At 41.0% G+C, this 72,089-nt stretch overlaps 1 long non-coding RNA gene across 1 annotated transcript; it reads left to right on the top strand.

The window, feature by feature from the left end:
• Window positions 1-21,455: 21,455 nt before the first annotated feature.
• On the top strand, window positions 21,456-63,372 carry LOC138929616 (uncharacterized). The gene is made up of 3 exons (XR_011445853.1): window positions 21,456-21,583; window positions 21,643-22,521; window positions 63,358-63,372. It is a non-coding gene; the product is annotated as an uncharacterized lncRNA (long non-coding RNA).
• The last annotated feature ends 8,717 nt before the right edge of the window (window positions 63,373-72,089 follow it).

Here is a 72,089-nt window from a genome sequence, read left to right as displayed (position 1 = left end):
ACATACATGTATTGAAGGATTCGACCCTTGAATCTATCCAAAATTTGCTTAACGCTCCCATCTACAGGTCGAGTTGCATAAAACTTGTGGGATTCTGTGCGGACATGATGATGCCATTGCACACCCACAGCCAGAACCATCTGGCAGGATTGGCAGTAAATGCCATTCATATTGTTGTAGTTGCTGAACTGGTTGTAGTTGTTGTAATTGTTGTAATTGTTGTAGTTGTTCATGATGATGTTTTTGTTGATTTCGTTGAAGGTAATATAGGTGTTTATGGTGTTGATATGCACTTTGTTGATGCGTTTGCTATTGTTGTTCACGTTGACTATATATATTTATTTTTTTTGAATGTTTATAAAAATTTTTTGTTTTTTGTTATTGTTTTTTTTTCTTTTGTTTTTAATTTTTTATATTTTTGCTTTTGTTGTTAATAATGTTAATAAATTTTTTGTATTTTGTTTTTAATGTTTTATATTTTTGTCAATTTTTGTTTTTATGTAAACAAATTTCACTTTTTCAATTTTTGTTTTTTTCTTGAAACCAATTTTACATACACTTATTCACTTTTTAAACGAAAAATTTGTTTTATAATTTTTTTTAAGGTAAACACCGGCGTGTACAAATTGATCGGGCCACAAACTGTGAGTGAATCCTTAGGATCTAGGATTTTCCTCGTAGACCCGAAATCATTCGCATAAGATGCGAAAATTTCTTTTATTTTATTTATTTTTTTTGTCAGTTTTGCTTTTAACGTAATGGAAAGGAACCCGACTATTTTATCTTGGGTAGTTGTCATTTAGTTGATCGTTTGTACTCATACCCCACACCATTATATAAGAGTAGGGTCGATGATAGCACTAAATTTACTCATGCTCTTTCAAGATTTGTTTTTGTTTTTCATTATAAGAAAAAGAAGGTGTTGTAAATGTGTGAGATCGCTTACCTTTTTTGCTAGACGATCCCTCAATTCCTTTTTAGTAAGCATTCGTTGGCATGTGCCCTTTGTTGAAAGGGAAAGTGATCCTTTTTTATCAACACCGAAAATCTCGGTCAATGGTACCCTTTTCTCCCCATTCACCAACCCATTGATAAATGAGCTGTAACCTTTTGACTCCATATTTATCACAGCCAAAAATCTCGGCTGACCTTTTCATCCCTCCCTCTTCATTGCATTGTGCGTTTGCAGGTGTATAGCGGCTCTTCATCCCTTTAAGGATCGCACAGACCTTTTCACCCTCCATCCCCTTTTGGTGTGGGATTTGATTGTGGGAAACGAATGCGTGCGGGTCGAACGCTATCGCTCCCTCTCGAAGCCGTTTCGAGTGCGCCTTCGGGGCGGTAACGTACCCGCTCCCGCGCGGATCGAACGTTATCGCTCCCTCTCGAAGCCGTTTCGAGTGCGCCTTCGGGGCGGTAACGTACCCGCTCCCGCGCGGATCGAACGTTATCGCTCCCTCTCGAAGCCGTTTCGAGTGCGTCTTCGAGGCGGTTACGCTCCCGCTCGCGTGCGGATCGAACGATATCGCTCCCTCGCATACGCACTCGAAGACGTATCGTGTGCGTTATCGCTCCCTCGCTCCCTCGCTCACGTATCGAGTACGTCTTCGGGGCGCTTCCGCACACGTTTCTCACGTGTCCTCAATCCATTCAATCACACCCTAATCAATTTTTATTACCCTACCCTTTTAAGGTGACAGGGGTCAGATCACCCCTATCTATTTAATTAATGACCCTAATTAGCAATTAAGATAAAACTGGCCTGGATGTTAGATTTCCCTACTACTTTTGCAATTGCTGCACTTCCTGAAGCCAAACTTCCTACAGCACTTAGAGCTGTTAAAATTGGAACAAGTGGTAAGAAGCCACCCATTTTGGGTACATTGATTACCCTTGGCACAATTACATTTTTCCTACATCCAATTGTGCTTGATACTGCTTTGCGTGCTACTTTAATAGCATTCAATATGTCTAGCGGCTTTTTCTTTTTCAATTCCTTGGTAGCATGGTTTATTATTGAAGCAAGTGATTTTTTTACGACCCTTTTTTTTACTGGCTTTGTTCCCATCCCAAACTTTTTCTTAGCCTTTATCATGTTTGTCACAAAATACGCAGCAGCTTTCTCACCAAGACTACTATCTTTCGCTTTTACACGTTCCCAAGCCCTATCAATTAAAACAGAGTCTGCTTTATGTCTATTGAAATATGATGGTCCCGACAGTGCCCAAAATGTATAAGATTTTTATTTAATTTGTAGTAGATATTTTATTTATTCTTTAGATGGGTTGGAGCAGCTAAGGTGCCGCGCCGACTCTCAAAAGGTTTCTGATTATTACAATATTCCTTAAGTTATAATTTAAACTAAGTCTCGTAGCTGCGCTGCTCGCAGGCGGCGGCAGAGAGACGGCTGCATATATATATTCTTATATGTAAAGGAAAGTACTTATGTACCTTGGCTATGCACTCTCAGGTGGAGGCGCGAGGGGGTATGCGTGTGCAGTCCGTTCGTTACGAATATGCCGACGCTAGCACTTTCTGTGTGCGGGCTAAACCATAGCGATCGGTTCATGTTTCGGCCATTTAAGATTTGTGACCGTGACATTGAAATATGTAAACACTGCAATAAAGTATTACAGTGCGCACTCTTTAAGTACTCTGGGTACAGTGCGTATTCGTTATGTGTGCATACTACATCTCCCTCCTTTTGAAAAATAACGTAACATAGTGAAGTTATTTTATACTAAGGTTTATAATTAATACACTTTTAATTGTTTTATTTTTGCTATTTTTTTTTGTTTTAGTTTTGTTCGGTTTTTTTTTTTTTGTGTATTTTGTAAGTGTATTAATGTGTAGATATGGGTGTGTATTTATGAATGTGTATGGCCATACTAAATGCAAATTATGAAATAAAGATTTTTAACCTATCCTTATGAACTGTTTGTGTCTTACGTTTATCATTGGCTATGACTATATTATCCCTATCACCTATTTCCGTTACTACGTAAGGACCGGTGTATTTAACATCTAACTTATGACCTGTTTCGTTTTTTAACAATACCTGGTCGCCTACTGATATATCTATATCATTTACCCTATGGTCGTATAGTAATTTATTCCTATTCTTATTTGCTTCTAACATAACTCTAGCTCTTTTATAAGCTAGTTCCAATCTATACTTAGATTCCTTAGCATAGTCGTCTATATTATAAAGTGGGTCTATGCTATCTATGCTATTGAAGTGTTTCGGTAAATTACTTGTTTTACCGAACACTAACTCATATGGACAATATGTATGTGCCATAGAGGGGGTCGTGTTGAAACAAAAGACAAAATATTGAAGCCATACGTCCCAATCAGTTTTATCAACCGATATGTAGGATCGTATATACTCATTAAAGGTTCTGTGGCTTCTTTCTACTGTTCCAACTGTCTGGTGATGGTGTGCTGTTGATGTAATTCTTTTTGATTTTCAAATATTTGCACAGATCGTCTATGATTGAATTTTTATACTCTGTTCCCATGTCCGTAATGAACGTCTTCATTGGACCGTACTTTAGAATAAAAGATTCAAATATTGCTTTGGCTACAGTATTAGCATTTTTATTTGGAATAGGTATTGCAACTAGATATTTCGTTAGATCACATATTAATGTGACTGCATACTCGTTACCATTTTCAGATTTTGGTAGTGGTCCGATGGTATCCACTATTACTCTGTCAAATGCATGTGCTGGTGTTTCTGTTATTGTAAAAGGGGTCTTCGTGTGCTTTGTTACTTTAGCTTTCTGGCATTTCGGACATTTTCTTATGTACTCTTTTATGTCTTTAGACATATTTTTCCAGTAATAGTGTCTCTGGACCTTGGCCAAGGTTTTTGTAATGCCTGTGTGACCTCCTTGTATTGGATCATCATGTAGCGTAGACAAAATTGCTTCTTTCTCTGTATCTTTTGATACTTGGGTCACCGGGTTGAGTAGCGCTACTCTTAATGTTTTCAGTATCTTATTGCCCATTAATTTAAAATTATCTATTGATATTTTATCAAAGATATTTTCCCACGGTGCCACTTTGAGTTGGCTGATACTATGTATACCGGCTTGCATTTCAAGCCTTTGGAAAAATTGACCTAAGTCGATAACTCCATTAGTATATAGATCGCTAACTTCATATCTTGCAATAATTTTCTTGCCATGTTTGAATAAACACAACATATCTTTTATATGCAAGGTCACTACTTTACGTACTTCATCATTGTTTATGACGTCGTATACGTTGGGCTTAGAAGCTTTATTTAAAGATTGCGTTGGCAATTCTTTTTCTTGTTGTTCCGCGCGGAATTTTTGTCTACTTTGAAATCTTGTAGTGACTTTATTTATTGATCCGGTAATGTTTTGTAATTCTTTGATGGTTATTCTTGATAACGCATCAGCTACGTAATTATCTTTGCCCTTCAGGTATTCTACCGTAAAATCGAATTCCTCTAATTCAAGCCTCATACGTGTCAGTTTTGAACTTGGATTTACCATTGAGAACAAGTAAGTTAATGGTCTATGATCTGTTTTTATTGTAAAATGGTTGCCATAAATATATGGTCGAAAATGTTTTATAGCCCAATGAATAGCAGCTAATTCCTGCTCAGTAGTACTCTTGTTACTCTCTCCTTTAGTAAAGGATCTTGATGCGTAAGCAATTGGAAGTTGGAGTCCATTATGGTTTTGAGTTAAAACCGCTCCACACGCTTGTTTACTTGCATCAGTTATTATGCAGAATTCTTTAGAAAAATCTGGATATTGTAACAAGGTTGGATTTATGAGTGCCGTTTTAAGATGATCGAAGGCATTCTGGCATTCCGATGTCCATTCGAATTTTACATCTTTTTTGCATAACCTAGTTATGTGACGAGAATAATCGGCAAAATTTTTTATAAAGCGCCTATAGTAATTGCAAAATGCAACGAATCGTCTAGCGCTGTCCGCGTCATGCGGGACTGGATAATTTTTTATTACGTCATATTTTTTGTCATCAGGCAAGATTCCTTTATCAGTGCATTTATGTCCCAAAAATGTGACTTCATGCATGAAAAATGAACATTTTTCAGGATGTAACTTTAGGTTGTGTTTCCTACATGTCTCAAAAACATCAGTTAGGTTCTTGAGCATATGTTTTTCGGAACATCCTATGACTATTAAGTCATCCATATAAAGAAATGCTTGAGACGGGTTTAATCCCGAGAAAGCAATAGTCATCATTCTCTGGAATGAATTTGGGGCTATTTTCAAGCCAAATGGTAATCGCGTGAAGCGATACGAGCCATTGCTCGTTGAAAATGACGTTATATCCCTGGAACTTTTTTCAAGTTCAATTTGGTGAAAACCAGACATTAAGTCTAGGCATGAAAAATATTTAGCTCTACCTAGTTGATCTAGAATATCATCAATTCTAGGTAAAGGGAATTTATCTGACAATAATTTTTTATTAATTTGACGGTAATCAATTACTAATCGCCATTTTTTCTTGTCAGAGTCCGGCAGAGACTTCTTCGGAACTAATAAAAGTGGGCTGTTGTAAGGTGACACTGACGGTTCGACTATTTTGTCGTCTATCAATTTTTGTACTTGGGCTTGAATTTCTTGCACTTGGCTTTGCGGACTTCTGTAGTTTTTTATGTATACGGGCTCGTCATCCTTTAATCTAAGCTTTTGTTTGTAAAAGTTATTCGTTGTTATAGATTCGGTTTCTAGTCCGAATATGTCTGTATACCTGGTGCACAGATCTTTTAGTTGAGTTTTAAACAAAGGCGGGAAGTTTTTAATTAACTTATTCATAACGAATTCATCTCTTCCTTCGTTATTTTCTTTTATTATATCATAATTATTAAGGGTTTCGTATTTGATATTATTTAAATTTACAATTTTATTGGCATTCGTTGTATTTATTATACGGACATAAGTATTTTGGTGATTGGATATCGTGTTTGCGATATAAATTCCTTTATCAATTTCTTGATTTAATATCAGAATTTGATTTTTTGCTGTTGGAATTTGTATTTCACGGACAACTTCGGAACGTGCTGGGAGTACTGTGGCATTATTTTCACAGGTGTGAAGTATTTGCAATTCAATCGGATAATTTAAGTTGTTTGGGCGAAGAATTAGGGAGTCGCCACTTTGAGTAAAATTTAGTTGGCAATTATATTGTTTTATGAAATCTATTCCTAGTATGCCATCACTACACTCATAAAAATAATTTTCTAGATTTAAGAAAAATAGCCATAAAAAAAAATCGCCCTTAAACTAAGAAAAATTTTCTGGAATTAAGAAAAGGTTTTCATGAATTTAAGGCAAGGCACCGTAAAATCAAGAATAGCCGCCATAAAGACACTTTTTTAGGGTTAATTTACATATTTTCCTCAAATATAGGGCAAAATTTTCGGATTTGCTTCGCTCAATTTCTTTCTTTAATTACGGGTGAATTTTCTTAAATTACGGGAGAATTTTCTTTGTTTTGCTGGTCAACTTTTCGTAAAACTATGGCGAATTCTTTTGGCAAATTCCGCACGCGTGCACATACAATTCCCAACTGGTTCAAACGTCTCTGGCATGAGGTGACGGTGGCCGGCCAACTCTTAGTAAGAGCAAGTCTCTTTTGCAACACCGAAAGTGTCAGCATTTTGGCCGCCTTTGTTAATATACAATAATAATATTGTGTTTGTTGTAAACAAAAACAAAAAATATTATTATTAATATTTATTAACAACATTTTTACAACAAAAATAATATTTTTGCTTATTTATTAACAATATTTTTTACAACAAAAATAATATTATTGCTTATTTACAAATACAGCAGCAGCAACAACAAACAATTGCAACTTACCTTCAATTTTTCTACATTCAAGAAAAATCTTTCTAAATGTAAGAAAAAATTCACCTTCAATTTGCGGAAAATTTTTCCCATATTTAGGACAAATCTCCTTTTAAACAAGAAAATGTTTCTTCATTTAAGAAAAATCGCCCTAGATTTAGGAAAGATTCTTTCCTCAAATTTAGGGCAAATTTTCTCAAATCTAGAGCGACTCGCCTTTGGAACCTTTTCTATGGCGAATTTCAAAATACAAGGGCGAAAAGCGGCTTTTTAAGGGCGATTTTAGGCAAATATTTTTATGAGTGTAGGTATTGGGAAATTTTGATTAACTAAATGAAAGTCGTGTGGAATAATGTATTTGCCATTAGTGAGTTCTATGAAGGCTAAACCTTTTGAAGAAATTGTGCCTTCGCCTATTCCCGATATTTCAGTGCGGATTTTATTGTTTACATGCTCAAATTTATCTATATTTTCTTTTAATATAGATATGTCTGCACCAGTATCGAGTAACAGTGTATAACATTTACGTGTATTTTCGTTTTTGATTTTTATGAAAATGCTTAGATTCAAGTTGACTGTTTTTATTGAGCTTGTTGTTTGCTCTAAATAACTGAAGGGTTTTCTTGGTTTTCCGAATTGGTTTGGGCCAATCGGACATTGGTTCGATTATTTGAGTTCGACCAGTTGCTATTTCCACCGCGGTGGTTTCCGCTACGGTTATTTCCTCGATAATAATTATTGTTATTATTATTATAATTATTTCGGTTGTAACCGTTATTCTGGTAATTCTGGTTATAGCCATTGTTTCGGTAGTTACCTCGGCTATTACCTCTACCGCGATAATTATTTCTGTAATTATTACCGCGATAGTTGTTACCTCTTTGCGCGTACAATATGGTATTGGCATTACCCGTCATTTCAGTACTACTTTGTAGGTACTTAGTGACGGCTTCATTCATTGTCGTGAAGTTGCCAGCTTCCAGTATTGTCTTGAGTCGGCCATGCTCACAATTTTTGACCATTGTGGTGATGGCTTCCTTTGTGCTGAATTTATCAGCGTGTTCGGCTGAGAGGCCTTCATCAATATACGAAGCTTCTAAGAGCTTTCGTAAGTTGTCTATGTCGGTAGTAAATTTTTCGGCAGTTTTGCCTTTCTGTATTATTTTGGCCATTTTAGCCTTTATTACGTCGGATGTTTCACCGACTACTGTGTCCTGCAATTTCTTGATTATTGCATTTATTGTGGTCTCGTCTTGAACTTTATATAGAGTGGATCCTACAATTTTGGACTTAATAACTTCAACGGCGATGTGCTCAAATGTCCCCTTTGTTAGATTGACTAACTTCAAGGCTGTTACGAATCTTTGTAGATGTAACTTCTGGCCATTGAATTCTGGGATGGCACTAGAGATTTCTTTGATATATGCCCTTTGGGCAATTGATTCATCGGCCATGGTTATTGTGTTATTTAGTTTGTTTTCCTCTGAGTTGCCTGAAATGTCTGAATCTTCTGATTCCAGATCAGTATAAGTTGCCGGAATAGTTAGATTGTTTAAATCTTCTTCTTCAATTTTCGGGCTTACTTCAGGCGGCTCCTCTGACTCTTCCTCGTTTGTTTCTGTCGATTCAGGGTCAGGTGCAGTTGAGACTGCTATTGGTATTGTCAATACGGTTGGTACCGATATTTCCAAACCGAATTTTTGTTTGATGGATATTAAATTAGATCGTAGACGTATCAGAAGTTTAGATACTTGTGTCCAATGATCTTGGGTCAACCTATCTTTATGCTCATATATTAGTATGCGTGCTTCGTTAAAGCACTCTACCAATATTTCGACGTGTTTCCTGACGGTGTTCTTCTGGATTGGTCTGTTTTGAGCTAAGGATTTATAAGACCTGTCAAAATTCGATTTTATGTCTCCTAATTCTTTAAAGATTGTGTTCCAATCCATTTAGCCATTGAAAAAAGAAGGTGTAGTGTTTGTGTTGTTGTGTTGTTTTATTGAAAATGTGGATTTTAATTATTGAATATGTTAGTTTTTAATCATTGTTGTTATTGTACTGCCTAAATCTTATCCAGGTCATTTCCCCGGCTTATGTATTTCTTTTTTAGGCACCTGCTGTGCAGTTTGTAAATTTTATAAAAGAAATTAGCGCACATGACAACAACAATGATTATTAAAAGAATATGGACCCAGTATAAATCTATGTTACTAGACTCTACTTTGTTGATGACATTGGCAGTGGAGTCCACTGTTTTTATATCCAAAGTCATTTTTCTGGGTTTTGTGTAAAATTCTGTTGCATGTGTATGAAGTGTTTTATTGAAATTATTCAGATCTTCTATTGAAAGTTTACTGATTTCATTAAAATTGTTATGGTTTTCTATTGAAAATTTACTTATCGCATTACTGCGCATCTAAATTAACAATTTTCCTGCCTAATTTTTCGCATAGCTTTACAGGCTACACTTCTAATCGGGCAGAAAAGATTCCGCTCAATTTTACAATAGGTGGTAAAAAAAAAGGTGCATCGTAGTGCACTCGCAAAAAATTATGCAACCCAGTGCAAATGATATTCTATTACTGCTGCTCCGGGATCCCGTGTCGTCGCGTCAGCTGGTCGTCGCCGGCCTGGCTTCGCTGACGCTCCCTCGTAGGCGTAAGAGGCGGCCTGCCACTCACACGTGTGTTATCAGCTGCTGATGTCCTGGGCCTATGGGCTCAGGCGGCACCGGTGCTGGTCTTCGCACAGGTTGGTGTTTCAGCTGCTGATGTCCTGGGCCTATGGGCTCAGGCGGTACCGGTGCTGGTCTTCGCACAGGTTACTTATTCAGCTTCGCGCATGTATATTTGCATGCCGCAGAGAAGAGGGGTCCGGGGCAGTCGGCCGGGCAGGTTTGCGGTTTTTCGGGAATTGGCTCTGAATGTGGTGGTTTTGTTTTTTCGTTATATATTGATTTTATCTGCTTGATGGCTGGGTCAGTTGTGATTGCGCTTTTTTGTGTTGGTTTAGTCACTTCTATTTTCAGGAAATCCAGTTCTGCTTGGAGTTTCTGGGCCGTGGCCCCCGTTGGCGGTGGTTCTTTAGCGTACAAAAGCCACTTTAAATGGGCTATTCTCTTCTTCATGCGATTTTTCGCACCAGCTCTTCCCATCACTTTTTATTCACTTGTTTTATTTTTATTGGTGTTGATTTTGCGTGTCCGCCACGCTATTTTCTATTGCTTTGAACAGCAATATGTCCCGCTCTCCTATGAAAAAATGGATGAGCGTATCTGGCTGGGCCTTTACCGACGATTCGAATGCGCCTCCCACGATGCACTGCCAATACGGACCATAATTTTCGTTAAAATGATTCTTTAGCTCCCTTGCGATGTCCTTGTTAGTGTCGTCTGCACTGAGCTCCTCGATTATGTCGCTTGCTATTTCGATGGCTTCATATTGCATTATCAGGGACACACTGCAATGCCGTACTCCTATTTTTGGCCGTGACATTTATATTTTTTCACTTTTTTGTTATTTTTATCTGAAGTTTGGAGTTTAAGTTTTGGAGTTTTATGTTTTTTTATATGCAGGTTTCTTCTCAGACGGTCGCCATGAAATATGATGGTCCCGACAGTGCCCAAAATGTATAAGATTTTTATTTAATTTGTAGTAGATATTTTATTTATTCTTTAGATGGGTTGGAGCAGCTAAGGTGCCGCGCCGACTCTCAAAAGGTTTCTGATTATTACAATATTCCTTAAGTTATAATTTAAACTAAGTCTCGTAGCTGCGCTGCTCGCAGGCGGCGGCAGAGAGACGGCTGCATATATATATTCTTATATGTAAAGGAAAGTACTTATGTACCTTGGCTATGCACTCTCAGGTGGAGGCGCGAGGGGGTATGCGTGTGCAGTCCGTTCGTTACGAATATGCCGACGCTAGCACTTTCTGTGTGCGGGCTAAACCATAGCGATCGGTTCATGTTTCGGCCATTTAAGATTTGTGACCGTGACATTGAAATATGTAAACACTGCAATAAAGTATTACAGTGCGCACTCTTTAAGTACTCTGGGTACAGTGCGTATTCGTTATGTGTGCATACTACACTATCACCCAGGTCTTTACTATTTGAATATTCTATATCGTGAATTCTGCAGGCTTCGTCTAATCCATTGATACCTCGATCCCCACGAGCTAATCTTTTATCTAGCTTTGTACCAGGACCACAGAAATTATAACCAGGTAGATGGGCCTCAAAGGGAAGAGCATTAATTATATTATTTACGAGACCTGCACCCTGTTTGACATTTGTTTTATGACTGTTTATATTATAAAAATGTTTACCCATTTTATAACAACCTTAATTATCAAAAGTTTGTCATTGAATGAAGTACATATCTCAATAACATGCGTTTATTAAGACAAAATAAAAGCATCATAGTTAGAAACATTGAATGTGGAGGACATGGAGAGAACAGACCTCCACGCCATAGTACTTTGTTGCCGAATTCGATTAGAGCTTTGGTTATCGGTCCATCCAATTGTGGAAAAACTAACGTGATGATAAGCTTACTCGAGGATCCAAACGGTCTTAAATTCCAAAATATTTATGTGTTTTCAAAAAGCTTATACCAACCGAAATATCAATACTTGGAAAAACTAATAAAACCAATAGAAGGAATGGGATATTACACATTTTCGGATAATGAAATAGTTTTGTCGCCACAGGAAGCTAAAAGTAATTCAATATTTATCTTTGATGACGTTGCTTGTGAAAAGCAAGAAAACATTCGGAACTATTTTTGCATGGGACGTCATAGAAATATTGATTCATTCTACTTATCACAAACTTATACGCATATACCAAAACATTTGATACGTGATAATGCAAATTTTATTATAATGTTTAAGCAGGATGAATTGAACTTACGAAACATTTATCGAGATCATGTTGTTACTGACATGAATTATGAGACTTTTATGAAAATTGCACGAGAGTGTTGGATGGATAAATATGGCTTTCTCATAATTTCAAAGGATGATGAAATAAATACTGGTCGATATAGAAAAGGCTTTGATCAATTTATTATTCCATAATATTTAAAAATCATATATCTCTTTCAAAATGATGATAAATAAGACAGTTCAGAAACAAGCGTCATAATGTCTACATCGCTAACAATTGCCTTAACTGGAAATACATCAATTATAAGCGAAAACTTTTTTCCACAAATTGAATTAAAACGTAATTATGAATGTGCTCTCATTGATTTTTATACATTCAATTCTATTCCGAATGTTGATAAGAGGAATAATCTATTTCATATTGGTGATAAAGTAATAGAAATACCAGAGGGTTCATATGAATTTGATGACATTATAAAATATATTTTTAATAAACTTAAAGAACATCAACTTCATGAGAGCGTTAAAATTGAATGTAATAATAATACATTTCAAGTTCAAGTTCTAACAAAAAATGAAACTATATATTTTAATCATGAACGATCGATTGGTCAGCTATTTGGATTCAATAAACGGAAATTAAGGCCTCATAATGATGAAATTCACAACTCGGATAATCCAATAAATATTTTAAAAGTAAATTCCATTAGATTGCAATGTAATATTATTAGCGGATCGTATGTTGGAAATAAACCAAATCATGTGCTTCACGAATTTGGGATTAATGTACCCCCTGGCTATAAAATGAACATTAATTTATTTACCTGTCAACTGTAGAGAAATAAGCACGCTTGAAGTACGGGTAACTGATCAGAACGGAGATTTAATTAATCTGCGAGGAGAAACTGTATCAATTCGTTTACACTTGCGAGCAGCAGAATGATCATCTATAATAAAAAGCCCATTCCTCGCGCCCCTATCAACATTACTAAGTCGAAAGCTGAAGTGAAAACATCAACATCATCTCAAGGAGCTTCACATAAACGAGCTGCTCTATCATTAAAAAATAAATTGATTTTAAAATCACTTGGATTTAATATTAAATAAAGTTTTATAACTAGTTTTCAAATGAATGAAATTTTTCATGTTCAAGAAAAGCCTATCAATGATCAAAGTATCATTAAAAAGGAGTACCATACGTATCATCCATATCAACAAAACTTCAAAACAAATGATGAAGTCCGGATCTGTGTACAGAACTCTGACATCAATCTGTTGCCATGTGAAAGCTTTCTCCACTTTGAAGGCACACTTAGCAAAATTATTGATGCGAATACAGGAACAAGCAGTACAAATGGTGTTGATGGTCTACTTAAAAATAATTGCATGGCTTATTTTTTGGATGAAATAAGATACGAACTAAATGGAACTGAGCTTGATAGGACACGGTTCACTGGTATTACATCAACCCTCAAGAACTTTCTATCCATCAGTCATGAGGAAAAACATCTTTATCGCAATGCTGGATGGAGCGGAGGAGATGATATCAGATCTGGGGGTCATTTCTCCTTTTCTGTTCCGCTTCGGATGCTTTTGGGTTTTACAGAGGATTTTAGGAGAGTCATATTAAATTGTAAACATGAAATAATCCTCCTACTAGCTAAAAATACAGATGAAATGTATTATAAAACTGTGGATAGGAAAACACATAATATTGCTATACACAGTATTAGTTGGAAGGTACCCCATATTGTTTTAAGCGATAGTACAAAAATTAAAATGAATAATATAGTGAAAAGTGGAGCTAGTCTTCCACTTTCATTTCGCAGCTGGGATTGTTATATAAATCCAACATTGGTACAGGGAACACATCATGTATGGAATGTTAAGCTGGCTGCAAATAGAGAGAGACCACGATTTGCTATTATTGCATTCACCTTAAATGGAGAACTAATTTCAAACAATTTGAGAAATGCAAAGGTATATCTTAATTCCGATGTGTACCCTTATGAGGATTTGAATATTAAATACAATGAAAATCGTATCGCTGTCTTGTATGATATGTATGCCAGATTTCAAGAGAGCTATTACAATAGAGAGTCCCATCCACTTCTATCTCCAACAGAATTTATGAGCAAGGCTCCCATTGTAGTTGTCGATCTCTCATATCAAAATGAGAGTGTAAAATCAGGACCCATTGATATAAAAATTTCAACAGAACTAACTAAAGCAAGTGAGATGAATACTAAGGTATATTGCCTTCTCATTCATGATCGGCTAGTCGAATACACACCACTAACTGGATTGGTTCAACGTATTGTATAAAAATTGAATAACATTTCTTCAATCAATTTCTGGAAATCGTTGGAAGTGGACGTCTACGGAACAAAACACAAAAAATAAATTCAACAAAATAATTAAATAAAAAATACAATAAAATGTTTATAAACAAAAGTGAAATGAAAAATGTATCCAAAATGGGGATCTATGAACTTATATGCAGAATAAACAATTTCTTGAAATATTGGAACAAAGACAATAAAATTTTCGGCGAGCACAAGAAATATCTGGAAGATTCAATAAAATATTTCAATAGAAGGATGGCTGATACTCCACTGGTTTCTAATGAACACGGACAACACTTCTCATCATGTTGCTGGGCTAAAAATGATGTCAACCATGGGGTTGATACATGCGCATGTCATTTCTTTACTGTACGCTCAACCAAATGTTTAAAAATTATAAATTCGTATTGTAATTTAGAACATCGATTTAGTTATTGAGAAAATAAAATTATACAATATTCAGAAAAAATAAACTATATTCAATACTTTTCATTGGGAAATGGGAAAATTGTTATTCTTTTCAGTTTTTTCATTTTCAAGTATGGGAAATTTACCTATAATAAAGGGGTGAGAGGACGAATCCTTTTCACACTTAATTGAAAATAAATGAGAGATTAATTGAAGAAAATATGTTGGTCTCCTTGACTTTTTATCATTTTGAAATGACTTTTGAGAACTGGTGGTATACGAAGCCATGGTCCTTTGTTTATCACATTAAGCAAATGAGATTGCCTCTAAAGTGGACGGCGTTCGGCGCCAGCCTTCGTTGACTTTTCCCTTCCTTTTCTTTGTTTTGAAATGAGTTTTTAAACGGGTTGTATATCAATGCATGTTCCCTTCACCCACCCATTAATAAATGAGCTGTAACCTTCTTGAGAAGTCTTCAATTAGTCGACATCGTAAACAACCTTTTTTTTGACTCTGAGGGGGAGTGTCTTTGACTCCGAAAGGGTATGTGGCATGGGTTTAAACCTCATCCCTTGATTCCCGGTCGCATACATTATTTTACCTGTCTATGAGCGCCCTCCCCTCTCTTTATGAAATGGATGATCGCTGGCCAGCTTGTCCTTTCGTGTACACACAAGTCTCCATATGTATCACAACCAAAAATCTCGACTGACCTTTTCATCCCTCCCTCTTCATTGCATTGTGCGTTTGCAGGTGTACCCGGTGTCATCTTCATCCCTTTAAGGATCGCACTGACCTTTTCACCCTCCATCCCCTTTTGGTGTGGGATTTGATTGTGGGAAACGAATGCGCGCGTCGAAGCCGTTTCGAGTGCGCCTTCGGGGCGGTAACGCTCCCGCTCCCGCGCGGATCGAACGTTATCGCTCCCTCTCGAAGCCGTTTCGAGTGCGTCTTCGAGGCGGTAACGCTCCCGCTCCCGCGCGGATCGAACGTTATCGCTCCCTCTCGAAGCCGTTTCGAGTGCGTCTTCGAGGCGGTTACGCTCCCGCTCGCGTGCGGATCGAACGTTATCGCTCCCTCGCATACGCACTCGAAGACGTATCGTGTGCGTTATCGCTCCCTCGCTCACGTATCGAGTGCGTCTTCGGGGCGATACCGCTTCCGCACACGTTTCTCATGTGTCCTCAATCCATTCAATCACACCCTAATCAATTTTTATTACCCTACCCTTTTAAGGTGACAGGGGTCAGATCACCCCTATCTATTTAATTAATGACCCTAATTAGCAATTAAGATAAAACTGGCCTGGATGTTAGATTCCCCTACTACTCTCCTTGTCTATTTGTGCTCCACAAAACTTCCAAAGCTGACGCTTTCATTATGGGAGCAATCCATCGAACAAAAAACCGAAATTCCTACGTGGCCGGAACTTGATTCATTCCTAACAGAGCGCTATAGAACTCTGGAAGCCATAGATTCTATCCAGCCTACTGTGACACGCTTTCGTTCATCTAAACCAGCGATGGGCACGAAATCTAACGGTTTGAGCAGCAGCTCGCTGAAAAAAAAACAACAACAACAACCCCCGGCGTTGCGAACCGTCGCACCCACGCGACACACAGAATGTGCGAGCCGAGAAAATACACTGACAAAAACGTTTTGAGTAGATCAATATCTTCAGCCATTTTTACGTGCATTTATGTCCGCCTAAAAAAACGACTGCAAAATAAATCCAAACTTTTTTCTTTAGTGCAGAAGTCAACGCTAGCCGCACAGTTCCCTTTAAAATTGTTCTTGTTTTTGGGACGATGTGCGAGTTCGGGTCGCTTGTGTTTTGTTGTTGCAAACTCGGGATCGCGGGGATGTGCTCGCTACCTGCGCCAAAGGTCAGTGTGGTTGTTTTTGTAAATCTTCACGGTTCGCTGGTCGCGAGCACTGCACTTGTGCGTCTGCAATTGTGCGACATGCTGGCGCCTCCGAAAAAAGATAACGGTTTGAGCAGCGTGAGCAAATTGAGCCACTGCGTGCCCATCGCTGATCTAAACCGACAATCTCCAACCCATCGCAACGAGTACTACAATCCTTTAGTACGAGGATTCTTCATACGTCCAAAAGATGCGCTTTGTGTTCTACAGAGAACCATCCAGTGCGTTTGTGTCCACGCTTCCTTCAGATGACGATAGTCGATCGATCATCTTATATCCAGAAAAAGCAGTTGTGCTTAAATTGCTTTGCAAGCGGTCATCCACTCCGTAATTGCACAAGCGCCCACAACTGTCTTACTTGTCACGGTCGGCATCACACTTTGTTGCATCCAAGCGACTCATCTTCCAGTGTTCCGATTCCTCGTGATGACACCCGACAGATATCTTCACCTATCCAACGGATTTCGTCGTTCTCTACACGAGTAACCAATGCGGCCGACTCCTTCAATTACTGGGTTCCATACAACGACAGCAAAAGCAGACGTTCCCGAGGTATTTCATCCTACCAATGCCGAGTCTGTCAAGGGAACCATCCTCTTCGGAAGTGCCACCGTTTTCTTCGACTTGATGCAAAGAAACGGCTCCAGGCAGTCATCGACAGAAAATACTGCGTCAACTGCTTGGCCCACCACCATTCTGGAGGATCTTGCCGTAGTAACGACCGATGCCAGTCGTGTGGACAGGATCATCACACACTTCTACATGCCGACGACCGCTCAGCGAATCCAACACTTTCCCGAGCGAAGGACTTATAATATTTTGCTGCGTATCCTCGCAAGGGGGGGAGAATGTTCACGCCAGAAAGGCGCTTAATTTCGGGAGGCAGTGCGCTCTCTTTTTCTCTCCCTCTCCCTCCGGACTTCCAGTCCAAAGCTCCTCCGCTTGCGCTCTCGCTCTCCAAGCTGAGGCTTCGGCCGCTCGCGCACTCCTATTTCGATCTCCCGCTCCCGCTTGTAGTTAGCTCTAAACCTGAAGCCAAATAAAGCGGACCAAGTCCATGCATTTATATATTCAAAATTACCCCGACGCCCCCGGCCTATTCTTTTCTTGTGGTGGTTTTCTGTGGAACCTTCGACTGCGTCGCGGGATTGATTATATTTTTTGGTGCCTATTCTGCGAAAGCTAGCTGCAACAGCTCCCCCCAGCCGAACAAAATGAATTCCTACAATTCTAATACATTTGCATACTCAATTGTTAATTTGTAAACAAAAAGTTCACAACTCCGCTAATAATGCATGTATCCACGGCAGAATTTGTACTTAGATTAGTTTTTAGAAGGCTAATACATTTGCATACTGAATTGTAAATTTGTAAACAAAAAGTTCACAACTCAGCTAATAATGCCTGATTCCACTTCCGAATTTGTATTTATATTAGTTTGTAGTAGTTGAATAACCGGGCTTTCGGGACCTTTGATGTCGGTAAAAAGGGTAATAAAAATGCAATTAATGGATTAGCTGTCAAAATTAGAGTGGTTTAGATAATAAAAATGCACTTAGTTAGGGGGAGATATGAACCTGTCATAAGAGGGGGTAATAAAGATGGAATAAATTAGGGTCAGTGCATGTAAAAGGACACTTGAGATCAAGTGTTCAAGGGATTCCCACAGGGATATGGATACGAGTGCGAATGCAACGGAGCGATCCCGGTAGCTCGTGCACCGACGACCCCTCACTTAGAGGGTGAGGCAATTGAAAAAGGGCGCACCGGGGAGATCCTGCTCCGACAGGAGTGATCCTCTTCCACACGTGCACGTGCACCGACGACCCCTCACTTAGAGGGTGAGGCAATTGAAAAAGGGCGCACCGGGGAGATCCTGTTCCACACGTGTACGTTCACCCACTTAAGGCAATTGAAAAAGGGCGCACGGCGGCGGTCCTGCTCCGCCCGGATAAGGCAATTGAAAAAGGGCCCACGGCGGCGGTCCTGCTCCGCCCGGAGTGATCCTGAGCATCCCGTGTACGTTCACCCACGATCCTCGTTTGAAAAAGGGACAGGGTGTAAGTGAAGAAGGGCGCCAGACGTGAACGTTCAGGCAACATCCTCACTTGATAAAGGGACGGGGTGTAAGTGAACAAGGGCGCCAGAGTCGAAACATGTTCCCACCCACGACTCAGGACTGTGATTTTCCCTGTGACATACCTCACTTGAAAAAGGTCACTTGTTTTCCCACTGAAGGGCCGCTGGAAAGAGGATCAGAGCAGTCAAATTTTCCCACCCTCATCCCACCTACACTAGATCAAGTGCGTGCAACAACCTGCTCAATTAGCTCACCAAAGTAGGGATGGTGAAGGATGCACTTGTAACGGTTTCTCAACAGTGAAACACCCCATCCACCCAAAACTCAAATCCACAGTCAATCTGAAAAGTAAAGGCTGCAAAAGAAATATCCCATATCCCATTTCCACCATTAAAAAAATGCTATCTATTTTTTTTTTTTTTTTTGTAAATATAATTTTATTTTTCAAGTATAATAATCAAAAGCGATGTTCCAAATTAACATACATTTTTATAATTTTTAATGATTTTTGTGAGCGTACAGTAAAGAAATGGCAAGCACATGTATCAACTCCATCCTCGACATTATCATGTGACCAACAACAAGATGTGATAATCAGACCTGATATGTTTATCAGGTCTGATAAACCGACCTGATAATCGGACCTGGTATCAGCTCTGATCTGTTTATCAGGTCTGTTTTCATTTTTTAACTGAAATATAAAGGCTGAAAAAGAATTTTCCCAAGTCCCGTTTCCCAATCAAAAATTTTTTTTTTTTTTTTTTTTTTTTTTTTATTTATTTATTTTTTGTTTTAACTGAAATATAAAGGCTGAAAAATAAATTTCCCAAGTCCCTTTTCCCAAATAAAAATTTGTAATATTTTTTATATATATAAAATTTTTTTTTTTTATTTATTTTTGTTTTCATTTTTAATCTGAAATATAAAAGCTGAAAAAGAATTTTCCCAAGTCCCTTTTCCCAATAAAAAATTTGTAATATTTTTTGTATATATAAAATTTTTTTTTTATTTATTTTTGTTTTCATTTTTAATCTGAAATATAAAAGCTGAAAAAGAATTTTCCCAAGTCCCTTTTCCCAATAAAAAATTTGTAATTTAAAAAAAATTTTTTTTTTTATTTAATTATTGAAATTTGTACTTAAATCTATTATAACATTCCCATCCTGCAGCTTTTGGAGAGAATACGACCCTGAAGAAATCTTTTGGATTACCTCATCCTTAAGCTGCGAGAACCTATCCGGGAGGAGTACATTTCTTGTATCCAGTTCGACCATAATATTGGTGCCGAACTTTCCCGTCACCCGCCTGGCCGAATAAATATGAAAGGGCATATTTATCGACAGCTTGTGAAAGGTTAACTTCCTTTTCACTCTGCAGGCGTTGAAGGCCTGCATCTGAGGGTCTTCCTCAATATCCCTCAAAAGGGCATCGATGTCCTCCTGCGTGACCCCAGTGGGGAGGTTGGAGGCGGTTGAGTTGGATGAGGCGGATTAGTTGGAGCTAGATGCGGTGTTGGAGTCGGTGGAGCTGGTAGAGCTGGTGGAGCTGGTAGAGCTGGTGGTGGTGGTGGTACAGCGGTTCATGATGCTACTGTTGCTGCTGCTGTTGTTGCTGCTGATGCTGGTCGCTGAATGATATTTTTCCTAGACGAGGGCCCTGAATTTATACCCGCCAAGGAGCATATTTCTCCTCCCACTGCTATCCACTTGTACTATGGTATTCGGTCTCAATGGATAGAACGTCTAGCTTTGTAAAAGGTCAAAGTGTCCACTTCATGTGAAGTGGTTACGAAGGGTATGGGAAGAATTACAGTCTAGCAAAAATTTAAGGCATAAATGCCCACAGTTAAAAGTACCAAATTTTTGGAAACGCTGATAATTATATCTTATTTTTTCCCCTAAATATCTAATTATTTCTAAAGGCGGCTGCAAGTTACCAAAACTGTCAAAGTAGTACGAGTCTGATCCTTTCTTATAATACGCCACCCAATGCGTTCCTTCTGATGATGAGTCTGCTAAATTTATTATTCCACACTCGGAATAATGTGGTACTTTGGGTATGTCATCTCTCATATAAACCCCCCGAAAATGTGGAATATTTTTAAAGGCAAACTTCAATATATCAAAATTGGAAAGTGCTCTCTTGGGTAGCTCATTTAATAGTTTTTTTTGTTTATTATTATTTTTTGAAAATGATATGCCAAAGCCTTTCTTGTATGGTTGTAGGTACAAGCCTTTACCCAACGATACAGATACAACGATACATCCCATTGATTTCGATACTGCACTGCGTGCCACTTTAACAGCATTCAATATGTCGAGTGGCTTATGCTTTCGCAATTCGATGGTTGCCTTTTTGATGATTGATGCAAGAGATTTTTTCACCACTTTCTTTTTCTGTTGCTTTGCTCCCATACCAAATTTCTTTTTTAGCTTCATCATGTTTGTAACAAAATATGATGCAGCCCTCTCACTAATGCTACTATCCGCTGCTTTTACTCGATCCCAAGCCCTATTGTTCAGGTCAGGAGCTTTCGTTTCCCCCCCGCGCGACTCCGAAGCGCTCCCGCTTCTGCAAAGCTCCTCAGCCCGCTCTCGCTTGTAGGGGTCAGAGGGTAAGGGCAGAGAAAACAAATAGGAAAATATAAATAAGTATAATCGTAAGTTTAAATGATAGAACCGACCCATCGAAACGCATATGCCGCGACTAGAGTGTAGGGTAGCGCCTTCCAGAACATGCCGTTTTTCTTCTACCTGCATTCGCAGCGCCAGCGAAATCGTACGATTTTTTGCTTATTTTTCCTTCCTCCAGTCCTTCGCTCGCGAGCATCGAGAGCGCGAGAGAGGATTTGGGAAAAGTTCCGTAGCTTTTGGCTCGTTTGCTATGCAAGGCACGCTGCGTGTAGAGAAATTTTGTGACGCTCGCTCACTTGAAATTGAAAACCAGAGCAAAGCACACGCATCGTAGATCATTTTTACTATAATAATTCCGGCACGTGGAGTATACAGTTTCAATCGAATTAATAGACCAGTGACAAAACTTAATAAGTGTTGTGCACGAGTGAGAACGGGTAAATATTAACTACGGAACGGCAGAGTTTATAGTATAGTTAACCCTTTTGTTGTGCAGGGCTAGTTTGGCGCTAGGCGACGGCTCTTACGTCCTTCGCTAGGCGTAGGCGTATCGCCGGCGTGGCAGCCACACGCGGCAGAAGTTGGCGATCATCGACGTGCAACTCAACGCGGTGCAACCGAGCGGCCATAACCCTACTCTTTGGAAGCCCTACGGCGGCAGCGACGTCGACGTGCAGCCCAACGCTGTGCGACACGAGCGGCCATAACCTAACTTTTCGGAGGCCCTACAGCGGCAGAGACGTCGACGTGCGGCCAACGCAGCACGTGCGCGTAACCCTACTTTTTGGGTACCTCTGCTTTGCCACGTCGGCTGCCAAGGAGCTATAGCGATCCGAGTGCGACCGCACTAAACCGGGAGCGAGAAATCTCCAAGAGTCAGACCAGAGGCGGCCTGTGTCTGAGTTCTCGGAGTAATGTAACCGGCCTCGTGCAGCCCCAACTAAGGCGATTCGGCTGTATGGACAGCGGCTAAGCATTACCTTTTCGAGCATAAGCCAGTAGGAACAGTGGAGGTGCACCTAAGGTAGCTGAGCGGAGACTAGGCAGGAGCAGGCGCAGCCGGATAGAGAGCTCGCTTGCGCGGCAGGCATGTGACCTGTCGAAGAAGTTGGAGGCGCGTCGCGGCGAGCTCACGCTGGATGATTCCAGTAACCCGAAGGATGTAGAGAAGTTTTGAGATCGATTAAATTTAGAGTAATGCGTAACGTTAGCTAGAAAGTAACTGATATTGTTGTTGCTTTTCTGCCATTTAGCGTAATATGTGAATGCGAACGCGAGCGTCCCATTTAAATATCGTTTCTGAACTTTCCAACTAACAGCCATCAGCACCTGCAACTTCGATGGGCCCAACGAACCAGCAGCGGAGGATCTGAGCGTAAGTCAATATATCGAAAGTAAATCGGCACAAAGGCCGCATTTTTGATTTATTCTGTAAATATATATCGATCGTATGTATAATTTAAACGGGATCCTAAGCGAGCCGCATATTTACGCGTGTGTTTACTTAAATTTCAATTAACGTAGAGATAAATAGCTGGGGACTAGAGAGGTTAAGAAAATGATGAATAATTGTAAGAGACAGAATTATGAATTATCCTGAAGTTTAACGAAATAATAATGGAGTAAAAACGTATATTTTTGGTCTATGTTAATACAGCAAGTGGATGTCGAATAACTTTAGAATGAGCTAAGATCGAAAAGATGAACTTAGTAAAGGGGTAACACTTAATTTATCAGAGTTTACCACGGCAGGGAGGGTAAAGACGTGGGGGCGAACGACACCTCAGCCACCCACAACGCGAGTGTTCCTCTCTTATACCTACTCTTTAGGGTCCGTCCGTACGTCTGATTAATTCAACCGTTGACCAATCATTTAGTTTACAGAATGTGCACTTAAACTTTTATTACAGTAGTGAAAGGGTGTGACTTATTATCGGTGAGGAAGGCCCACGCCATATCCGACGAGCTTTGAACCGAGCATAGCAAGAAGTGCACAAATACCGATCCGATTGTACACTGGAAAACCCACAGTATCTAGTGAGCACCTGCCTCTTGGCTACTACATAAATAAAATGGCGCCCAACGTGTGGGGCCAAAGACCGTTATCTGCATTTGAGAAATAAGAGGAAGAAGAATATCAAGCTATAGTGCAACTCGCAGGAGCCGCAAATACCTATTGTTTTAGGTGCAGGACCTTCGAGTGGTTTTAGCCCATGAAAATGCTCGACTATCCATCCAAAAGAATTTTTTTGTAATTAATTTAATCAGCAGAAATTGTTACTATTTTATACTAGAGATTTGCTAGTTGCGAGTTGAGGACTTCTTAGCCGGAATTGCGTCTTCGATTCGAGATCTTACGGATCAAGGCGACCGCAACGAACCCACTCACAGGCGCAAAAACTCGAGCCTGAAATTAGTTAGGTGGATCAAACTCCCGTTCAATAGGTAGAGGGAAGCGAATTCGGAATTAGTAGCTTGGAATAGCGATATGTTATCAAAACTTCGTGGTACTATCGACCAGTACTAACCGAGCGCAGAATACTATCCAAAGGCGACAGTTTAGACTACTGGCAAAAGGTACTGTACGCGTATTTAGGAATATCAAGTGGAGGAACTTCGATGGATGACCAATACAGCGAATACAAACCTACAAAGCCGCGACAATATAGACAATATTAGTATAGAGTTGGTTAGGAGAGAACGCTCAGCAAGAAGGTATTCGACAGAAACTAGCTGGAAAAACAAAGACCATAAATTGAAAATATTAAGCAACCAATAACAGATACGCAAGAAGAAAATGCCTATTCATCATAGCTTAGAGAATTTAGCAGCCGCTTCTAATAATGACGAAAGTGTTTGCATTCTATGCACACGACCTTTAAGCGTGAACGATCTGACAGCAGCTTCTCCTTGTAATCATCGATTTCATCATCAATGTATTAGAGATCACTTGTCAGTAACGAACTCGTGTCCGACTTGCGATCGACCATGCACGGTGCAGCAGTTGTCAGTATCGAACAATAACTTGTTAGCCGAATTGGCAGATGCAGAACAAAGATCCGAGTCAGGAAGAGCACCCAATGAATATGACGCTGCCGAAGGCAGCAGCAGTCTTATCACAAACCGAGGCCGTAACAGGAATGAACCAAGAAGAGGTCGAAGTTTGGGGCAACGCAGAGGTATGGTTACTAGGTCTCAGCAACGTAGTAACGTGGCGCAGCAGCGCGATAGAAGCGCTAATACACCATCAATTCTCGATTCATCTAGAGCAGAGAGTGTCGAAGAAATAGGTAGAGTAGTTCAAGCAGCAATGCAGTCTCAGCAACAGAAGCTTATGCAGGATTTGACTCTTTTCATACAGTCACAGATATCGAATTTGCAGCTCGAACAGAATGCCCAATCCCCGAGTAGGAGAAGCATGAACAATGTAACACAGGGACAAGCATTCGCAGTAGGTCAAGCTCAGCCAGGGTCAGGATTGAATTTACCGAACAGGGAGCAAAACGAGAGATTAGGGAATCGACAATCTAGTAGAAACTCTGAGAGGTCGCACACTTCGGTGCAGCCGGAGAAGGTGCCCGGTATTATCCAGAGTTGGCACATCAAATTTGATGGAGCCAAAGATGGCTTGCAGACAGAGGATTTTCTGTACAGAGTGCAAGCACTAGCCCAACAAAACTTGAACGGAGATCATCAGCTTCTTTGTGATCACCTACATCTGTTCTTTACCGGCAAAGCGAATGAGTGGTATTGGAAATTCCACCAAGCATGTACGAATTATACAACCAAGTTGGAACACAACCTTATATTGCTCAACTAGAACAGGAATCTGAGGATGTAGGACTAGAAGATGTGTCAGCCCTACAGACTAATCAGATAAGATGTTGGAACTGCGATAAGATAGGCCATAGGTTCGACGAGTGCCTCGAAGTTCGCAGCATCTTCTGTTATGGATGCGGAGCCAAGAACACTTTTAAGCCAAACTGTCAGCACTGTAGACCATCGGAAAACCGACAAAGGGATGCGTCGGCCAAAATCCACGCGTCGCATCCGAAACATTAAAATCCAGTAGTGGTACGCAGACAGAACCGTGTGAAGTTTCAAATCTGCAAAAAGTACACCCAAACACAGCAAAAGTTAACCAACCATATCATATACGTGAAGCACAGTACGCTGAAGCCAGACGAAGAATATTCGCAGACGTTTGCAGCAGTATTGACACTCACAAACCCGGACGTTCAACACTAAGAGCACGATCATTTTGGAACAAGGTTCGAAAGAACCGGAAAAAGTTGATAGCAGCAGTTTTTATGAATTCCGATAACCGTTTATACACGGAAATCGATTTAGTGGGTAAGCGCTATGTGGCGTTACTCGATTCAGGAGCAACGATAAGCTGTATCGGAGGCAACGCTGCTAGAGACTTAGCTCAGAACCCAAATTTACGAAAATGTTCAGGTCGCATTAAAACCGCGAATAACTCCGAGTGCCCCGTCGTAGGCAGACTCGTGGCAGACATCAATTATCGAAATCGTACACATCCAGTCGAATTTTTTGTGATTCCAGGGCTGAATCAAGATATATATCTGGGAGTTGATTTCTGGCGAGACTTCGGTCTATTGTCCAAAATAATGGAAGAGACCGGAAGTGTAGCTGAACTTGACGTAGGGCGAGACGAAGATCCGGATCGATCGAGCAACAGAAGAGGCTAGAGACTGTAATCTCTAAGCTTCCCTCTTACGAGTCAGAAGGATTAGGTCGAACTCAACTAATTGAACATTCCATAGACGTTGGTCAAGCGAAGCCGGTAAAACAGAGGCATTGGCCCATCTCACCAGCTAAGGAGAAACTTATGTTTGCCGAAGTAGAGAATATGTTAGCGTTAGGCGTGATCGAAGAATCTCGAAGCCCGTGGAGCAGTAACTGCGTGCTGGTGAAGAGAGGAGAAAAAGTTCGGTTATGTTTGGACTCCAGGGAGGTGAAGAAGCTAACCATAAAAGACGCCTATCCACTCCCTCACGTAGACGGAATCCTTAGCAGATTGCCACCAGCGCTTTACATAACGGGTCTCGATATGAAACACGCATTCTGGCAGATTCCACTCGAGGAGAAGTCCAGGCAGTGCACAGCGTTCACGATCCCCAACAGGCCTTTGTATCAATACAAAGTAATGCCGTTCGGCCTGTGTAACGCAGCACAAACACTATGCAGACTGATGGACGCCGTGATACCAACACATTTGCGCCCTAGGGTATTCGTATACCTAGACGATTTATTAATTCTGTCGGAAGATTTCGAGTCCCACATGGTGTTGTTAGAAGAAATCGCGGTGAAGTTGAGGCAAGCTAATTTAACTATCAATATAGCGAAGTCGAAATTTTGTATGACCGAGATTAAATACTTAGGCTTTATCATAGGGTATGGACAGATCAAAGTCGATCCAGGCAAAGTTAGCGCAATCGACACATTTCCGATCCCGACGACAGTCAAACAACTTCGCAGGTTCCTAGGACTAGCAGGCTGGTATAGGCGATTCGTAGACAATTATGATACGATCACCTTACCACTCACGGAATTGCTTAAGAAGAACCGTAAGTTTAGCTGGGATCCGGAAGCTGAAGAGGCATTTAAATTAGTGAAGTCGAAACTGACCTCCTCACCTGTGTTACGAACCCCAGATTTTCATAATAAGTTCATATTGCTTTGCGATGCTAGTCTGTATGGACTTGGATGCGTATTAGCCCAAGAAAATGAAGACGGCGTTGAGTTACCAATAGCGTACATGTCAGAGAAGCTGACGAAAGCACAGCGAAACTATTCTGTGACCGAACTAGAGTGCTTAGCAGTGATTAGAGGGATTAAAAAGTTTCGTGCTTATATAGAGGGGCAGGAATTTTGTGTAGTGACAGATCACGCGTCCTTACAGTGGCTGATGAAGCAGAAAGACCTGCCAGGACGATTGGCTAGATAGTCAATCCAGCTGCAGGGTTTCTCATTTAGTATAAAGCACAGAAGCGGCTCGCAGAACGTAGTTGCGGATGCGCTGTCGCGTTGTGAAGAATCTAACCTAGAGGAAGTCACAGACGCAGGCCCAATCATTGATTTGTCATCTAGCGAATTCGATTCGGAGGAATACCTAAGCCTGATCGACCAAATCCAAACAAATCAAGCAAGATTGCCTGATCTGAAAATATCGGGTAAGTTTGTATACAAACGAACAGAAATCGCAAAGGGAGATGCCCTACAAACAGCGGATGCTTGGAAGCTCTGGGTCCCGACAGCCTTACGAAACGCAATCTTGTACCGAGCACACGATGCCCCAGATTCAGCTCATGTAGGCATGTCCAAAATGATTGAGAAATTGAAGCGTTATTTATTTTGGCCAGGTATGGTGACCCAAATCCGTGATTACGTAGCTAACTGTTGCATTTGCAAGTCGACTAAAAGTCCTAATCAAATATTAAGACCACCCATGGGGAATCCAACAACTTCCCAAAGACCGTTTCAGAAACTTTATATGGATCTCTTAGGACCATATCCGCGATCCAAGAGCGGTAACATAGGTCTGCTTATTATCGTCGATATAACTTCACGAAGTTTCACTTCTTGCACCCATTACGAAAGTTTACTTCTGATAGAATTTGCGACTTTTTGGTGAAATACGTCTTCTGTACATTCGGAGTTCCGGAATCCATACTAACGGACAACGGATCACAGTTTAAATCTGGATATTTTAAGGCTTTCCTAACGCGATTCGGCGTAGCACATGTGTGTACAGCCATTTACTCTCCCGAAGCCAACGCGAGCGAGCGAGTAAATAGATCCGTACTGGCCGCCATAAGAGCTTATATCGGGACTGATCATACCGATTGGGATAGGAATATAGACAAAATTAGCGCATCTTTAAGAGCGAACAATCATCGTAGCACCGGATTTTCACCTTATTATTTGTGTTTTGGTCAAAATATGATCATGAACGGAAAGGACTATGAATTACTAAGAAACATTAAGTCGTTACAGGATGATACCTTGTTGAAAACGCCTGATGTCATGCAGCTAGCACGTAGTCAAGCACAGAAGAAAATTAAGGAAACGCATGAAAACAATGCAAGTGAATAATAATTACGGAATCATTTGCGACAGTGATTTATTAAAACTTAGTGCCAATCATTACATTTGGAGCATTTTTATTAATTCCCAATTAATTTCAAAATGGCTGAAAGAGATTCGGCTGCAAAGCCAAATGCAAAACTTTTGATGGCTATGCAGAAACACGATATGGTTCTGAGTGACATCGAGCGAATGAAAAAGGCATTTGAGGAAAGAACTATTTCATTCGACAAAATTCAAATGGAATATCGAATGCAACTTCTCGAATCGTACTGTAAAAAACTAATGGATATCCAGGCAGACATTGATATACTATACTCAGAAAATGATCTGAGAGCGTCGGTTGAGGATGCATGTATCATTACAAAGGCATTGTATCGCTCCGCAATGATAGAAGTTGAACCTCAGAGAATCAGTCAAGGGGACTTCAGTGGTTATCGTCATTCATCGCAATTACCAAAAATGAATCTGCCGAAGTTTAGTGGAAAACATTCGGACTACAAAAATTTTATAAGTCTATTCGAGAGTTTAGTTCATAAGGATCCATCCCTTACAAAGGTAGAAAAGTTCAACCATTTCCTTACATGTCTAACAGGTGATGCATTAGGAACTGTAAAGGCGTTTCAAATTTCCGAGTTAAATTATGAGAAAGCATTGGCTAGCTTGAAAAACGTGTACGACAATAAATGTTTGATTTTCTTCGACACGATTTCTCAGTTGTTTGACCTTCCCCAGGTATCGAAACCCTCTGCATCAGGCTTGAGGTCTCTTGTTGATGAGATATCGGCTCTGTATGCATCATTGCAGTCGTTGGGTAGTGAACAGGAGATCAATAATGCAATTTTTATTCACATAGCTATGTCCAAGGTAGATCACACAACAAAATCCCGATTTGAGGAGCAGCTAGATTACAATAAGTTGCCGACATGGTCTGATTGTGCGTTTCAGTTGAATCGGCGATACCAGCATTTAGCTGCTGAGGAATCAACGAAAAGTAAAGGGAAGCCTAGCCAAGGTTCGAATAAGGGATACTCAAAATCGTCATTCTCATGCACAAAAGCAGATCACAAACCAGATTCGAAATGTCAATATTGCTCAGCGACGAATCATAATTTAGGTAGTTGCCAAGCCTTTATGGCTCTGTCCGTGATTCAGCGTTTTGATTTTACGAAACATAATCGGCTGTGCATAAATTGTTTAAATCCTGGTCATCCAGTTAAAAAATGCAAAGCAACAAAGTGTCGCGTCTGCTCTAAGCCTCATAACACACTTCTTCACAGATATGGGGTAGAGCAGCAACCTGTAGCTTCGGGATCAGGTTCTCAAGTGCAGTCACAGTCGTTTCCTGTAGCATTTGATCATTCAAATCAAGCCCACTCATGTCATGTTGCAAGTAGCGACCAAGTGATTCTTGCCACTGCCGTCGTTAAGGTGCGGGATAGATTCGGACAGTTTCAATTAGCACGAGCTCTTTTAGATTCCGGGTCGCAAATAAACTTTATGGCCGAAGATTTGGCACAACGTTTACGGCTACATAGGGAGGAGTCTTATTTGAATATTACTACTGTCGGGAAGAACGATTCGGTAGTGCGGCACAAGGTGCACACGTCAATTCACTCTCGCGTCAATGATCATAGTTTCGCAACCGATTTTTGGGTGTTAAGGTCAATTTCATCATATCAACCTGACTATGAGGTCAATTATGCCCAATGGAAAATTCCAGCAAACATTGAATTGGCAGACCCTCGTTTTCACAAGCCCGCAAAAGTGGACTTGCTTATTGGCGCAGAATCCTTTTTTGAACTTCTAAGCGTAGGCCAAATATAATTGGGTTCCGACCATCCTTCGCTTCAGAAAACATTATTAGGATGGATTGTGTCGGGAAAGTACACTCAACGCTTAGCGAGTCAAGCTCAAGTAGGCAGCGTCACTGTCAGTGAAAATATAAGTTCTCTCGACTCTCTGGTGGAACGATTTTGGGAGTTGGAACAAGTCCCTGAGAGATCGAAGGCTGTTTACACAGCTGAACAAGTTGCTTGTGAGAAGCATTTCGAGCACACAGTAAAAAGACTTTCTTCAGGTCGTTTTGAGGTGAAGCTGCCATTCAAGACAAATCCAAGTGTTCTAGGCTTATCCTTCGAAACGGCAAGATGCAGATTTCTTTCGTTGGAGCGCAGACTTGCGAATAACTGCGAGTTGCAAGACATGTATCACGAGTTTATGAGAGAGTATCTTAACCTTGGGCACATGTCACGGCTTCCAACGCCTCCTCCAGGACAACACTACTATATTCCACATCAATGTGTCCTGAGACCTGATAGTAGCACCACAAAGTTGCGAGTTGTTTTTGATGCGTCAAGTAAAACGTCAACCTCGATCTCATTAAATGAGACACTAATGGTGGGTGCAACTATTCAGAGGGAGCTTTACGCTATTTTGGCAAGATTTAGATTGAACAAATATGCCTTGACATCAGATATTTCAAAGATGAATAGGCAAGTAAACGTTGCCAATGAAGACCGAAATTTCCAACTCATTTTGTGGAGGGAAAAATCTACTCAAGCTCTCCAAACCTTTCGCCTAAACACTGTCACTTATGGGACAGCCTCAGCTCCATTCTTAGCCATTCGTTGTCTCTTTGAGCTATCAAAAATTTACGCTAAATCACATCCGGTGGCAGCGGAAGTAATTTCGAGCGACTTTTACGTCGACGATATGCTTACAGGAGCGAACAGTTTGGACGAATTGGAAGTGATTCGCAAGGAAGTCACTGAGGTTTTGGAGTTAGGGGGTTTCCATCTAGCCAAATGGGCAGCAAATCATCCAAGTTTGATGACTAACCAGGGACCAGAAAAATCTCTTATATTTAACACCTCTGAGTCCGTTAAGACGCTTGGAATGAGGTGGAACCCTCAGAATGATGCATTTCATTATAGTTTGGAGGATTCGTTTCAATCCTTACCTCCCACGAAACGCAACATTTTGTCCGTCACAGCTCGTTTGTTTGACCCCTTCGGGCTATTGTGTCCGTTGATCACAAGAGCAAAAATCTTGCTTCAGGAGCTTTGGCGACAAAAACTAGATTGGGATGAATCAGTTCCCATGAAATTGCATACAAGTTGGAACGAATTTAAGCAGAATTTATCAGAGATTGACAAGATATCCATTCCTCGATATATCTGTCTGTCAGCCTATGACGCTGTTCAAATCCACGGATTTGCTGACGCATCGAGCCACGCCTACGGCTGTTGCATTTATGTTCGCACGGTGGCTGGGACAAATAGGTTATCGAGACTGCTAACCGCTAAGTCACGAGTGTCCCCGCTAAAAACCAAATCAATTCCAAGGCTCGAATTATGTGCAGCGCATTTGCTGGCTAAGCTATGGACTCAAGTATCTCCTTTGCTACACAAGATAGAGTTGGAGAGCGTTAATTTTTGGTCGGACTCCCAAGTCACTCTATACTGGTTAAAGAGGGATCCGTCTACTTTAGCAACATTTGTCGCGAATAGAGTTGCTGAAATCCAGGAACTCTCAGAGAATATAGTCTGGCGTCATGTGCCTACAGAAGAGAATCCGGCTGACTTAGTGTCACGTGGAACAGATATAGAGGGTTTGAAGCGTACTCTATGGGAAAATGGACCTGAATTCTTACTGCGAAATCCAGACGAGTGGCCTAGTTCTCATCGGGTTGAGGTATCACAGGAGTTACAGTTGTCCGAGAATAAAAAAAGCGTAGCAGTATGTTCCGTCACAAAAAACCAACCGAATGTCTTTATTGAACTTGTTGGACGATGTTCGTCATTTAATAAATTAATGCGGATCATGGCATACGTAAATCGATTTATTCAAGGGAAGAAGCGTCAACGCGATGTTGTTATTTCGGCCAACGAACTGAAGCTGTCGTTTCTTAGGATGGTCCAAGTCTTGCAAAGAGTTGAATTTGAGTCAGAATATGTCAAGATAGAGAAATCTGAAAGTTTGAGTCCACATCTACAACGTCTAAATCCTTTCATACACTCCAGCGAAATAGATGGTGTGAAGTTTCAACTAATTCGGGTTGGGGGAAGATTATTAAACGCGCCAATTCCGTATGATGCCAAATTTCCGTTGTTACTGCCATCGAAGTCAGAATTTGTTTCGTTGTATCTTCGCAACTTACATCGGACTCATTACCATGCTAGTGTCAAGGTTTTGGTATCGCTCTTGAGACAGCAGATATGGCTCATCAATGCTCGAGGAGCATGCAATAAAATTGTCCTTAGCTGCGTACACTGTTTTAGGTACAAAACAGTGCTAATGGACCAGATAATGGGTAATTTACCCGCCACGAATTTCGTAGGAGCGAGCAACGTGCTGCAGGAGCTGAACACAGCGTTTCACCACAGCGAGGATCAGCTGAGAGGGTACGCGGCTCAGAGAGGCGTCGAGTGGTATTTCATACCGCCGAGGTCACCACACTTCGGAGGACTGTGGGAGGCAGCCGTCAAGTTCGCCAAACATCGATTGCTGAGAGGGGTCGGCAACGCCAAGCTAACGGCCGACGAGTTGAGCACCCACCTGGTCGAGGTAGAGGCGCTGCTCAATTCTCGACCAATCGCATCGCCTGGCAACGATCCCAACGATGGAGAGGCGCTGACACCAGGACACCTGCTGATCGGTCAGGCTCTTCTTTCGCTGCCGCAAGAGTCCGACACAGGCGTAACCTCCAGCAAGGGCGGATGCGAGTACTTGAGGCGGTGGCGAATGCTGTCCGCTCTCAAGCAGCAGTTTTGGGACGGTTGGTCCAAGGACTACCTCGTCAGCCTGCAGCAGCGCAATAGGTGGAGCACCGGATGCAGCGATTTGGAGGTCGGACGCTTGGTGCTCGTACACGAGGACAACTCGCCCCCACAACGGTGGCTCACAGGGCGCGTGGTGGCAACAACAGTCGGCGCGGACGGTAAAGTGCGTGTAGTACACATCCAGACGTCAGGAGGCGTCATCAAGCGCGCCATCCAGAAGTTGGCATTGCTGCCGATAAACATCGCTCCTAACGAGGAGGTTAAAGCGCCGGAGGCCTTCAACGGGGCCGAAATGTTGGAGCACTAGATTAGCGATTGATATTATTGTTAAAATGAATTTACATGAAGAAAAAAATAGAACTAAAACGTAACCAATGTGAAACAAAAAGCTTATCGCTTGCACTCAGCCGAGCTGAATAGCCGAAACGTATAGCTTTCATAGCGAGGCAATTCGGACGCTGCTTGTGTAAAGGTAGTAGCCGATTAACCTTTGGAACTGCTGGCTGCGCCAGCGCAATAAAACTTTTTCGTGCGACTGCAGTTCTTCTCATCTTCTTTTCTTTGCCTTCGAGTGGAAATTCCCCAGCTAGGCCGCTAGTTGCTAGTCGCCTTTTTTTTATTCGAATTTTTTGTCCGGAAAACCCTCACGGATTTACAACAATGCTAATACATTTGCATACTCAATTGTAAATTTGTAAACAAAAAGTTCACAACTCCCCTTATAGTGCATGTATCCACGGCAGAATTTGTACTGTGGTGGCCAGTCGCAAACCGAAAATAAAATATATAAGAAATAAAGAAATTAAGTTGTAAACATTGCGAAAATGCAAATCACATTTGAATTCGCATATGCTCACAAGCAAAACGTAGAGTACAGCGGAGAGCGTCGATAGAAGCTTATCTGGCCTGCTCTCGCATACAGCCTACCTGCATAGCGCTAACCCTTTCCCGTGTGCACCGAATGCGTGTGAAGACGGAAAAGGAGAAGAGCGACTGGAAGCACTCCGTTAGGTGAAGTTTGGCAACGCTGCAATTGCGTACAGCTAACTTCTCGAGTCAGAGTTCTCGCTCATTTCATTTTTGGCACTGATAACGTTCGCATGCAAACCGCTGCTGATCGTAGTAATAGTAGTGGAAAATTTTCAACCGCGTGGCCGAAAATTGTAAAGTGTTTTCTGGCAAGGAAAAGGAGTTCACCAGTGCAGAAGGAGTTTCGGAGAAACGAACCAAGCGCAAGGGGTAAATATTTCCGTGAAAAGTGCAAATGAAAAGGCAGTGTTTAAGTGCATATTTTTGTGTAGGAAAGAGACGGAAGATACGTCGGCCGGCAACTTCAGCGCCAGAGCAGCAGCATTACGCCAGTTCTCGGGTGTTGGTCACCGGCTGGTGGACCGTTTTGGAGGCTGCTGGCCAAGATCAGTGCGACAACCGCCGTATTCTTTTGGACGTGCCGCGTGTAGATTGCCACGTTTTGAGGTTGGAATCGACCTGCGCGTGAGCACGCCCAACATAAATCGGACTTAACCACAATTTTGAGAGACACTTCGGCCGCGACAACCGTGTGCCACATGGAGGTTCGGATTTAACCTTAATCCGACCTGCCGTTCCCAATCAGCCAATCCATCCCAGGCGTGGTGTCGGAGTACCCATGCGGGTTAAGCTACCCTAAGGAACGCGAGGAGGAGGAGAAGGAGCTACGAGCTCCTGCAGAAGTAACGACGATCGGTTGACCGCTGGTTTTGCTGCCGTAATTAAGAGGAAGAGACGAATGTGAGGCGACGCTAGCCTACTCTTTGCGCGCACGTGCCACGTGCGGCACCATATCCCAGAGCGGGATGAAATAGGGAGAACAGACCTTTCGTCTGGCATGCGAAGACGCCAAACCCTTCGTATGCGGTGAATCGAACAGGAGACCTGGAGGAGAATGCCGCAAGGAGGCATCGCCATGTGCAGAACAGCAGCCAATCAACGTTGACGTGTGCTGCAGATCATTTTCTTTGTTTAGGGATTTAAAGCCAATGTGCTGAATTTGTCGATTTAATTCTTTGATAATTGCGTAGACAATATACTGTTTGTATTCAAGTAATGTAAATTTAGGGTCGTTTGAGCAACACAAAAATAATATTTGTCAGAAGTTAACCACATTTCTTGATTAAATCTAGCACAGCGTCTTCGATGGGCCCACCGAACCTGCTTCAACCGGATTTGTGAGTAAGTGAGATCTCTCCTTATAAAAACATATTGATTTCTGACTTTACAAATATATTCTATTTTTGTGGATGCATTTTTATAACGATACGCCATATAATTAGTCGAATGACATTTAAATATTTTTACGATTCGATTAAAGTAAGTTTTAGTAGCATTATGGTTAGGAGTTAAATACATCGTAAGCAACAATAAGAATTTAGGAGCGAATAAGAATTTGTAGACGATAAGATGATGCGATTTGAAAACCTTTTGTTATTGTTTTGGGCATTTGGCCAATATGATCGAATTTATGCGATTCTTTGTTTTGATTGATTGATCCTTTTTCCAATATGTTGGAGTAATTTAAATTAGTTTTCGTGGATCGATCTTGATGCTGCCGCAATGTGAATTAGAATTAGAATATAAGAATAAACTTTGATTAAGGGATAACCGCAAACATAATCTCTCGAGTTATCATGGCAGGGAGGGTACAGAAAGGGATGGCGAATAACAGCTAGCCACCCCTACTCCTGGTGTTCTCTTGATTAGCTTACTGGTCCGTCCGCGTATACCAGAATCCGAATATATCCTTTGTTGTTTTGAACTGTAGATTACAGTTAGTGCACTTAAAACTTTTCTTTTGCGTAGTGCAGTGTGTATATAGGGAAGATGAGGAAAACCCACGACAATCCGACGAGCTTAGCAAAGAGCAATGCTAGAAGTGCACGAAACCGAATCTCCTTATACACTAGGTTACCCTTAACCCGGTGAACACAGGCCAGGGAGCCCTGACGGGCAACCGACGATCCTAGTCTGGCTGACATAGAAAGACAAGGGAGAACCGACTAGCTGGCTGGCTACTAAATAGAAAGAAAATGGCGCCCAACATGGGGCTAAATAGCTGTAGGAGTACTACATAAGAAGAAAATGCCACACCAGCGTGTGGGGCCGATAGCCGCATAGAAGAAAATACCACATCAACGTGTGGGGCTAGATATATGTTTGAGTTCTACATAAAGAAAATGCCACAACCAATTTGAGGCAGGCAACAGTGATACCTCTAGACAGCGAAACCGACTAGAGATTGCCAGATTTCTAAGTGCAGGAAACTAGAATGAAACTCAGCTCCACGATTTTGCTCTAGTAGTTACCAATAATTGTATTAGTGTCTGCTGAAGTTTAGTTTCAGGTCTTTATTATTTATTATGTAATGATCACTAAGAATTCGAGGCAGGAATCGCGATCTTGATTCGAGTAATCTACGGATTAGGTCGACCACTCAGTTTGAAGTATTCATGTAATCTCGGAAGGATTGAAAGTAACAATAAGTAGAACTTTTTTGCGGATTTGGATGAATTTGAAATAGGTCTCTATGAATTGCGATTGTATTTCGAGTAATTTACGGAATAGTCGACCAGAACCAACAGTTCACTTGATATCTCATTTCCATGAATGTTCTTTAAACTTGCTTTTAGACTACGGGAGTTTGTTCAATGGAATTGCAAAGTATTGGAGGTACTTCGATCTTTGACCGGTTCAGATAAAGTAACTCGAGAAGCAAGCATTCAAACTATATATTTTTTTTTTATTAATTTTGCTTTGAAATTCAACTTTTTGTAAGCTATCAAGAAACATAAGGAGTTTAATTCACATAGCGAGCATGCAGTCATTATAAGATCAATCACGAAACTATTGAATTTATTTTTATATAACCAAAATATTTAGCGATATGTCAGTACGTCACAGCAACGTCGATTTATCTGCCGCAGCAGGCGGCGAAAGTACATCTTGTACAATTTGTACGCAACCATTGAGCGCAAGCGATTTAACAGCAACTACTCCTTGCGGTCATACCTTCCACCATCAGTGTATCAGGGATCATATGATTGATTCCAATGGATGTCCAATGTGCAATCGAGAATGCACAGCACGACAATTGTCCTTGTCGAACAACAATCTTTTAGCGGAATTGTCAGCTGCTGATCGAGGATTAGGAGGTACTAATACTGTCAACAACGATTTACCGGCTTGCAGCGTGTCGATTGAGCATACGAACAGAGGTAGAGCAGGCGGAAGAAGAGGCAGGAATACAGGTCAACGCCGAGGCGGCGGACAACGAACAGGAATGACGCTGAGGTCAGGTCGCAATAATCCAGCGAACCACCTCGAGCAAAGTCTTGACACAGATTCTGTAAGAGATATTTCTAGGGCAGACAATTTAGAGGACATAGAGAGATTAGTACAGACAGCCATGCAGGCACAGCAACAAGTCATTAGGCAAGAACTTTCAGAGTTTATACGAGCGCAAGTAGCGAACCTACAGATTGGTGGTTCTGCTCAAACTCCGAATAGGGGAATGAACGATAGACGAGATCAACCAAGGGAAGCTCATTCAGCAGAAACGGTTTACCATGATATTCATCTAAACACTCAGCGCGTCGATAGATCGGGTTCTACAGTTCAGCCAGAAAAGGTGCCGAGCATCATTCAGAGTTGGCACATCAAGTTTGATGGATTAAAGGACGGGTTACAGACAGAAGAGTTCCTTTATCGCATACAGGCATTAGCACAGCAAAATTTAAATGGGAATCGTCAGCTTCTATGTGACCATCTCCATTTATTTTTCGTTGGCAAAGCTAGCGAATGGTACTGGAAATTCCACCGTTCGTTTCCTCAGTTTAACTGGATACTATTTTGCAGAGAATTTCGGAATAAGTTCAAGGAGAGTGACTCGGACATGGACATTTGGGAGTTCATAAACAGTAGGCGTCAAGCTGAAAAGGAACCTTTTGAAGACTACCAATTCCAAGTAGAGAAACTTGTGTCTCGCTTGAGCACTCCGATCTCAGAAGAATCGTTAGTGAGGCTTCTTATTCGACAAGCGAAACCTTCACTACGATATAAACTTATGCATTTGCGTATAGACACGTTAGCTCATCTCAGGGAGGAAGTCCGTACGCACGAACAATTTTGTAGGCAAATGAAAGCTCAATCAGTCAGAGGTGGTTTTGAGCAACGATCTTTTGTGTCTCAAATAGAACAAGAGTTTGATGACAGTGAATCAGCTGAAGTTGCAGCTATGCGGCGAAAGCAACTTAAGTGTTGGAATTGCGACAAACTTGGACATCGTTTTGATGATTGTCTTGAAGTTCGCACCATCTTTTGCTACGGGTGCGGAGCAAAGAATACGTTCAAACCCAGGTGTCAAAAGTGCAACCCTTCGGAAAACTATCGGATGGATGCGCCGGTCAAATCTTGCCACACGTCGCATCCGAGACAGTAAATTCTGATAGTGGTACACAGACAGAACCATTAATAATAATAAACCCAGACGAGTCAAATAACAAACCGGACGAACCTAAACAAATTAATGTCAATCATTACCAGCCATATCATGTCAGAGTTGCGAATTACGCAGCCGCAAGACAGCGAATCTTCGGAGAAGTCAGTTCTACCGCAATCTTTATGAAGTCTGATAATCGTCTTTATACAGATGTCAGTATTTCAGATCATTTCTAACCAAGTTCGGAATTAAACAGATATGTACAGCAATTTATTCGCCGCAAGCGAGCGTGTAAATAGGTCGATCCTAGCCGCGATCAGAGCTTATATCGGATCGGACCACACGAATTGGGACTTAAATATCGATGCTATAAGTGCATCACTAAGACCAAGTATTCATAGGAGTACAGGGTTTTCCCCGTATTTTCTTTGTTTTGGACAGAACATGATAGCCAATGGACAGGATTATGAGTTGCTTCGAAATCTGAATTCATTATCTGACGATGTAGCTATAAAGACAGCCGACGTGTTACAGGTAGCGAGACAGCAAGCTAAAAAGAAGATTTCGGAATCACATGCAGTAAATGCTAGGGTATACAATTTGCGTAGTCGAGTCGTGCATTTGAAAGTAGGAGACACCGTATTCGCTCGCAGTTTTGCTCAAAGCAATGCTGGCAAGAAGTTCAGTAGCAAGTTAGCACCCGTTTCCGTCAAAGCATCAATAACGAAGAAAATCAGCCCGACGTATTACGAACTAGCTAACGAATCGAACAAGTCCTTGGGCGTATATCACCTGAAAGATATCAGAACATGACACAGATAAGGAATTTGCAACTGACCCTTGTTTTTGTCAGTTAACCCTTCTGCGAGTTAAACCTATTGCAAAGTTAACTGTGGTGTGGTGGCCAGTCGCAAACCGAAAATAAAATATATAAGAAATAAAGAAATTAATTTGTAAACATTGCGAAAATGCAAATCACATATGAATTCGCATATGCTCACAAGCAAAACGTAGAGTATAGCGGAGAGCGTCGATAGAAGCTTATCTGGCCTGCTCTCGCATACAGCCTATCTGCATAGCGCTAACCCTTTTTCGTGTGCACCGAATGCGTGTGAAGACGGAAAAGGAGAAGAGCGACTGGAAGCACTCCGTTAGGTGAAGTTTGGCAACGCTGCAATTGCGTACAGCTAACTTCTCGAGTCAGAGTTCTCGCTCATTTCATTTTTGGCACTGATAACGTTCGCATGCAAACCGCTGCTGATCGTAGTAATAATAGTGGAAAATTTTCAACCGCGTGGCCGAAAATTGTAAAGTGTTTTCTGGCAAGGAAAAGGAGTTCACCAGTGCAGAAGGAGTTTCGGAGAAACGAACCAAGCGCAAGGGGTAAATATTTCCGTGAAAAGTGCAAATGAATAGGCAGTGTTTAAGTGCATATTTTTGTGTAGGAAAGAGACGGAAGATACGTCGGCCGGCAACTTCAGCGCCAGAGCGGCATCATTACGCCAGTTCTCGGGTGTTGGTCACCGGCTGGTGGACCGTTTTGGAGGCTGCTGGCCAAGATCAGTGCGACAACCGCCGTATTCTTTTGGACGTGCCGCGTGTAGATTGCCACGTTTTGAGATTGGAATCGACCTGCGCGTGAGCACGCCCAACATAAATCGGACTTAACCACAATTTTGAGAGACACTTCGGCCGCGACAACCGTGTGCCACATGGAGGTTCGGATTTAACCTTAATCCGACCTGCCGTTCCCAATCAGCCAATCCATCCCAGGCGTGGTGTCGGAGTACCCATGCGGGTTAAGCTACCCTAAGGAACGCGAGGAGGAGGAGAAGGAGCTACGAGCTCCTGCAGAAGTAACGACGATCGGTTGACCGCTGGTTTTGCTGCCGTAATTAAGAGGAAGAGACGAATGTGAGGCGACGCTAGCCTACTCTTTGCGCGCACGTGCCACGTGCGGCACCATATCCCAGAGCGGGATGAAATAGGGAGAACAGACCTTTCGTCTGGCATGCGAAGACGCCAAACCCTTCGTATGCGGTGAATCGAACAGGAGACCTGGAGGAGAATGCCGCAAGGAGGCATCGCCATGTGCAGAACAGCAGCCAATCAACGTTGACGTGTGCTGCAGATCATTTTCTTTGTTTAGGGATTTAAAGCCAATGTGCTGAATTTGTCGATTTAATTCTTTGATAATTGCGTAGACAATATACTGTTTGTATTCAAGTAATGTAAATTTAGGGTCGTTTGAGCAACACAAAAATAATATTTGTCAGAAGTTAACCACATTTCTTGATTAAATCTAGCACAGCGTCTTCGATGGGCCCACCGAACCTGCTTCAACCGGATTTGTGAGTAAGTGAGATCTCTCCTTATAAAAACATATTGATTTCTGACTTTACAAATATATTCTATTTTTGTGGATGCATTTTTATAACGATACGCCATATAATTAGTCGAATGACATTTAAATATTTTTACGATTCGATTAAAGTAAGTTTTAGTAGCATTATGGTTAGGAGTTAAATACATCGTAAGCAACAATAAGAATTTAGGAGCGAATAAGAATTTGTAGACGATAAGATGATGCGATTTGAAAACCTTTTGTTATTGTTTTGGGCATTTGGCCAATATGATCGAATTTATGCGATTCTTTGTTTTGATTGATTGATCCTTTTTCCAATATGTTGGAGTAATTTAAATTAGTTTTCGTGGATCGATCTTGATGCTGCCGCAATGTGAATTAGAATTATAATATAAGAATAAACTTTGATTAAGGGATAACCGCAAACATAATCTCTCGAGTTATCATGGCAGGGAGGGTACAGAAAGGGATGGCGAATAACAGCTAGCCACCCCTACTCCTGGTGTTCTCTTGATTAGCTTACTGGTCCGTCCGCGTATACCAGAATCCGAATATATCCTTTGTTGTTTTGAACTGTAGATTACAGTTAGTGCACTTAAAACTTTTCTTTTGCGTAGTGCAGTGTGTATATAGGGAAGATGAGGAAAACCCACGACAATCCGACGAGCTTAGCAAAGAGCAATGCTAGAAGTACACGAAACCGAATCTCCTTATACACTAGGTTACCCTTAACCCGGTGAACACAGGCCAGGGAGCCCTGACGGGCAACCGACGATCCTAGTCTGGCTGACATAGAAAGACAAGGGAGAACAGACTAGCTGGCTGGCTACTACAGTACGTATATTAGTTTTTAGAAGGCTAATACATTTGCATACTCAATTGCAAATTTGTAAACAAAAAGTTCACTGCTCAGCTAATAATGTCTGTATCCACTTCAGAATTTGTATTTATATTAGTTTTTACACGGCTAATACATTTGCATACTCAATTGTAAATTTGAAAGCAAAAAGTTCACAACTCAGCTAATAATGCCTGAATCCACTTTAGAATTTGTATTTATATTAGTTTTTACACGGCTAATACATTTGCATACTCAATTGTAAATTTGTAAACAAAAAGTTCACAGCTCAGATAATAATGCATATATCCACTTTAGAATTTATATTTATATTAGTTTTTACACGTCTAATACATTTGCATACTCAATAGTAAATTTGTAAACAAAAAGTTTACAACTCCGCTTATAGTGCATGTATCCACGGCAGAATTTGTACTTATATTAGTTTTTAGAAGGCTAATACATTTGCATACTCTATTGTAAATTTGTAAACAAAAAGTTCACAACTCAGCTAATAATGCATGTATCCACAGCAGAATTTGTACTTATATTAGTTTTTACACGGCTAATACATTTTGTAACGTCCTGTCGCCCACGGGTAGTCAGCGGGACGTCCAGGGTCTGTGCAGATAGATTTATTTGGTTCAGGCGTGGTTGCTGTAAAGATTTTCCCCGATCCGTTTGCCCCCCAGGGAGAAATCGAGAGGGAAATACAGTAAAGAGTAAGAGTACGGTTTATTGACGTAATATTACAGTCAGGTAAATTGATCAGGATTTCGGCTGCGCTGGTGACCAACGGATGGCTCGGGGCGACGGAAAAGATCAGGTCCGTGAATCCCGGGTGACAGTGGGCGTAGGCTTCTCGCGTCTGGGTGGGTCTTCTCGCGTCTGGATGTCGCCGGCTGCAGCTGGTGCCTGGGGAAGAGGGAGAAGAGAAGATGGTGGCTCCGATCGGGGCGGCGGATGGTTGTTGTTGGGCGCGCAGGTCCGTATGCCGTCCGTCGCTTGGGTTCGCCAGTCTGCTCGGAGGATGGAAGTGGGACTCGAAAGTCAGCCTGGAGAAGTTGTGGTTTGGACTCGAAAGTCGGCAAAGAGAAGTTGGGTTGGACTCGAAAGTCTGAACGGAGAAGGTGTTTTGGACTCGAAAGTCTGCACGGAGAAGTTGTTGTCTTGGACTCGAAAGTCTGCTAGGAGAATTGTGGTTTGGACTCGAAAGTCTGCAAGGAGAAGTTGTTGTTTTGGACTCGAAAGTCTGCCAGGAGAAGTTGCTGTTTTGGACTCGAAAGTCTGCTCGGAGAAGTGTGGTTTGGACTCGAAAGTCTGCAAGGAGAAGTGGGGTTTGGACTCGAAAGTCTGCAAGGAGAAGTTGTTGTTTTGGGACTCGAAAGTCTGCCAGGAGAAGTTGTTGTCTTGGACTCGAAAGTCTGCTCGGAGAAGTGTGGTTTGGACTCGAAAGTCTGCAAGGAGAAGTGGGGTTTGGACTCGAAAGTCTGCAAGGAGAAGTTGTTGTTTTGGACTCGGAAGTCTGCCAGGAGAATTGGACTCGAAAGTCAGCAGAGATGGACCCGAAAGTCGGCAACGATTTGGGACTCGAAAGTCAGCAGAGACGGACCCTAAAGTCGGCAGAGAGTGGACCCTAAAGTCGGCAGAGATGGACCCTAAAGTCGGCAGAGAGTGGACCCTAAAGTCGGCAGAGATGGACCCTAAAGTCGGCAGAGATGGACCCTAAAGTCGGCAGAGAGTGGACCCTAAAGTCGGCAGAGATGGACCCTAAAGTCGGCAGAGAGTGGACCCTAAAGTCGGCAGAGAGTGGACCCTAAAGTCGGCAGAGATGGACCCTAAAGTCGGCAGAGATGGACCCGAAAGTCGGCAACGGTTTGGACTCGAAAGTCAGCAAGGAGGAGGGAGGGGGTTAGCGGGGAGGACTACGACTAACTACTATGTATTGGTCGGAACCTGGATTTACCTGGTTCCCGAAAAGTGACTTGGCTGCTTGGGTGATTACGATCGCAATCAGCGGCTGAGTGACTTCTCCAGTGCCGTGGTGCGCTTTATATAGGGCTCGGCGAGGCCCTAGTGTGGCCAGCTCCCTGGCCGGGTTTTGCCTCCGCTAGTGTGCCCTGTCGTCGTGCAGCCAGTGTGACCGTTCGCATCCCGTGCGCGCGAGTTACCGGCAGAGCTACCGGCAGTGCCCCCTACTCCACCGTCACAATGAAATCCAGCTAGTCGGCACATCCGGCCTGACTTAGCTGGACAGTATCTGGAACATTGAACTCATCAACACACACAGACATATAAAACCTTTGTACAGAAATGCTTACACAAGCATTTCTTAGGATTGGGCCGAGCCTTAGCGAAGCCAACTTACTCTTTTAATAAAACACTCTGATTCTGAACTTCAAACGAAGAACAACATACGTTGACTTTTATTTCCATACGAATATACATATACATAAATATACCCCTTGGGCTCTGGACCTTCCAGGACACGATTGCACTAAATGATAACTGGCGCAGCCGACGGAGAACAAAGGATTATAATGCCTACTACGCTCTTCTTCCTAATACCCATGTAAGCAAATGGATAAATATAAGTGTTACAAGTGCTACAAGAAAATAAATTATAAAATAAAAAATTTTTTTTTAAAACAAAAATGGCCAAAATAAATAAACAAAATATAAAGAAATTGCGTGTTCAAATAGAGAAGTGTCTAATTAACGCCGGAGTGCAAAAAAAAATATTCATATAACAAAACACATGCAAGTGAGACATATATATGTACGTACAACCAAGCCCAAAATTTTTCTCAGTGCCTATATGTGTGAGTACATTTAACTCAAATAAAATGCACACAAAACATAGTGCGCCAAGTCAATCGCCGACTATACCCACTGAGAGAAACTTGGCGGCTCAATACAGTTAAATTCAATAAAATTTGTAAAAATTACATATATACAAACTATACATATATATATATACACATGCATATAAAATAAAATTCCACCGCAACTCCAATGTATGGGATCATCTATCGCAGATAAAGTACATACGGATAGCAACGGAAAATACATAAAAATTAAATATATACAAAAATTATACACATTTATATATACACATGCATACAAAACAAAATTCCACCGCAACTCCAATGTATGGGATCATCTATCGCAGATAAAGTACATACGGATAGCAACGGAAAATACATAAAAATTAAATATATACAAAAATTATACACATTTATATATACACATGCATACAAAACAAAATTCCACCGCAACTCCAATGTATGGGATCATCTATCGCAGATAAAGTACATACGGATAGCAACGGAAAATTCGTAAAAATTAAATATATACAAAAATTATACACATATATATATACACATGCATACAAAACAAAATTCCACCGCAACTCCAATGTATGGGATCATCTATCGCAGATAAAGTACATACGGATAGCAACGGAAAATTCGTAAAAATTACATATATACAAAAATTATACACCTTTATATATATACATACATGCAAAACAAATTTCCACAGCAACTCCAATGTATGGGATCATCTATCGCAGATAAAGTACATACGGATAGCAACGAAAAAAAAAAAAAATTTTTTTTACATATATACAAAATTATATACATCGATATACCAATACCATACTCCACACGAACATATGCATACCCAATTACTTCGCAAAACCAATGTATGGGATCATCCATCGCGGATAAAGTACATACGGTCAGCGAAATAAAAAATAAAAAAAAAAAAAAAAAGAAGAATAAACACAATCGCATACAAAATTGCCAACACTTAAATTCAATCCCTACCTAAAACAAAAAAAAAAAAAAACGACAATAAGCACATACCGCAACCAGCTCGGCCAACAACAAGGGCCACAGCCGAGTAGTCCGCCACCCGACACCCGACACCCTTAGCAAACAAAATAAAATAAATAAATGCTTACACTTTGTAGTTGACTAGCTGGTAGCAACGGCCGAAGGCGAACAAAATTATACACTGAGAGAAATTGAAAACGCAAAATTTTTAATTGGCCAATATCAAATATTTCAAACCTATATTGATCGAAATAAATTAAAATATATATATATGTACATATATATACATATATATATATACACAAAAAAAAAAAAAAAAAAAAAAAAAGATAAAAAAAAAAAAATACGACCATTTATATATCAGCACTATAACATATATATATATCCAGTTGATATTTTACCTCCACGAAAAATACTAATAACACTACATTACAGATAAATTCAACAAATTGTACAACAAACACCAACACTGAATACCAACATAAGTACATACATTAAACTCTACCAATTTACAGAAAGGAATAATAATAATCCTCCTATTTTACAAAATATATAGATAGGCTATAGATATATATATACACATACACACAGAAGTAATCTTAAGAACACACATCCACACATATATATATAAAAAAAAAAAAAACCCTAACAAAAATTAAAAATCAAATAAAAAACACAAATCCTACATCTCCTCCAAGTAAACAAATTATAATTAAATGCCAAAAACCAACGCAGTAGGAAGAGTTAGGACCAAATTAGGACTCAGAAGTAGTAACAGCTTAGCATCAATCGAAGAAATAGCACCGGAGTTAGACCTCAACAATATTAACATCATGGAAACTCCACCCGCATCCTCTAGACCCCAATCATTGGCTCCAACCATTAACACCGCTACTACCATAACTACCGACCTAAAACCTAAAGACCTACTCGCTTTTATTGAACAGTTAGCCACCTATGAAGGGCCCCCAGACAACTTAGACGAATTCATTGACAGCGTTGAAGAAATAATAATGCTTATTAGGGGTGCAGACCAAACACCCTATGGTGTCTTACTTATGAGAGCCATTCGAAACAAGATCAAAGGAAAAGCAAGCGAAGCTCTAACATTGGCTAGGACCAGACTGCAATGGGACCATATTAAATCTAATCTTAGGAATATTTACATTCCTAAGAAAACTGTAGCTATGTTGATAAGGGAAATACAAACTTTCCCGCCAAACTCTTCGGTCGGACAACTATACTTCGGTATAGCCCGATTGAGAGATCAGTTATTATCCTTGACTAATTCAGAAGACACACTCGGAGACACTACGGACGACAACGAACATTTGTATGATGAAATCTGTCTTAACGCATTTTTTATAGGGCTTAGAGAACCGCTCAGGTCTGCTGTCAGGTCACGCAAACCTAACACCCTAAACAAGGCATACCAAATATGCAGGACAGAACAGGCTTTCTTTTCACAAACCAACTATAAACAACGGGATAATTCACGCGACCGAGATAGGTCGTACTCCCGTCGTTACGATAATAGCTCAGGAAATAGTAACAACCGTTACGATAATAACCGGCGTAGCAACTATCGTGACAGCAACAACAGGAACAACAACAGTTCCAACGACTATCGTGACAGCAACAACAGGAACAACAACAGTTCCAATGACTATCGTAGACACGACTCTAACAGGGATACTAACCCCTCGAGCTCAAACCGTAATAACCCTTTTAATAATAATACCAAACAGAATCCCACACAATCCGCTTATCTCTGCAACATAGAAGATAACGCAAATTTTCAAATAGAAGCCTCGAAAAACCAATCGGCTACTTAAGTAGACGAACCCATGGGTCTGCCCTACCTTTCATAGAAGTAGAATCACCGACCGACTCAAAGAAGATTTTAAAATTCTTAATCGACACAGGTTCTACCTATTCGTTCATAAACCCAACCAATATCCCTGATACAGATAAAACGAAACTAGACATCGACATTCAAGTAAATACAATATTAAACAATTTCGTAATTACGCACTTTTCTAATTTACCAATATTCAAAGAATTTACCGGATCAGGTACTTCACAATTTCTCCTCTTTAAATTCCATTCTTACTTCAATGGGTTACTAGGCATAGATTTCTTAACTAAACATAAAGCTAAGATAAACCTAGAAAACCACCTCTTGGAAACTCCGTTTACAAAAATAAAAATTTTTACACAAGACAACCCCATAACAGAGACACACAAGATCCCGGCAAATACAAAAGTCCGTCTACCAATAAAGGTTAAACTACAAAACGGCGACTTCCTTTGCCCAACCATAAAAGTTAAAGACAACCTTACGATTACCGGCGGGCTATACACAGCTCTAAATAGTTCCGGAATATTAGAAATCATCAACGAGTCCGACCAAGACCAGATGTTCTACCTAGAGGAACCCTTAGAGGTCGACCAATTCGAAGCACAAAACTTCCACATTTCCCACTCACTGAAGACCTTTGACACTAATATTAATATTAAAGATGTAAAACCAATACAAACGGATCACCTCAATACAGAAGAGGAATCTGCACTTAAAAAATTACTAAGATCGTTCCCAAATCTTCTGCACGACGAAGGGACACCACTTTCATTTACAAACGTTGTTAAACACAACATCCCAACGACGGATTCAATACCCATCTATACAAAATCTTATCGCTACCCTTTCGCACACAAAGAAGAGGTACGCAGACAGATTAATAAAATGCTCGACGAAAAAATTATAAAAAACAGCCATTCCCCCTGGAGCTCACCAGTGTGGGTTGTCCCTAAAAAAGTCGATAATGACGGAAACCAGAAATGGAGACTAGTCATAGACTTTCGTAAACTTAATGAAAAAACAATTTCGGACAAATACCCTATACCGAATATCAATGACATTCTAGATAAAATAGGCAAAACAAAATATTTCACAACACTTGACCTTGCTAGCGGGTTTCATCAAATAGAGATGGATCCGAAAGACACACCAAAAACTGCATTCTCGGTAGAAAACGGACATTACGAATTTACAAGAATGCCTTTCGGGCTAAAAAACGCCCCAGCCACATTCCAAAGAGTCATGGACAATGTCCTCGGCGAACTAGTTGGTAATATCTGTTTGGTGTATCTAGATGACATCATAGTTTTCTCTCCATCATTAACAGAGCACATTGCTAATTTAAAGGCCGTATTCCGGAAACTTGAAAAAGCGAATCTTAAGATGCAACCATCCAAATGCAACTTTTTGCATAAAGAAATCGATTTCCTTGGGCATATTGTCACTCAAGAAGGAGTGAAACCAAACCCCAACAAAATAGAAGCCATTAAGAATTTCCCATGTCCTAAAAACTCCAAAGAAATTAAATCTTTCCTAGGATTATTAGGATATTACAGGAAATTCATAAAAGATTTTGCCAAACTAACAAAACCCATGACCCAACAACTGAAGGGTAAAAAGGCCGTTGTAATAGATAAGGAATTTACAGAATCATTCGAACTCTCCAAAACGCTGCTTTGTAATGAACCAATTTTACAATACCCAGATTTCGAGAAACAGTTTACACTCACGACAGACGCTAGCAACCTTGCCATAGGAGCAGTACTCTCGCAAGGACCTGAGAATAATGACAAACCCGTGTCCTTTGCCAGTAGAACCCTTTCGGATACCGAAATCAGGTATTCTACTATAGAGAAGGAAATGTTAGCTATTATATGGGCAGTAGGACATTTTAGACCCTATCTGTTTGGAAGAAAATTCAAAATAATCACTGATCACAAACCCTTGATCTGGCTACAAAATCTTAACAGCCAAAATTCAAAATTTCTACGATGGAAAACAACATTAGCTTCCTACGATTTCGAGATAGCTTACAAAAAAGGCTCTCAAAACGTAGTAGCTGATGCCCTCAGTAGAATCGAACCTAACCTCAATCTAATGGAAGAATCGACATCAATACCTGTATCTTCCCAACCTTTAAATACGTACAATATTCAAACCATTTTCAAAATAGGACCCTCTTCTTCAACAACATCAATCCCCTTCGCAAACAAAATACGTAGGACAATAGTCGAACCAAAATTCGATTTGGAAACAACTAGTCGACTACTAGCAACAATACTAAGACCCAACAAGACATACGCGATACTCGCCACAGACACAGTCTTTCATATAATTCAAGAGGCCTTTAGCACACATTTCTCCGAAAATAATCTCTATAAGATAATCCGTTGTCTAATCCTCATAGAAGATGTCCAAAATGAAAACGATCAGAATTCCAGAATCTTGCAATACCACATCAACAACAATCATAGAGGTAGCGAGGAAACCTACAAACACCTAAAAAGGGAAATATATTTCCCCCAACTCAAGTCGAGAGTTTCGCAAATTATAAAAGAATGCGATATCTGTTTGACGATGAAATATGATAGGAACCCACCTAAAGTGTCATTCCAGTTAACGGAAATACCGAAAAGACCTTTAGATATAGTTCATATCGACATTTACACCATCAACCACAGCCTGCATCTAACTATAATAGACAAGTTTTCTAAATTCGCTCAAGCTTACATCCTGACAAATAGAAATACCGTTTGCGTAATAAAGAGCTTGAAAACATTCTTCTCTCAATTCGGCATCCCCTCAAAAATTATTTTTGATCAGGGTGCAGAATTTTCAGGAGCTATGTTTCAAGATTTTCTTACCCAATACAGCATTACGCCTCACGTTACTTCTTTTCAACAATCATCGAGTAACTCCCCCGTAGAACGTCTTCACTCTACTCTCACAGAAATTTTTCGTATAATATTAGTAACCAGGAAGGAACAAGGATTAAGCCTAGACCATGAGACAATTATTACAGAAACAATTATGACTTATAACAACGCAATCCATTCAACCACCAACCTAACTCCCTTCGAGTTGTTCACAGGACGGACACATATTTTCGAGAAAACAATACATTTCAATGACAACCACGATTACTTACAAAAGTTAAACGAATTTCAACAAAAGTTGTACCCGCAAATCGAACAGATTCTCAGTAAAACAGCACAAACAAGAATAGATAAACTTAATCAGGACAGGGTCGAACCAACCCCTTTAAATCAAGGAGACACAGTGTTTCGAAAAGAAAACAGGAGGAACAAAACAACAGCGAGATTTACTAAACATAAAGTAATCGCGAACAAACACACGACTTTTACAACCACTAAAGGACAGAAACTTCATAAAGCTAAAATCAGAAGATTAGTGAGGAATTGTACAAGTTCAGTAAGCGAGATTGGTCAAGTAAACCCACAGAACGAGACTGTCGAATTACCTTCCCAACCCTCATAACCTCATTTCATCAATCATCTCAATCACACTCTTTTCCTTTACTCATTTCTTCCTTCAGGCTGATGCTTGTAAAAGCTCACATCCACATTCACGAAATCAATGGTTCACAACCATTGGCGACCATCCACCTAGCAGAAGCATTCATAGAACACAATCATAAATCAATCACCCACGTCATCAATATAGAGGAGTACCAAAACTGTACCCTAATATTAGAAGATACAATAAATAACCTACGCATAGACCCCATATTCAACCCATCGGTAGAAATCCTTAAAATAAAAATGAACAATCTTAAAACCAAATTAAACAACATTACTCCGCACGATAGAATGAGAAGAGGTCTAATAAATGGGTTAGGCTCAGTCATAAAAGTAATATCCGGAAATATGGATAATACAGACGCTGATGAAATTTTCAAAAGAATAAACTCACTAGAAACAGACCAAAACAAAATTGAATCAGAAATTATAACTCAGAACCATTTAAACCACGAAATATTAATCAGGTTCACAAATATCACAGACCACATTAACAAAGAACAACAAACTATTAAATACTTCTTCAAAAACCTACAAAATTCAATATTTAAAGAAATGAATAATGAAAACAATCATTTACGAACACTCCAATATTTAAACAGAATATCATTTAATCTAGATGTCCTAGATAATCTAATTCAAAACATTGCAGAAAGCCTTGTGTTTGCAAGAGCTTACATCATCCCTAAATTTATATTTGACAAACAAGAAATAGAAAAGATAAGAAATATATATTCAACACAGAAAATAAACTTATCTTTAGAGGAGGATATCCTCTCGATTGTTAAACTAGAAACTATTGTACGAAATAAACACATTGTATTTAATCTTAAGCTACCCATTTATGAAAAGAATCAATACCAATTCTACAGAATAGTTCCACTACCCATAAAAGGCAATAAATTCGTAAAAGCACCAAATTTCGTGGCTCATAATAAAGAGTCTACAAAAGAATTTAACTCCAAATGCATAATGATTAACAAAACAATGTTCTGTAAAAAACCGAAAGATACAATCCTACATTCAGTAACACAAAAATGCCTAAACAACCTACTGAATAAAATAAGTCCGGAAACATGTGACGTACAGGAATTCGACGAAACTACAGACATATTCGAACCAGAGGAAGGTTACATATTTGTATTTAATGGAAAAGATATCAAAGTAAATACCACTTGCGGACTAAACACCACCCTACATGGATCCGCAATCATAACCCACAGTAATTGCACAGTTACTCTCAATGATATAACTTACGATAGCACAGAGATAATTGCCACGGAGCACTTAGAAATCTTTCTCCCACCTCCCAAAGTGCTTTTAATAAACCGTGGTACCCAAAAGATAACATTAAACAAATTGCACCTACAAGACATAGACCTGGGACACAGAATAATATCAACGAAACAAGCCACCCAACAACACACAGTCGTCATATACAGCATTACTGGATTATTAACACTGGCCCTGATCATCACTTGGTGGAAAGGAAAAACCAAGACCATCGTATGGACTCAGCCCCGAGAAGTTTCTCCTGTTGTCACGGCGACCATTCCTTCATTATGGCCGTCGCTCCAATCTGGGGGGGGAGGAGTTACCGGCAGAGCTACCGGCAGTGCCCCCTACTCCACCGTCACAATGAAATCCAGCTAGTCGGCACATCCGGCCTGACTTAGCTGGACAGTATCTGGAACATTGAACTCATCAACACACACAGACATATAAAACCTTTGTACAGAAATGCTTACACAAGCATTTCTTAGGATTGGGCCGAGCCTTAGCGAAGCCAACTTACTCTTTTAATAAAACACTCTGATTCTGAACTTCAAACGAAGAACAACATACGTTGACTTTTATTTCCATACGAATATACATATACATAAATATACCCCTTGGGCTCTGGACCTTCCAGGACACGATTGCACTAAATGATAACTCGCGCGCGCTTTTGTATCAAAGTCGAGTGCGTCTTTCCTTTTCTCTCTTTCCGAGTTTGTTTTATTTACGTCTTTCGTATTTCAGTTCTTTTGTGTTTACTTCATACTATTTTGGTTTCTTTTATTCCATCCTTGTGGCTACTTCAGTTTCTTTTTTTGTTTTACATTTCTTTGATTTTCTTATTGACTATTTATTTCTTTGAGTTTCTTATTGACTATTTATTATTATTCTGTGCTGGTTTCTGCTCGTTGTGTTGTGGGCCCTCTGGTTGCCCTTCTGCTGCTGCGGGCTTTTGTAGGACTCGGACTTGATTGGCGGGTGCCCTCGCCCATCCGGTCAATTGTTGTTGTTGCCGCTGCTGCGCACCGCTGCATCCAGGTCCCTCCGTGTGTCTTTGCTCCTTCGGGATGTGGGCGACCCTGCTCTTCCCCGGGCGGACGGGTGCCGTCGGCGGCCCAGCGAGCGGTTCGCCCCCACTCTCCGGCGCCTGCGCGTTCTTGCTGCCCATCCTGGTTGGTGCCGTCCGCTTTCTTACCGTCCCCGGTGCCACGCTCGGGTCGATTAGCTGCGTTCGCGGCGCCCCGCGTGCCGCCTTGTCGAGATTCTTCCTGAATTTCTCCGCGCTTGCTTGAAAGCGATTCATCGTCTCTGCTGGAAGGATACAGAAAGAACCCATGTTAGTTTTTGGCCAGCTGATTAGCTCGTTTTCTAGTGTTAGGCTACGTCTTATGTGGTTATAGTGTTGTATAACGTTACGTTCGGGTCGTTGGGTTAGGTTGTGGTCTTTGCCTGTTATCGGTTCCTGACTCTGCTTATCCGCCCTATCGCTCTCTTGCCTTCTCTCCGCCACCTGTGCCGATCTCTGCTCTGCCTCAGCCCCTTTCTGAGGCTTAATATCCCCTATATATGCCCGTTTTGTTTTCCGGGTTTTTGGGTCCCTTAGCGCCAATATCACTGGGGATATGAACCCTACTATTTTCCAGGGTCCGTCATACCGTGGTGCCAGTTTTGCATTGAACTTGTTTACCGCGTTCGAGAGATGATGCGTCCTACACCAAACCCATTCCCCGATCCTGGGCTTCCATTCCCGCTTCCGCAAGTTATAGTGCCGCTTCTGCTGCTCCGCCGCCTTTCCCATGCTTTCCGTTGCTTCCTTTCGTGCGTCCTCCATGCGCCTCCATCTTGCCGATATGCTCTCTTCCTTTATTCCTGAGCCATTCGCTACCTTATCGAAGGTCATATCCGGTAACCTTAGCTCCTTTCCGAAAACTAAATGTGCCGGGCTGTATTTCGTCGATTCCGACGTGCTACTATTGAATGCTAGCATCAGTTCCGGGATGTGTTCGTCCCACTTCGTTTGTTCCGATCCCGTCATCTGTGCTATCATTGTTTTAATCGTCCTGTTTGTTCGCTCCGTCGGATTTTCCTGTGGCGTGTAAGGTGCGGTAAACTGCTGCCGTATTCCCCACATCTCCATCGCGTTTTTAGTTTTGCGTCCCGTGAATTGCACTCCGTTGTCGGATATTAGGATCTTTGGCGCGCCGACTCGTGCTATTACTCGCTCGCGGAAGATTTTCCAGAATGCGTCTGCTGTCGCTTGCCGAATCGCTGCTAGCTCCACCCATTTGGAGAATTTGTCCACTATCACCACTAGTATTGTGTTTCCATGGGTTGTCCGTGGTAGCGGCCCGACGAAGTCCACGCACATCGTTTCCCATGGCGCCTCTGCTATTCTTGTTAACATTTTCCCCGCGCTTTTTTGTTGCGATACTTTGTATCGTTGGCAGCTATCACACTTACTGACGAATTCCTCCACATCTTTTGCCATACCTGGCCAGAAGTATCGGTTACGTATTCGCCGCTTTGTCTTGTACACTCCCAGATGCCCTGCTGCTGGCGTGCAGTGGTTTTCCGTTAGTATGTGGTGTACTTGGTCTTCGGGTATGCACAATTTCCATGGCTGCTGATCCCTCCGATTTTGATTGAGTTTGTAGAGCTGATCGCCTTCTACGTAAAAGTCCGTGTCGCCTTGCCCTTTTTATACCTCGTCTCGCTTCCGCTCCACCCAGCTTGCCACCTGGCTTACTGTCTTCAGTTCTATCGGCGGTGCTCTTGATAATGTATCCGCCACCACGTTCAGCTTCCCCTTCCTGTACTGTATGTCGAACTGGTACGGTTGCAAACCTAGCGCCCATCTTGCTATCCTTCCTGAGGGACTCTTTATCGAGTTTAGCCACTTGAGTGCCATATGGTCCGTTACTAGTGTGAACGGGTAGCCCTCCAGATACATCTTGTACTTCTCTATGCCCCAGTGGATCGCCAAACACTCCTTCTCCGTTGCGCTATATTTCCGTTCTACCTTGCTTAGCTTCCTACTTGCGAAGGAGATTACATGTTCGCCGTCCTCTGTGTCCTGCGTAAGTACTGCCCCCACTCCGAAGTCGCTGGCATCGGTCTGCAGTTTAAACCGCTTCGTGAAGTCCGGGCATGCCAGTACCGGAGCCCGCATCAGGCTTTCCTTCAGCTGCTCGAACGAGTTCTGATGGTTTTGGTTCCATTCGAACTTTTGGCCCTTCCTTGTAAGCTCCTGCAGTGCTCCTGCTTGCTCCGTGAAGTTTGGGATAAATCTTCGGTACCACGACGCCATTCCCAAAAAACTGTGTACTTCCTTTGTGTTCTTGGGTGTCGGTAAGTCCCGAATCGCTGCTACCTTCTCCGGGTCTGTCCGGATCCCGTGCTCGCTTACCACATGGCCCAAGTACTTTAGTTCTTTTTGGAAAAAATGGCACTTGTCCGGATTTATTCTCAAGTTCGCTTGTTGCAGGCTTCGGAATACTTCCTGGAGCTTTTCAAGATGCTCCCTCTTAGTCCGGCCTATCACAATAATATCATCTAGGTACGCGAACGCGAACGGTTCCATCTCTGGCCCAATTATTGTGTCTAATGCCCTCTGGAACGTTGCCGGGGCGGTGGTTAGCCCAAATGGCATTACCGTCCACTGGAACAGCCCTCGTCCTGGTACCGTGCATGCAGTGTATTGCCTGCTTCCCTGTTCCATCGGGATTTGCCAATATCCTGACTTCAGGTCTATGGTGCTTATAAATTTTGCTTCCCTTAATTGGTCCAGGATGAAGTTCATTCGCGGTACCGGGTAAGCATCCTTCTCCGTTTTCTCATTCAGCTGTCTGTAATCGATGCACATCCTCCATTCGTTATTCTTTTTCCTTACCAGCACGACTGGTGCGCTATACGGACTCCTCGATCGTTCTATTAACCCCAGGGTCAGCAGTTCGTCTACCTGTTCGTCGATGACCGCCTGTTGCTTGGGATTTCGCGGGTAGTATCTCTGCTTGATCGGTCTGTCGTCGTTCAGGTATATTTTGTGTTCGGTCACGTTGCTTACACCCTTCATGTCCTCGAATACTTGCCTGTTTTTGTTCAGGAACTGCTGCACTTCCTCTTCCGACGGTTCTCCTGCCTTCTCTGCCATCGTATCCTTTTCCTCCCTTGTCGGTGTTCCGTCCATGGCCGATATCAGATCCAACTCTAGGTTGCCGCACCTCAGCATGCTGTTCGCTCCTGCCAGAAAGTCCATACCCAATAGTATTCCTCCAGACACGTTCTTCAGTATCATGAACGTTACCGTGAACGCTCTTCCTCCGAAGCTAACCTTCGCTGTGAAGTTCCCTATGGCTCTTTGTCGGGCTCCGTTGGCGAGTGTGATCTCCTCCCGTGTACCCCACCATCTTCCGTGGTCCCTTAGATCCTGGTACATGTTTTTGCTGATCGCACTTCTTGATGCCCCCGTATCGACCACTCCGCGTGCCGTTCCCTTCCCGATTCCGATCCGTGCTATGATCTGAAACCCGTCACAGCTTAGGTCGTCCTCTATAGCTGGATTTCTTGTCGCCTGAGCCGCCAGCTTCATCTGCTCAGGCCTCTGTCGTTTCCCGATCCCGATCTGCAGCATTCTGTTGTCCGGATGCCGTTTCTCCCGCAGACCCAACAGAACAATCTCGGCGGATTCGTGCATGTTCTCGCTGCGTGCCCGGTTCCTCCGCAGCGCATGCATATGTCCGGGCTGAGCTGGTATGGCTGTTGGAGTTGTTGTGTGAGGTTTTCTGCCGCCTCGATCTCCTCCACTTCCTCCGCCAGCCTGAGGAACTCTGTCAGGGTGTTGAACCCCGTTCTCCGCGTATACAGCTTTATTTTGCTTCTGCAGTTCTTGTACACCCGGTCGAGTTTCTCCTCCTCCGTTAGTTTTGTGAACCGCATCAGTTTCCTTAGACTCATCGCGTACTCTCTTACCGGCTCTGTTTCCCGCTGTTTCAGCTGCACTATCTGGATCTCCAGTTGTTCTCCGTATCTTGATGGTAGGAAATGTTCCAGCAGTTCTGATGTCAGTTGCTGCCATGTTGTTATTCTGGCCGGTGCGGTGTTCCACCAGTCGTACGCAATCCCCTCCAGTATAAATGGCATGGTCTGTATTAGCTGGTTCTGTATCCCGTACCCATCTGCCCATTGTTCCATCTTGCTCAGGAACTCCAGCGGGTTCGTTGTTCCTTGGTACCGGATGCCCCAACCTCTTACTCGGTCCACAATATCTGTCTCCATTCTCCGGTCTCCTTTCCTTTCTTTGACCTCCTCCATTTTAGCCGTAACCGTTCCTCGGTGGTCGGTCTTCTGCTCTCCTTCTTTAACAGCTCTGACCCTTGCCGCTGCACTCGTTGTTGGCTGTTCCTCGGCGCTCCGCTCTTCTCCGTTTGTCACCACGATCGCCGGTGTTGAGCTTCTAGCCGGACTTTTCTCTTTCTTGTGCTTTTCCGCAAGTTCTGAGAGTTTCAGTACCATTGCCTCCGTGTGATCCGTTCTCTTAGCGAAAGCCGCCAGTAACCGCCTTAGATCCTCGTTCCTTCCTGCGGTGTCTAGCCCAAATTCTTCCGCGTACTCCGTTAGCTCACTCTTTGATGCAAGGTATACCCAGCTCGACATTACTCCCACGGTATCGGATCTTTTACTTACAACCACTTCAACCTGTTCGGGCGCCAATCTAGAACGTCCTGTCGCCCACGGGTAGTCAGCGGGACGTCCAGGGTCTGTGCAGATAGATTTATTTGGTTCAGGCGTGGTTGCTGTAAAGATTTTCCCCGATCCGTTTGCCCCCCAGGGAGAACTCGAGAGGGAAATACAGTAAAGAGTAAGAGTACGGTTTATTGACGTAATATTACAGTCAGGTAAATTGATCAGGATTTCGGCTGCGCTGGTGACCAACGGATGGCTCGGGGCGACGGAAAAGATCAGGTCCGTGAATCCCGGGTGACAGTGGGCGTAGGCTTCTCGCGTCTGGGTGGGTCTTCTCGCGTCTGGATGTCGCCGGCTGCAGCTGGTGCCTGGGGAAGAGGGAGAAGAGAAGATGGTGGCTCCGATCGGGGCGGCGGATGGTTGTTGTTGGGCGCGCAGGTCCGTATGCAGTCCGTCGCTTGGGTTCGCCAGTCTGCTCGGAGGATGGAAGTGGGACTCGAAAGTCAGCCTGGAGAAGTTGTGGTTTGGACTCGAAAGTCGGCAAAGAGAAGTTGGGTTGGACTCGAAAGTCTGCACGGAGAAGGTGTTTTGGACTCGAAAGTCTGCACGGAGAAGTTGTTGTCTTGGACTTGAAAGTCTGCTCGGAGAAGTGTGGTTTGGACTCGAAAGTCTGCAAGGAGAAGTGGGGTTTGGACTCGAAAGTCTGCATGGAGAAGTTGTTGTTTTGGGACTCGAAAGTCTGCCAGGAGAAGTTGTTGTCTTGGACTCGAAAGTCTGCTCGGAGAAGTGTGGTTTGGACTCGAAAGTCTGCAAGGAGAAGTGGGGTTTGGACTCGAAAGTCTGCAAGGAGAAGTTGTTGTTTTGGACTCGGAAGTCTGCCAGGAGAATTGGACTCGAAAGTCAGCAGAGATGGACCCGAAAGTCGGCAACGATTTGGACTCGAAAGTCAGCAGAGATGGACCCGAAAGTCGGCAACGATTTGGGACTCGAAAGTCAGCAGAGACGGACCCTAAAGTCGGCAGAGAGTGGACCCTAAAGTCGGCAGAGATGGACCCTAAAGTCGGCAGAGAGTGGACCCTAAAGTCGGCAGAGATGGACCCTAAAGTCGGCAGAGATGGACCCTAAAGTCGGCAGAGAGTGGACCCTAAAGTCGGCAGAGAGTGGACCCTAAAGTCGGCAGAGAGTGGACCCTAAAGTCGGCAGAGATGGACCCTAAAGTCGGCAGAGATGGACCCGAAAGTCGGCAACGGTTTGGACTCGAAAGTCAGCAAGGAGGAGGGAGGGGGTTAGCGGGGAGGACTACGACTAACTACTATGTATTGGTCGGAACCTGGATTTACCTGGTTCCCGAAATGTGACTTGGCTGCTTGGGTGATTACGATTGCAATCAGCGGCTGAGTGACTTCTCCAGTGCCGTGGTGCGCTTTATATAGGGCTCGGCGAGGCCCTAGTGTGGCCAGCTCCCTGGCCGGGTTTTGCCTCCGCTAGTGTGCCCTGTCGTCGTGCAGCCAGTGTGACCCTTCGCATCCCGTGCGCGCGCGCGCGCTTTTGATTCAAAGTCGAGTGCGTCTTTCCTTTTCTCTCTTTCCGAGTTTGTTTTATTTACGTCTTTCGTATTTCAGTTCTTTTGTGTTTACTTCATACTATTTTGGTTTCTTTTATTCCATCCTTGTGGCTACTTCAGTTTCTTTTTTTGTTTTACATTTCTTTGATTTTCTTATTGACTATTTATTTCTTTGAGTTTCTTATTGACTATTTATTATTATTCTGTGCGCGCAGCGTCACAATTTGCATACTCAATTGTAAATTTGTAAACAAAAAGTTCACATCTCAGCTAATAATGCATGTATCCACGGCAGAATTTGTACTTAGATTAGTTTTTAGAAGGCTAATACATTTGCATACTCAATTGTAAATTTGTAAACAAAAAGTTCACAACTCAGCTAATAATGCCTGATTTCACTTCAGAATTTATATTTATATTAGTTTTTACACGTCTAATACATTTGCATACTCAGCTAATAATGTCTGTATCCACTTCAGAATTTGTATTTATAATAGTTTTGACACGGCTAATACATTTGAATACTCAATTGTAAATTTGAAAACAAAAAGTTCACAACTCAGCTAATAATGCCTGAATCCACTTCAGAATTTGTATTTATATTAGTTTTTTCACGGCTAATACATTTGCATACTCAATTGTAAATTTGTAAACAAAAAGTTCACATCTCAGCTAATAATGCATGTATCCACTTCAGAATTTATATTTATATTAGTTTTTACACGTCTAATACATTTGCATACTTAATTGTAAATTTGTAAACAAAAAGTTCACAACTCAGCTAATAATGCATGTATCCACGGCATAATTTGTACTTATATTAGTTTTTACATGGCTAATACATTTGTATTCTCTATTGTAAATTTGTAAACAAAAAGTTCATTACTCAGCTAATAATGCCTGAATCCACTTCAGAATTTGTATTTATATTAGTTTTTACACGGCTAATACATTTGCATACTCAATTGTAAATTTGTAAACAAAAAGTTCACATCTCAGCTAATAATGCATGTATCCACGGCAGAATTTGTACTTAGATTAGTTTTTAGAAGGCTAATACATTTGCATACTCAATTGTAAATTTGAAAACAAAAAGTTCACAACTCAGCTAATAATGCCTGAATCCACTTCAGAATTTGTATTTATATTAGTTTTTACACGGCTAATACATTTGCATACTCAATTGTAAATTTGTAAACAAAAAGTTCACATCTCGGCTAATAATGCATGTAACCACGGCAGAATTTGTACTTAGATTAGTTTTTAGAAGGCTAATACATTTGCATACTCACTTGTAAATTTGTAAACAAAAAGTTCACAACTCAGCTAATAATGTCTGTATCCTCTTCAGAATGTGTATTTATAATAGTTTTTACACGTCTAATACATTTGCATACTCAGCTAATGATGTCAGTATCCACTTCAGAATTTGTATTTATAATAGTTTTTACACGGCTAATACATTTGCATACTCAATAGTAAATTTGTAAACAAAAAGTTTACAACTCCGCTTATAGTGCATGTATCCACGGCAGAATTTGTACTTATATTAGTTTTTAGAAGGCTAATACATTTGCATACTGTATTGTAAATTTGTAAACAAAAAGTTCACAACTCAGCTAATAATGCATGTATCCACGGCAGAATTTGTACTTATATTAGTTTTTACACCGCTTATACATTTGCATACTCAATTGTAAATTGTAAACAAAAAGTTCATAACTCAGCTAATAATGTATGTATCCACTTCAGAATGTGTGTTTATAATAGTTTTTACACGGCTAATACATTTGCATACTCAATTGTAAATTTGAAAAGAAAAAGTTCACAACTCAGCTAATAATGCATGTATCCACGGCAGAATTTGTACTTATATTAGTTTTTAGACGGCTTATACATTTGCATACTCAATTGTAAATTTGTAAACAAAAAGTTCACATCTCGGCTAATAATGCATGTAACCACGGCAGAATTTGTACTTAGATTAGTTTTTAGAAGGCTAATACATTTGCATACTCACTTGTAAATTTGTAAACAAAAAGTTCACAACTCAGCTAATAATGTCTGTATCCTCTTCAGAATGTGTATTTATAATAGTTTTTACACGTCTAATACATTTGCATACTCAGCTAATGATGTCAGTATCCACTTCAGAATTTGTATTTATAATAGTTTTTACACGGCTAATACATTTGCATACTCAATAGTAAATTTGTAAACAAAAAGTTTACAACTCCGCTTATAGTGCATGTATCCACGGCAGAATTTGTACTTATATTAGTTTTTAGAAGGCTAATACATTTGCATACTCAATTGTAAATTTGTAAACAAAAAGTTCACAACTCAGCTAATAATGCCTGATTCCACTTCAGAATTTATATTTATATTAGTTTTTACACGTCTAATACATTTGTATACTTAGCCAATAATGTCTGTATCCACTTCAGAATTTGTATTTATAATAGTTTTGACACGGCTAATACATTTGCATACTCAATTGTAAATTTGAAAACAAAAAGTTCACAACTCAGCTAATAATGCCTGAATCCACTTCAGAATTTGTATTTATATTAGTTTTTACACGGCTAATACATTTGCATACTCAATTGTAAATTTGTAAACAAAAAGTTCACATCTCAGCTAATAATGCATGTATCCACGGCAGAATTTGTACTTAGATTAGTTTTTAGAAGGCTAATACATTTGCATACTCAATTGTAAATTTGAAAACAAAAAGTTCACAACTCAGCTAATAATGCCTGAATCCACTTCAGAATTTGTATTTATATTAGTTTTTACACGGCTAATACATTTGCATACTCAATTGTAAATTTGTAAACAAAAAGTTCACATCTCAGCTAATAATGCATGTATCCACGGCAGAATTTGTACTTAGATTAGTTTTTAGAAGGCTAATACATTTGCATACTCAATTGTAAATTTGTAAACAAAAAGTTCACAACTCAGCTAATAATGCCTGATTCCACTTCAGAATTTATATTTATATTAGTTTTTACACGTCTAATACATTTGTATACTTAGCCAATAATGTCTGTATCCACTTCAGAATTTGTATTTATAATAGTTTTGACACGGCTAATACATTTGCATACTCAATTGTAAATTTGAAAACAAAAAGTTCACAACTCAGCTAATAATGCCTGAATCCACTTCAGAATTTGTATTTATATTAGTTTTTACACGGCTAATACATTTGCATACTCAATTGTAAATTTGTAAACAAAAAGTTCACATCTCAGCTAATAATGCATGTATCCACTTCAGAATTTATATTTATATTAGTTTTTACACGTCTAATACATTTGCATACTTAATTGTAAATTTGTAAACAAAAAGTTCACAACTCAGCTAATAATGCATGTATCCATGGCATAATTTGTACTTATATTAGTTTTTACATGGCTAATACATTTGTATTCTCTATTGTAAATTTGTAAACAAAAAGTTCATTACTCAGCTAATAATGCATGTATTTTGTAACGGAACTGCCTTTTGCCAGGGCAATGCCGGGCTAGCTCAGAGTGGCCCATCGGGTTCGACCCGATGCCCGCAGTCCGCACAATCGAATACCGACAAAATATCGGACGTCTCGACTAACACTATCGCTGACAAAACTCACACGTAAAAAATGTAAACAAAGACTTGGACGACAATTTGGACGAATTGGTGGCTTAGATGTGTACGCCACGACGCACCCTCCCATCCAGTGATGCCTCCTGGTCATCTCGGGGCATCACCCATTCTTCGGCGGACCGGAGTCTATTCCAGGCGGTCTGGCGACCGACTCATCTCCCCCAGGTAATACCACTTATTTACGATTCATTTCGCTTTAATACTTTATAATATTTCGATTTCAGGTATGCTTACATAAACATGGCAGAGTACGTGTTTGTAACACAGGTAACACCTCACTTGCTCCCGGCGAGAGCGTGGCCTCAGCCAGGGATGCGCTCGCGCCAAGGCTGCCAAGCAATTGTTTCCAGATATCGCGGAGGAGAAGCGGCGCTCCGCTAACACGCAACAGGCCACAACCTGGCCAAAATAATTTGCTACTTCCAACCTGATATCCCTACTGGAGCTCCAAGAGAAATAAAAGGGGAGAGGGTTCTACTTCGATTTTTGGTCCAGCTTCTTCACCCCGAATCGGCCCTATTGCAGCCTTGTGTTGCACAAATCCCGGACCCAGGGACTATGACAACGCAGAGGACAAATTACGGCGATACGTGAGTTTACAAAAAAAAAAATACATCAAACACTAACAACTATTAACAAAGTTTTATGCACAATATCTTATATTTCCGGCTGCGGAGAATCAATGGCTATTGATATGGGGCATGCAAAACCCAGGTGAAGAGACTACGGCCAGGATTGGCGGCGAAAATATATGACTCCGACCACTTAGGTTAGGGCCGGCCGATTTTAATCGGAACGGACTCACCGCTGTCCTCCAGTTTATGTTGGGTTTGCCGGTTGCTCCCGGTTTCGCCTGATGGTGGCTTGTGCCGGCGGCCGCTGCTGTGCAGGTGCGCTGGGACCTGGTGTCGCGCGGTGGTCTCGGGAAGTGAGGTCTCGCCCAGACAAAATCCACCTAACGCTCGGAGACGCGAATGCACCAACACCAAGGAACACAGAAAAAAAGACCCGTGGCCCGTGTTATTCGTCACGGCCACGCTGTAAGAAAAAAACCATATATTTTCTTTGACAATCACTATGGCTATTTTCCTTCGCGCCACTTCACTCACGTTTTTCTTTTTTAAATATTAAATTTCACTTTTTCTAGATGCTAACGCGCCGGCTGACGTCCCGCTAATCTCCCCCTCTTCCAGTCTCCTGCCCCCCTATATAGGCTCCGTTGTCCGAGTTCCCATTTTCGGCTTACCGTAATCTTGGGGCGCTCAGTGCAACGGCCTAGTGAAAAGGGTAAAAACCCTTTCTCTTAAGTTTGGTTTTTCCCGGTTCGCTCACCAGTCCCTGCCTCCCCCTGTTCCTACCGACCCTAGCTCTATCGATATATCGATAGCCCTCCAGCCCATTCCGACTTGAAATGCAACAATTTACGGCAGAATTTGTACTTATATTAGTTTTTACATGGCTTATACATTTGCACCCTCAATTGTAAATTGTAAACAAAAAGTTCATAACTCAGCTAATAATGTTTGTATCCACTTCAGTATGTGTATTTATAATAGTTTTTACACGGCTAATACATTTGCATACTCAATTGTAAATTTGTAAACAAAAAGTTCACAACTCGGCTAATAATGCATGTATCCACGGCAGAATTTGTACTTATATTAGATTTTAGAAGGCTAATACATTTATTTGCATACTCAATTGTAAATTTGTAAACAAAAAGTTTACAACTCAGGTAATAATGCCTGAATCCACTTCAGAATTTATATTTATATTAGTTTTTACACGTCTAATACATTTGCATACTCAATTGTAAATTTGTAAACAAAAAGTTCACAACTCAGCTAATAATGCATGTATCCACGGCATAATTTGTACTTATATTAGTTTTTACATGGCTAATACATTTGCATACTCTATTGTAAATTTGTAAACAAAAAGTTAATTACTCAGCTAATAATGCATGTATTTACGGCAGAATTTGTACTTATATTAGTTTTTACACGGCTTATACATTTGCACACTCAATTGTAAATTGTAAACAAAAAGTTCATAACTCAGCTAATAATGTCTGTATCCACTTCAGAATGTGTATTTATATTAGTTTTTACACGGCTAATACATTTGCATACTCAATTGTAAATGTGAAAACAAAAAGTTCACAACTCAGCTAATAATGCATGTATCCACCGCAGACTTTGTATTTATATTAGTTTTTACACGGCTAATACATTTGCATACTCAATTGTAAATTTGTAAACAAAAAGTTCACATCTCAGCTAATAATGCATGTATCCACGGCAGAATTTGTACTTAGATTAGTTTTTAGAAGGCTAATACATTTGCATACTCAATTGTAAATTTGAAAACAAAAAGTTCACAACTCAGCTAATAATGACTGAATCCACTTCAGAATTTGTATTTATATTAGTTTTTACACGGCTAATACATTTGCATACTCAATTGTAAATTTGTAAACAAAAAGTTCACATCTCAGCTAATAATGCATGTATCCACGGCAGAATTTGTACTTAGATTAGTTTTTAGAAGGCTAATACATTTGCATACTCAATTGTAAATTTGTAAACAAAAAGTTCACAACTCAGCTAATAATGCATGTATCCACTTCAGAATTTATATTTATATTAGTTTTTACACGTCTAATACATTTGCATACTCAGCTAATAATGTCTGTATCCACTTCAGAATTTGTATTTATAATAGTTTTGACACGGCTAATACATTTGCATACTCAATTGTAAATTTGAAAACAAAAAGTTCACAACTCAGCTAATAATGCCTGAATCCACTTCAGAATTTGTATTTATATTATTTTTTACACGGCTAATACATTTGCATACTCAATTGTAAATTTGTTAACAAAAAGTTCACATCTCAGCTAATAATGCATGTATCCACTTCAGAATTTATATTTATATTAGTTTTTACACGTCTAATACATTTGCATACTTAATTGTAAATTTGTAAACAAAAAGTTCACAACTCAGCTAATAATGCATGTATCCACGGCATAATTTGTACTTATATTAGTTTTTACATGGCTAATACATTTGTATTCTCTATTGTAAATTTGTAAACAAAAAGTTCATTACTCAGCTAATAATGCATGTATTTTGTAACGGAACTGCCTTTTGCAAGGGTAATGCCGGGCTAGCTCAGAGTGGCCCATCGGGTTCGACCCGATGCCCGCAGTCCGCACAATCGAATACCGACAAAATATCGGACGTCTCGAATAACACTATCGCTGACAAAACTCACATCACTACGTAAAAAATGTAAACAAAGACTTGGACGACAATTTGGACGAATTGGTGGCTTAGATGTGTACGCCACGACGCACCCTCCCATCCAGTGATGCCTCCTGGTCATCTCGGGGCATCACCCATTCTCCGGCGGACCGGAGTCAATTCCAGGCGGTCTGGCGACCGACTCATCTCCCCCAGGTAATACCACTTATTTACGATTCATTTCGCTTTAATACTTTATAATATTTCGATTTCAGGTATGCTTACATAAACATGGCAGAGTACGTGTTTGTAACACAGGTAACACCTCACTTGCTGCCGGCGAGAGTGTAACGGCCAGGAGTTCGAATTTTTAAAACGAATATTTAAAAGCTTCAAAAGTTTTTTATAATAGCTGAATTAAAAAAATTAGCTATATTAAAATCTGGCATCGCTGAAAAAAAATGGCTTATCTTAAGCTTGCTCTCTTAATGCAGGTGCATTGATAAGCGCAGCCAACTTTGGTCCTGATAAAGCTTTCTGAGCTTATCTATATAAACCACCCACGCGGCTTTATTCGATCTTTTCCGGCCAATATAATAAAACTCCGCAGACATCGATCTTGTGTTTTGTGCAGTGAAAAATAAAAAAATTCAGGTTACATCCGTTTGCGCACATTTTTTTTATACACAATTATTATTGCGCCCCAGAGCGTAAATAAATTGCGCCCAAGCGCTTTATTTAATAAATTGTGCCAACGGTTGGAAAAGTGCTTTCAGTTTTGGGAGACAAATTTTCTTCTTGGCTTCAACTTCGAGTTGGCCAAAGAAAACTCTCGGGCGAACGGTCCGTGTTATGTTTGGAGCGAGCAGACAGAAGCGATCACGTCGAGTGCTTATTACCAACTGTTTATTCATATTCTTTATAATAGTATACTGAAAGAAGTGCAAGGTTGCCAGATAGGATAGAAATGTGTGTTGTACAATGTGAACATATTTTGTGAAGGGTATAAAAGTAAAGAGTACATTTGATTATATATGACACATCTCCTCCTTTAATTTACGAGCGATGCGGATGTTTTTGTTGCCTGAAGTCCTTAGGCTTGAAACGATCAACTTCTTGACGAACTCTGGTGCTTTGACGTATTGGGATGCCCGAACGACGACGTGTTTGTTGTAACTGCACCGGTTGTTGGTTGGGTGCTGCTATGTTCTCCGGTGGATCAGGGACAGGATCAGGATTCTGAACAGCTGGCGTAGTTAACGGTTGATCTGGTCGTTGTGGTCCTTGACTGGAAGCTGACTGTGGGAGTTCAGGAACCCACCAAAACTCTGGAGATCTCTTTATGTCGTTGAGTACTGGCAACTTCGGTTTCAACTGATTGAAATGGCGCTTGAAAAAACCATTTTTTGTTTTTACAACATAAATCATTTTTCCAATGGAACGGTCGATGATGCCTTCTATCCACTTTTCTCCCCTTGAATAATTTCGAGCATAGACCATTTGATTTTGAACGTACTTTGTTGCTGGCTGTTTAGCTTCAGTATGTTGCTCGAAAAGTTGACTTAAAACGGTACGGACTGGTCGACCATGAATTAACTCGGCAGGAGTTTTCCCTTGTGCATTAGGAGTAAACCTGTAAGAAGCAAGATATTTAGTTACTGCTACTCGTACTGGTATACCGTCTTGAAGGTTCTTCTTGACTGAGTATTTAAACGTCTGTACAAAACGTTCTGCCAATCCGTTGGATGCTGGGTGGAACGGTGCTGTTGTGATGTGCTTTACACCGTGTAGTTTGCAGAATTCTTTGAAGGCGTCAGCCGTAAGCTGTGGACCGTTGTCGCTAACTAGAGTCTTTGGGTATCCTTCTATAGCGAAAATTGATGATAATGCAGCAATCGTGTTATCTGTGGTTGTAGACGACATTTGAACAACAAATGGAAACTGCGAGTAGGCGTCTACACATATAAGCCACATATTGTCGAAGATTGGGCCTGTGAAATCGACATGAATTCGCTCCCATGCTGCTGTTGCTGCTGGCCAACTTTGGAACTCTCTTGGTGGTGCTGGATTGTTGCATTTGCAGATGTCGCATGACTGAGCAATATTTTTAATGTCATCGTCTATGGTAGGCCACCAAACATGCTGTCTAGCTAGCTGTTTCATTCGAACAATGCCCCAATGACCTTCATGTAAAAGTTTCAGGATATGGGCACGTAGGCTAGAAGGAATTACAATACGGTTTGCGTCTTTGTGTAGGCAAAGCAACTGCTTGTTGATGGTGAGGGCAAACTTCCGGTTGAAGTAAGGCAATAAGGCTTCGTTGCCTTGCTGAAGTTTTTCTGGCCATCCTTCAGATACATATTGAAGGACTTGCTTCAGAACTTTGTCTTTATCCACATGGTTGCGAATGGTCTCTGAATTGATTGGTGGAGTTGATTCCAATACTGTGTAGCAAGCTTCCTCTTCTTTATCAAAGTCTGGATCTGTGCCCACTGGAAGGCGCGAAAGCGCATCTGCATTACCATGAGCAGATGTGGATCGGTACTGGATCTCAAAATTGTAGGCCATGAGAATAATGGCCCAACGTTGTAGTCTGTTTGACGTCATTAACGGAAGGTGCTTGCTTGGATTAAAAATAGTTACAAGCGGCTTATGGTCTGTAAGTAGAATGAACTTTCTTCCATAAAGATACTGGTGGAATCGTTTAACTCCAAATACTATGGAGAGTGCTTCCTTTTCGATTTGGCTGTACTTAGCCTGGTGCTTGTCTAGTGTTTTCGATGCGAACACAATGGGTCTCTCTCCGCCCTCTGGTTGAAGATGCGAAAGGACTACCCCGATGCCAAAGGATGAGGCATCTGTGGCGAGGACTAGCGGTAATTTTTCATCAAAATGAGCTAGTTGCGTTGCGTTAATGATGTGAGACTTAAGAGCTGTAAACGCTTGTTGCTGTTGTGGACCAAAAGTGCTTTACGTCTTTTCTTCGAAGTTGATTCAAAGGAGCCGCCAACTGCGAATAGTTTGGAATAAAGTTACAATAATAATTTACTTTACCCATGAATGCTTCCAACTGTTGTAAATTAGAAGGTGGACTCAAACGTTTAACTGCCTCAAAGCCTGAGCTGTCTGGAAGAATCCCGTTTGCGCTGATTCTTCGCCCCAAATATTCAATTTCGTCTTTGAAAAAGAAACATTTTTCCCGTTTACATTTAATGCCGTTCTCTTGAAGAATGCTGAGAACTTGTTCGATGCGTTGAAGGTGTTCTTCGCTTGTAGGTGCTGAGATGATGATGTCATCTAGGTAGTTGCCACAACCTTCTATCCCTTTTAGAAGTTGCTCAAGATATCTCTGGAAGATTGCTGGTGCGCTTGCAATTCCGTATGGTAGGCGCTGATATTGAAATAGGCCAAGTGGTGTGTTAACGACCATGATTTGCTTTGCGGCTTCATCCAATTCCATCTGAAGGTAGGCATCCTTAAGATCTATTTTGCTGAACTGCTTACCATGACGTATGATGTGGAACAGCGCTTCTTTTGTTGGCAATGGATGGAATTTGGCGGCTTTTATAAAACTTTGGAGTTGCTGAAGCTTTTAAAAATACGCTGGCTTTGAAGTCTTTTATGACACCCATGGCTGGTTCAAAAACTTTATTGTACTTGTTGCATACATCAATTACTTTTTCATGGTGCACCTCATAAAACTTTGGAGTTGCTGAAGCTTTTAAAAATACGCTGGCTTTGAAGTCTTTTATGACACCCATGGCTGGTTCAAAAACTTTATTGTACTTGTTGCATACATCAATTACTTTTTCATGGTGCACCTCATAAATGTTTGACACTTGCATAATATCAAACCCAAATATGTTAAATAAATCCAAACCGAAGAGATTGGTTGATGTTTCGATATTTGCTACGATTATTGTTATTTGTTTTTGCTTTTCTCCACACTTTGCAACAGTGTGCAACTCCCCTAGTAGTGGTATTGGTGTATGACCAAACGCATGTAATACTCGGGAACACTTGTGCAATTTTGGCTTATTCAATAGCACGTATGTATTAGAGTTTATTACTGAAGCTGTAGCTCCGGAATCCATTTGAAATGAAATCACTTGATTAAGTATTTCAAGATCAATTACTTTTTTGTTCTGTATACTTTTCACAAGACTTGTGACACTGTGCACTGCTTCGATATTTTCTATTTCATTTACTTTGCTTGTTTGCTTTCTTACTTTTTTATACTGCGCATTATTTGACTTGACATGTTTCGACATACACACGACAGATATATGCCCTTTTTTACCACACTTGTGACAAACTGCTTCGCGAAATTTGCATTTTTCTCTTTGATGAGATTCACCACAGCCAGAGCAAGACTTTAAGTCATTTTTGTATGGTCTGACGTCACTTGCACTGCTTGCTGACTTTTTTGCGTATGTGTGGATCGCATTGATTGGATCCTGTCTCGGTAAATTCTCTTTAAGCGCTGCAATGGTTTTTGTTGTTGTCCCATAGGTTTCTGCAACTGTGAGCACATCTTCAAGAGTTGGCTGAGACTTTTGAAGAGCTGACGCACGAACGGCGTCGTAAGGCGTATGTACTATGATTTGATCTCGTATCATTTCATCTACATAGTTTGACAAACAACCGTTAGCGTTACACACAAACTGGCACTCACGAGCGATCCCGCGCAAATCGGCTACCCACTCTCTGTGTGTTTGTGTATGTTTCATTTCTCTTTTGAAAAATTCGTAGCGAGCCGCGACAACATGCCGTTTTGTAGTGAAATGTTCCGTTAGTTTGTCTGTGAGCACTTTGTATGTGTATTCGTTTAAGTTATTGCTATCGAACAGATTTTTTAATAGCTCAAATATATTTACACCACACCATGAAAGGAAATAGGCTTTCTGTTTCTGTTCTGCACTAACCGAGTATGCGTTAAAATGCTGCGATAATTGTTCAAGGTATGATTCCCAATTCTGATTGTCTTTGTCAAATTTATGAAACGGTGGACACATTGATAATTCACTTTGAAGAGACGGTGAACTAGCTGCTGCTGGAGCATTTTTTTCCATTATTTCTTGCATCCATTTTCGTTGTTGCTCTAATTTAGCTGATGTAAATTCTCGGTGTTGCGCAAGTATTGTCTGTATTTCATTCTCTTTTTCGCTTTCTTTTGCCGCCATCCTGATGAAAATCAGCGACTACGCGACACAATTATACATAAGAATGTAATATTCTTACGGCTGCGTTTGCTGGTATACACAAGAATGTTGTATTCTTGCGGCTGCGTTTGCTGGTATACACAAGAATGTTGTATTCTTGCGGCTGATTTACAGTTATATGCTGTTTTTTCTTCTCTTTTGCCTCGTCGCCAATTGTTATGTTTGGAGCGAGCAGACAGAAGCGATCACGTCGAGTGCTTATTACCAACTGTTTATTCATATTCTTTATAATAGTATACTGAAAGAAGTGCAAGGTTGCCAGATAGGATAGAAATGTGTGTTGTACAATGTGAACATATTTTGTGAAGGGTATAAAAGTAAAGAGTACATTTGATTATATATGACAGTCCGGAAAACTGCAAATAACCCTTGCAGCCTTTTCTGAAAGGTATGTGTTTTTTTTTAAACGGCAGAATTTAATTGCGTTTTTCTAACGCCAAATTTATTTCATATTAGTGTTGCCTTTGGAAGCTGAAAAACTCTCCC

This window comes from Drosophila kikkawai, unplaced genomic scaffold (genome assembly GCF_030179895.1).
Source record: "Drosophila kikkawai strain 14028-0561.14 unplaced genomic scaffold, DkikHiC1v2 scaffold_87, whole genome shotgun sequence".
Lineage (NCBI taxonomy): Eukaryota > Metazoa > Arthropoda > Insecta > Diptera > Drosophilidae > Drosophila > Drosophila kikkawai.
This window is presented reverse-complemented; position numbering and strand designations above follow the sequence as displayed.